Source organism: Chlorocebus sabaeus, chromosome 24 (assembly GCF_047675955.1).
Source record: "Chlorocebus sabaeus isolate Y175 chromosome 24, mChlSab1.0.hap1, whole genome shotgun sequence".
In the NCBI taxonomy this organism is placed as follows: Eukaryota; Metazoa; Chordata; class Mammalia; order Primates; family Cercopithecidae; genus Chlorocebus; species Chlorocebus sabaeus.
Genome location: NC_132927.1, coordinates 42,435,837 through 42,507,925, shown reverse-complemented (window position 1 = coordinate 42,507,925; position 72,089 = coordinate 42,435,837).

Here is a 72,089-nt window from a genome sequence, read left to right as displayed (position 1 = left end):
TTGCTAAATATTTTCTTTAAAGGAGACAGGCTCTCTAGGGCACTGAGTTAATATTTTTAGTGCTTGAGGCCCAAGCAGAGTGAAGGGTGTGAATATTCCATGTTTCCAGCCACCCTAATTGTCTATGATAATGATAAAACTGCTGGAGAAATGTCCCGTTAAAAACCAAAGGGGGCCAATTTCCAGATGCACCACTGAACACAAATGCACTTATTCTGCTGGTCCATTTGACAGCAGCCTCCTCAAGCCCAACTCAAGTGGCACTTGCCAGAGAGATGAGGCTGAAGCCAGTGGTCCCATCCACAGGACCAGCAAGGCTGCAGCAGCACTGTCTGGGCCTCTGTGGCCAAGGCAACTCTCTCTGCCAAGCTATCACCTGAGATTCAGATGCAAGAGGATATTTGCTTCAGGGAACATGTCTTGTACAAGGCAGGTAACAGCTTCAGACTCATGTCAGTGCTCTGTTTGCTGCCCTACGAGACAGTGGAACTAAATGAGTGGCAAAGGCAGTCCTTCTCTGGCAGGCTTTCTTCTGAACTGATCTAGAGACAGGAACCTCTTGTTATGAAGAAAGATAGTTTCCCTATTCAGGGAGAATTACTGCCCTCTCCTGCTGACGTTGAGAAACCTGCTAAGTCTGATACCTTAAGTAGGATGCCCTTTAAAAGAGAATTCTTGTCAGGCATCTAAGTTCACTTTTCACTTTATAGTAGAAATTGGGCCCAGCTTGGTAGTTCCTGCCTGTAATCCCAGCACTTTGGGAGGCTAAGGCAAGAGGATCACCTGAGCTCAGTTCAAGCCTGCAGTGTTCTATAATTGCTCCACTGCACTCCAGGATGGGTGACAAAGTGAGACCCTATCTCTCTCTCTCTGTATAACTATCTATGCCTTTATCTATATCTATCTGTATATAGATATAGATACAGAGACAGAGTGGAAATTGGGTCAAATGCCTGTAGTTATATTCTTTCTTAACACGGTGAGAATGAGATTCTGTAAAATAGGATTTTAAAACAAATTATTTACTATGACCCACGAAATATACAGAAGTATGCTCAGGTAACTGACAGCTGAGTTCTTACCTCTTAATTGTTCAGGATAGATAGGCTAAGCTTTGAAAAGTCTGCCTTGACCACAACCTCATGCTAAGGGATTGCTGTGCACTGGCTTCTCATGATGGAAGTAACGGTCAAGTTACACAATAGAGCCTCACTTCTGTAGCTTAAACCAATCAGACCTGTAGAAGGTGTCTGATGTATAGATTAGCAAATCCATAGGCTGATGAATGGCAGCCTGTGATAGCACACAGCATGGGAACTCTGCCAAATAGGAACATCATGATATTTCCTCAGAAATCTGAATTGGAATTAGAGGAAGACAGTTGATGAGTTTGTAGGAGTAACAGAAGTGGGACAGCACAGTCTGAGAAGGTAATACACAGATAAAATATGGAAGTGTCCAGGAGACATCATTACCATGAACATATACATTTCAAGGTAGAGCAAAGTCACTAGAGTAGAGGCGGGCGTGGATTGTGGAGATGGGGTGGCAGAAGCAAAGACAGAGACGAACTGAGTCAATGTTAATGGTGGAGTTCAGAGAGCAGATTAGTAACATTCTGCAACTGAGAGAATGTCTGAGGTGCTCTGGTACTTCCCTTGAGGCCTGGTATGCAACTGTTTCTCGGCTTCATGGCATCCCCTTGCTTCCATGCATAACTTTATGAGAGACTCCCACAGTGTGAACGAACCAGCAAGGGTCTCTGTTCTTTGCAGCCCAAAGAACCCAGCTAAACACAACAACCCATCTGTGCTGCCTTTCTAGTTGGACATGTTCTTTTGAGACTGCTTTCCTGGGGAAGTGATAAAGTAACTGAGGCATTGAAAAAACTAGTCTGAAGCAAAGAAAATCAGCATTGCCCACTAAAGCCTAAGAGTAGCACACCAAGGCAAGGTATTTTCTGGTATCCAGGAAAAGACAACTGAGGAGCAAGTGCTGAGTGCTTGGGGATTGGGATTATGTCAGAAACTCCATTTCCAATGTCTTCACTGCCAAGGAATCCCCATTACCCCCACCCCACCCCACCCTCAACCAACCACTTTGGTTTTTCTCCAAGGACACTAAGTTTTGAAAAGATTTAATCTAGCAAACCGGCTATGTTTATTTAGGTAATGCATCATTTTCTCATTGGAATAGATATGAATCTTACCCATAAGCTCAGGACAAATAGATAATACTTTTTTTACTCTCTAATGCTACCCAATTTTATTCTGAGTCCCCATTTCACTGAAGCAGGAGGAAATTTAACTCAGTCAATCTCGAGGCACTATGTCCCAAGTGAGGTAGGGTGCAGGGGATGGTACTGGTCACTGGCCATCTCTGTCCCCATGAGCGGTTAATTCTGAGATCTCCATGGTTCCTACAGGCTCATTCTCCACGCCTCCCACACCACAGCTGGGCATTGAAAGCTTCACTGTGACCGGAAACTCAGTGCTAGGGTCCCTTTCCCTGAGTGTGGCTTGCAGCCATCCCCTGGAAGGTATGGCCCTTGCCTAGGGGCACTGTCTTGGAAAAGGGCAGTGGTCCAGGATTTTTCTCTTCCTCTTTTGGGCCAGTTGGGAAATCTTTGCTTTTTAGTTACAGAGAGCCCTCCCCTATAAAATTAATCTGGATGATAGGAAGTTGAACAGGAAGCCCAGTGCCTGTGGAAAATTTATTATATAACTGTAACTTGAGCGCTTAGCCATACACACACAAATATGCATGCATGTGTGTGCTCAAGTGAATTAAATTAGTCACTAAAATCATGTTTTCTCTCTCCGCATTAAATAATAATTACGTTGATTGAATGCACACGGCGTAGGAAGCGACATGGTAAGTATCAATAAGCTAGTGGGATTTCTGGAGTTTCTTTTGGTTGAGTCCCAAAGCAAAGAGGAGCCATGTGGATTAGAGACTCTCATAAAATAAATTCCGTGAAGCAAGTCAATGAACTGTTAGCTCAGTCTCATTAACTTTAGGGAGACCCCAGATGAGGCCTTATTTCTGAAATATCTGGTTGCAGGAAAAGTAAAAACCTGCAAATGTCTCCTTAATGTCTCTTGTTGCCACTAAATTGCTGCCCACTTAATTCTAACCCTGAGCCTCTGCAGAAGGAACTGAATGACACTGGGCGTGGAGATACAGTTTATTTCTGGGCTCCGGAGTTTCTCTTGTAAGTGCCCTCCTGCTTGTCTTCCAGAGTGAAAGAGTCCTCTCTGTTTCTCTTGGTTGTCTGTACTAACAGCCTTGAAATTATAGACCTGTCCCCAGTGATTGGAAAGTGCTGACTCATCAGTTCCAGGGTTTTCTAAAATGTGTTCAGTGGCCTGTGCGGGGAGAGAGGGAAAGACAGAGCAGAAACATCTTTCCTGTGACCAGGGCTTTAAGTTTAGTGTATTCAGGACTTCAGTGCACATTATTTATCTGACCTCACACAGCACTGTGCAGAGTGGTGATGGTTTCCTTTCACATATGTGAAAAATGGGGCTCAGAGAGGCAGAGGGGCTTGCTCGGGGTCATACAGCAGAGCCAGAACTGGACCAGCTCTTCTGTTTCCCACCTCCATGCTCTTTGCCTGATACCCAGTCCTTCTCAGTGGAACTAGGTAGTGGCCATACAAGGAGCTCTTAATATGAGCACGCTTCTGGCCCAGTAGAAATAGCAATAAAATATTAGATACATTTCTTGCCCTTGAGTCACATAGAGCTTAGTTGTTTTTTGTTTTTGTTTTTTCAACTTTTATTTTAGGTTCAGTATGTGTGCTGGTTTGTTTTACAGGTAAGTTGCATGTCACAGAGGTTTGGTGTAAAGATTATTTCATCACTCAAATAATAAGCATAGTACCCGATAAGCAGTTTTCAATCTTCTCACTTCTTATACCCTCCACCCTCAAGTAGGCCCCAGTATCTGTTGTTCCCTTCTTTGTATCAATGTATACTCAGTGTAGCTCCCACTTATAAGTGAGAAAATGTGGTACTTGGTTTTCTGTTCCTGCATTAATTCACTTAGGATAATGGCCTCTGGCTCCATCCATGTCCTTGCTGCAAAGGACATGATCTAATTTTTTAAGGCTACATAGTATTCCATGGTATTTATGAACCACATTTTCTTCATCCAGTCTACCACTGATGGACATTTAGGTTGATTCGATATCTTTGCTGTTGTGAATAGTACTGTGATGAACACATGCATACGTGTGTCTTTATGGTAGAACAATTTATATTCCTTTGGGTATATACCCAGTAATAGAACTGCTGGGTCAAATGGTAATTCTGTTTTAAGTTCTTTCAGAAATCACCACACTGCTTTCCACAATGGCTGAACTAATTTACATTTCTACCAGCAGTGTATAAGTGTTCCTTTTCTCCACAACCACACCAGCATCTGTTGTTGTTTGACTTTTTAATAACAGTCATTGTGACTGGTGTGAGATGGCATCTCATTGTGGTTTTGATTTGCATTTTTCTGATGATTAGTGATGTTGAGCATTTTTTCATATGCCTGTTGGTCATGTATATGTCTTCTTTTCAAAAGTGTCTGTTCATGTCCTTTGCCCACTTTTTCATGGGGTTGTTTTTTCATATAAATTTGTTTAAGTTCTTTATACATTCTGAATATTAGACCTTTGTTGGATATATGGTTTGAAAATATTTTCTCCCATTCTGTAGGTTGTCTGTTTACTCTATTGATAGTTTATTTTGCTGTGCAGAAACTCTCTAGTTTAATTAGGTCCCATTTGTTGATTTTTATTTTTGTTGCAATTGTTTTAGGTATCATTGTTATGAAATCTTTGTCAGGACCTATGTCCAGAATGATATTTCCTAGGTTATCTTGCAGGGTTCTTATTGTTTTATATTTTACATTTAAGTCTTTAAACCACCTTGAGTTTTTTTGTGTATGGTATAAGGAAGGGGTCCAGTTTCAGTCTTCTGCATATGGCTAGCTGGTTATCCCAGCACCATTTATTGAAAAGGGAGTCCTTTCCCCATTTCTTGTTTGTGTCCAGTTTGTTGAAGATCTAATAATTACAGGTGTGCAACTTTATATCTGGGCTTTCTATTCTGTTTCATTTGTCTATGTGTTTGTTTTCATACCAGTACCATGTTGTTTTGGTTTCTGTAGGCCTGTAGTATAATTTGAAGTAGGGTGGCATGAAGCCTCCAGCTTTGTTATAGCCTTGGCTATTTGGGATTTTCTTTTGGGTTCCATGTGATTTTTAAAATAGTTTTTTTCTAATTATGTGAGGAATGTCATTGGTAGTTTGATAGGGATAGCGCCGAGTCTATAAATTGCTTTGAGTAGTATGGCCGTTTCAATGATATTGATTCTTCTTATCCATGAGCATGGAATGTTTTTCTATTTGTTTGTATCATTTCTGTTTATTTTTTCTCAATGAACGAATTTTTTTTATTCCTTCTCATTTGCAGATATACATATATATGCAAACACAAACATATAAACAAATGTGTTACTTTTTTTAGGATGTTTCTTTTTTTAATTTTACTTTATGTTTCGGGATACATGTGCAGAATGTGCAGGTTTGTTACATAGGTATATGTGTGCCATGGTGGTTTACTGCACCTATTGACCCATCCTCTAAGTTCCCTCCCCTTGCACCCTACCCCCAACAGGCCCTGGTATGTGTTGTTCCCCTACCTGTGTCTGATTGTTCAACTCCCACTTATGAGTTAGAACATGTGGTGTTTGGTTTTCTATTCCTGTGTTAGTTTGATAATGGCTTCCAGCTTTATCCATGTCCCTGCAGAGGACATGATCTCATTCTTTTTTATGGCTATGTAGTATTCCATGGTATATATGTACCACATTTTCTTTGTCCAGTCTATCATTTATGAGCATTTGGGTTGGTTCCACATCTTTGCTATTATAAATAGTGCTGCAATAAACATATGTGTGCATATGTCTTTATAGTAGAATGATTTATATTCCTTTGGGTATATAACCAGTAATGGGATTGCTGGGTTAAGTGGCATTTCTGGTTCCAGATCCTTGAGGAATTGTCATACTGTCTTCCACAATGTTTGAACTATTTACATTCCCAACAACAGTGTAAAAGCTTTCCCATTTCTCCACAGCCTCACCAGCATCTATTGTTTCTTGACATTTTAATAATTGCCATTCTGACTGACATAAGATGATATTTCATTGTGGTTTTGATTTGCATTTCTCTAATGATCAGTGATGCTGAGGGATTTTTTTTGTATGTTTTTTGGCCACATAAATGTCTTCTTTTTAGAAGTGTCTGTTCATATCCTTTGCTCACTTTTTGATGGGGTGGTTTTTTCTTGTACATTTAAGTTCCTTTTAAATTCTGTATATTAGACCTTTGTCAGATGGGTAGATTGCAAAAATTTTCTCCCATTCTGTAGGTTGACTGTTCACTCTGATGACAGTTTCTTTTGCTGTGCAGAAGCACTTTAGTTTAATTAGATTCGATTTGTCAATTTTGGCTTCTATTGCAATTGCTTTTGGCATTTTCATCATGAAGTCTTTGCCCATGCCTATGTCCTGAATGGTATTGTCTAGGTTTTTTTCTAGGGTTTTTATGGTTTTAGGTTTTACGTTTAAGTCTTTAACGTATCTTGAGTTAATTTTTGTATAAGGTATAAGGAAGGGGTCCAGTTTCAGCTTTCTGCATATAGCTAACTAGTTTTCCCAGCACCATTTATTGAATAGGAGATCCTTTCCCCATTGCTTGTTTTTGTCAGGTTTGTCAAAGATCAGATGGTTGTAGATGTGTGGTGTTATTTCTGAGGTCTCTGATCTATTCTACTGGTCTGTATGTCTATTTTGGAACCAGTACCATGCTGTTTTGGTTACTGTAGCCTTGTAGTATAGTTTGAAGTCAGGCAGTGTGATGCCTCCAACTTTGTTCTTTTTGCTTAGGATTGTCTTGGCTATATGGGGTCTTCTTTGATTCCATATGAAATTTAAAATAGTTTTTTTCTAATTCTGTGAAGAATGTCAGTGGTAGTTTGATGGGAATAGCATTGAATCTATATATTACTTTGGGCAGTATGGCCATTTTCACGATATTGATTTTTCTTATCCATGAGGATAAGATATTTTTCCATTTGTTTGTATCTTCTCTTATTTCCTTGAGCAGTGGCTTTTATTTCTCCTTGAAAAGGTCCTTCATGTCCCTTATTAGCTGTATTTCTATGTATATAATTTGCTTTGTAGCAATTGTGAATGGGAGTTCATTCATGATTTGGCTCTCTGCTTGTCTTTGTTGGTGTATAAAAATGCTTGAGATTTTTGCACATTGATTTTGTATCCTGAGACTTCACTGAAGTTGCTTATCAGTTTAAGGAGTTGGACTGAGATGATGGAATTTTCTAAATATAAAATCATGTTATCTGCAAACAGAGAAAATTTGACTTCCTCTCTTCCTAATTGAATATGCTTTGTTTCTTTCTCTTGCCTGGTTGCCCTGGCCAGAACTTCCAATACTATGTGGAATAGGAGTGGTGAGAGAGAGCATCCTCATCTTGTACTGGTTTTCAAAGGGAATGCTTCCAGCTTTTGCTCATTCAATATTATATTGGCTGTGGGTTTGTCATAAATAGCTCTTATTATTTTGAGACATGTTTCATCAATCCCTAGTTTATTGAGAGTTTTTAACATGAAGGGGTGTTGAATTTTATCAAAGGCCTTTTCTACATCTATTGAGATAATCATGTGGTTTTTGCCTCTGGTTCTGTTTATGTGATGGATTATGTTTATTGATTTTCATATGTTGAACCCGCCTTGCATTCCAGGGATGAAGCCGATGTGATTGTGGTGGGTAAGTGTTTTGATGTACTCCTGGATTCAGTTTGCCAGTATTTTATTGAGGATTTTTGCATTGATGTTCATTAGGAATATTGGCCTGAAGTTTTCTTTTTTGTGTGTATATTTCTTCACAGTTTTGGTATCAGGATGATGCTAGTTTCATAAAATGAGTTAGGGAGGAGTTCCTCCTTTTCAATTGTTTGAAATACTTTTGGAAGGAATGGTACCAGCTCCTCTTTGTACCTCTGGTAGAATTTGGCTGTGAATCTTTCTGTCCAGGGCTATATTTTGTTGGTAGGCTATTACTGCCTCAATTTGAGAACTTGTTATTGGTCTATTCAGGGATTCGACTTCTTCCAGGTTTAGTCTTGGGAGGGTGTATGTGTCCAGGAATTTATCCATTTCTTCTAGATTTTCTGGTTTATTTGCATAGAGGTGTTTTTATAGCATTCTCTGAAGGTAGTTTGTATTTCTGTGGGGTCAGTGGTGATACCCCCTTTATCATTTTGTATTGTGTCTAATTGATTCTTCTCAATTTTCTTCTTTATTAGTTTAGCTAGAGGTCTATGTATTTTGTTAATTTTTTTTCAAAAAACCCCAAGCTCCTGGATTCATTGATTTTTTTGAAGTGTTTTTCATGTCTTTATCTCCTTCAATTCTGCTCTGATTTTAGTTATTTCTTGCCTTCTGCTAGCTTTTGGATCTGTTCGCTCTTACCTCTTTGGCTCTTTTAATTGTTATGTTAGGGTGTCAATTTGAGATCATTTTAGCTTTCTGATGTGGGCATTTAGTGCTACAAATTTCCCTCTTAACACTGCTCTAGTTGTGTCCCAGATATTCTGGTACATTGTCTCTTTGTTCTCATTGGTTTCAAATAACTTCTAGATTTCTGCTTTAATTTCATTATTTACACAAGAGTCATTCAGGAGCAGGTTGTTGAATTTCCATGTAATTATGTAGTTTTGAGTGAATTTCTTAATCGTGAGTTCTAATGTGATTGCACTGTGGTCTGAGAGACTGTTATGATTTCGGTTATTTTGCATTTGCTGAGAAGTGTTTTACTTCCAATTATGTGGTTGATTTTAGAATAAGTGCCATGTGGCACTGAGAAGAATATATATTCTGTTGATTTGGGGTGGAGAGTTCTGTAGATGTCTATTAGGTCCACTTGATCCTGAGCTGAATTCAAGTCCTGAATATCCTTGTTAATCTTCTGTCTTGTTGATCTGTCCAATATTGACAATGGGGTGTTAAGTCTCCCACTATTTTTTGTGGGAGTCTAAGTCTCTTTGTGGGTCTCTAAGGACTTGTTTTATGAATCTGGATGCTCCTTTATTAGGTGCATATACATTTAGAATAGTTAGCTCTTCTTGTTGAATTGTTCTGTTTACCATTATGTAATGCCCTTCTTTGTCTGTTTTTGATCTTTGTTGGTTTAAAGTCTGTTTTGTCAGAGACTGGGATTGCAACTCCTGCTTTTTTTGTTTTCTATTTGCTTGGAAAATTTTTGTCCATCCCTTTATTTTGAGCCTATGTGTGTCTTTGCATGTGAGATGAGTCTCCTCAATGTAGCACACCAATGGGTCTTGACTCTTTATCCAATTTGCCATTCTGTGTCTTTTAATTGGGGCATTTAGCCCATTTACATGTAATGTTAGTATTGTTATGTGTGAATTTGATCCTGTCATCATGATGCTATCTGGTTATTTTGCACACTAGTTGATGCAGTTGCTTCATAGTGTCATTGGTGTTTATATTTTGGTGTGTTTTTGCAGTGGCTGGTACCAGTTTTTCATTTCCATATTTAGTGCTTCTTTCAGGAATTCTTGCAAGGCAGGCCTGGTGGTAGCAAAATCCCTCAGCATTTGTTTGTCTGGAAAGGATTTTATTTCTCCTTCGCTTATGAAGCTTAGTTTGGCTGGATATGAAATTCTGGTTGAAAATTCTTTTCTTTAGAACATTGAATACTGGCCCCCAATCTCTTCTGGCTTGTAGAGTTTCTGCTGAGAGGTCTGTTAGTTTGATGGGCTTCCCTTTGTAGGTGACCCGTGCCAAGACCAGCTTGGTCTGGGAGACCCTAACTCAACGGCACTAGTGGAATTAAAGACACAAACACAGAAATATAGCGTGTGGAGTGGGAAATCAGGGAGACTCATAGCCTTCAGAGCTGAGAGCCTCGAACAAAGATTTACCCACATATTTACTGACAGCAAGCCAGTGATAAGCATTATTTCTATAGATTATAGATTAACTAAAAGTATTCCTTATGGGAAACAAAGGGATGGGCCAAAACAAAGGGATGGGCTCTGGCTAGTTATCTGCAGCAGGAGCATGTCCTTAAGGCACAGATCGCTCATGCTATTGTTTGTGGTTCAGGACTGCCTTTAAGCAGTTTTCCACCCTGGATGGGCCAGGGGTTCCTTGCCTTCATTCCGGTAAACCAACAACCTTCAGTGTGGGCATCATGGCCATCACGAACATGTCACAGTGCTGCAGAGATTTTGTTTATGGTCAGTTTTGGGGACAGGTTATGGCCAGATTTGGGGGCCTATCCCCAGAAGACCTGGCCTTTCTCTCTGGCTGCTTTTAATATTTTTTTCCTTCATTTTAACCTTGGAGAATCTGACAATTATGTGTCTTGGGGTTGATCTTCTCGTGGAGTATCTTAAAGGTGTTCTCTGTATTTCCTGAATTTGCATATTGGCCTGTCTTGCTAGGTTGGGGAAGTTCTCCTGGATAATATCCTGAAGTGTGTTTTCCAGCTTGTTTCCATTCTCCCCGTCTCCTTCAGGTACTCCAATTGTATATTTGAACTTTGTACAAAGTACCATATTTCTTGGAGGGTTTGTTCATTCCTTTTTATTTTTTCCTCTAGTCTTGTCTGCATGCCTTATTTCAGCAAGGTGGTCTTCAAACTCTGATATTCTTTCTTCCACTTGGTCAATTTGGCCACTGATGCTTGTGTATGCTTCACAAAGCTCTTGTGCTGTGTTTTTCAGCTCCATCAGGTCATTTATGTTCCTCTCTAAGCTAGTTATTCTAGTTAGAAGCTCCTCTAACCTTTTATCAAGGTTCTTAGCTTTGTTGCATTGGGTTAGAACATGCTCCTTTAGCTCAGTGTAGTTTTTTATTACTCATCTTCTGAAGCCTACTTCTGTCAATTTGTCCATCTCATCCTCTGTCTAGTTCTGCACTCTTGCTGGAGAGACATTGCTATCATTTGGAGGAAAGAAGCACTCTGGTTTTTTGGGCTTTCAGAATTTTTTCATTGATTCTTTTTCATCTTCATGAGTTTGTCAAGTTTTGATCTTTGAGGCTGTTGACCCTTGGATGGAGTTTTTATGGGGGCTTTTGGTTGTTTTCGATGCTCTTTTTGTTGCTTTCTATTTGTTTGTTTTTCAGTGGTCAGGTCCCTCTTTTGTAGAGCTGCTGTGGTTTTCTAGGGGTTTTCTTCAGTCCTGATTCATCTGGTTTGCTCCCATGCCTGGAGATGTCACTCAAGGAGGCTGGAGAACAGCAAATATGGGTGCCTGCTCCTTCTTCTAGGATCTCTGACCTTAAGGGGAACCAACCTGATGCCAGTAGGATCACTCCTGTATGGGGTGTCTGACAACCCCTGTTGGAGGGTCTCATCTAGTTGGGTGGCATGGGGAACGGGGCCCATTTAATGAAGCACTTTGTCCCTTGGTGGGGTGTGCTTTGCTGGAGGGAAACCCATTCATCTGGGCTGCCCAGATTCCTCAGAACTACCCAGAGGAAAGACTTAAGTCTGCTGGTCCACAGAGACTGCAGCCACCCCTCCTGCTAGGGGCTCAGGCCCAGGGAGTTCTGGGTTCTGTCCCTGAGCCTCTGGCTGGAGTTATTGAAGTTCCTGCAAGTGAAGAAGGAACAGTCAGGATCAGGTCTGAAGAGGCACTCTGGCCGCAGTCTGCCACAGCCAGTATGTTGGGCTGTGGGGGACACATCTTGGGACAAAGCCATCCAGCCTCCCTGGCTCCAGCAGGGAAAAAGTGTGGCCTGGAGCAATAGAGAGGGATGCTGCCCTTCCCCAACCCATGGAGCTTAATGTGTTCGGCAGTTGTGAGTCCCAGTGTTGGCTGCTGCCCCTCCCACAAGGAGCTCATCTGGCTTAGACAGCAGGCAACTGCAGCTGTGGTACTGGTCTCCCCTTACCCCAGGAGCTCAGTAGGCTTAAGCAGATTCCAGCTGAGAGACTGTTGAAAATCTGTGTGGCTCCAGAGTTGCTATGCTAGGGCCCGGTGGTGTGGGTTTGTGAGTGGGATCTTCCAATCTATGGGTTGTAGTTCTGTGGAAAAAGCATGGTTTTCCCGGCTGGTTAGCAGGCTCACTCACCACCTCCCTTAGCTGGGTGGGGGACCTCCCCTGCCCTGTGTGGCTCTCAGGTGGCCTGCTGAACCACACTGCTCTTCCTTCCTCTCCATGGATCATGCCAGCCACCTAGTCCGTTCTGATGAGAGAACCTGGATACCTTGGTTGACAGTGAAGGATTCACAGTCTTATTATGGTTTTTGTCAATGGGAGCCTCCAATCGCTACTCTTTCTAGTCTGCCATCTTGGCCCCACCCCTTCTCTGTTTTCTTTGAGCAGTGTTTTATTGTTCTCATTGTAGAGATCTTTGACTTCCCTGGTTAGCCATATTCATAAGTACTTTATTCTTTTTGAGACTATTGTGAATGTTATTGCATTCTTGATTTGTCTCTCAACTTGGATGCTGTTAATGTATAGAAATGCTACTGATTCGTGTACATTGATTTTGTATACTGGAACTTTGCTGAAGCTGTTTTTCAGATCTAGGAGCTTTCAGGCAGAGCCTATGGGGTTGTCTGGATATAGAATCATATAATCTGCAAACAGAGATAGTTTGAGTTCCTCTCTTCCAGTTTGGATGCCTTTTATTTCTTTCTCTTTCCTAATTGCTCTGGCAAAGACTTCCAGTGTTATGTTGAATATGAGTGGTGAGATTGAACATCCTTATCTTATTCTAGTTCTCAAGGTACATGCTTACAGCTTTTGTCTATTTAGTATGATGTTGGCTGTGGGTTTGTTATAGATGGCTCTTGCTATTTTGAAGTATGTTACCTCAATGGCATTTGTTGAGGGTTTTTAACATGAAGGGATGTTGAACTTTATTGAAAGCCTTTTTTTTTTTTTTTTTTTTTGCATCTATTGCAATGATCATGTGGTTTTTGTCTTTAGGTCTGTTTGTGTGATGAATTACATTTATTGATTTGTGTATGTTGAACCAACCTTGCATCCCAGGGTTAAAGCCTACTTGACTGTGGTAAATAAGCTTTCTGATGTGCTGCTGGATTTGGTTTGCTAATATTTTGTTGGGGATTTTTACATTGATGTTCATCAAGTAAATTGGCCCGAACTTTCTGTTTTTGTTGTGTCTTTGCTAGGTTTGGTACCAGGATGGTGCTGGTCTCATAAAATGAGTTAGGGAGGAGTTTTTCCTCCTCAATTTTTTGGAATAGTTTCAGTAGGAGTAGTACGAGAATACACCAGGTAGAATTTGGCTGTGAATCTCTCTGGTCTTGGGCTTTTTCTGGTTGGTAGACTTTGTACTACTGATTTAATTTTGGACCTTGTTATAGGTCTGTTCAGGCATTCAATTTCTTCCTGGTTCAATCTTGGGAAGTTTTATGTTTCCAGGAATTTATCCGGTGCTCAGCTCCCAACTTCTGCACTGTGTGTTCTAACTGTGGGGGACTTGTATCGGGCACTGACTTTGTTCTCTGGCTCCTCAAGATTAGGAGTCCACTGCATTGGGAAGGCTTAAGTGCTCCCAGACTTCTGGCCACTACACTCTGATGGGTGGTGTCAGCCAAAGCATTTCATAGTATGGTGGTAGTGGGATCCATCCTTGTTTGCCTGTGCCAGTAGTGGCAGCAGTGGCAGCGCAGCAGAGTGCATGCTTTTTGGCTGTGGCCGGGTGCAAGAGAGTGCTGGGGTGCCTGCCTCCATGCAGCCATTTACCACAGTGGTGGAGGTAGCATGGCTTGGGGGGTGTGGGGCCCCTGCTGGTGACTATATACATGATTGTGCTGCTGTTGGTGTCAGCATGGGGGCATGGCACTGGCAGGCACAGGTCTGTGTGAGCATTCTTGCACCACAGGCAGGAGTGGTCACTCAGGGTGGAGGAGGGTTCACTGTTCTTTGTACTTAGTTTCACTCCCATGGCAGTGTGGGCACAAGGGCAGGGTTGGCTGACTCTGTGCCCACCAAGGTGCCATCTGCTATGGCAGTTCAGTGGAGGCAGGAGTGGGCAGTGTGCACTCCTGCTGTAGCAGTGGTAAGGAAGGTTGCATGCACACATGTGTGCTGGTGGGGCAAGGAAGGCAAAACCTGTCCACACACACATCCACCAGCAAAGTAACATCGGGGATTGCTGTGGGCCTGGGGGAAGTTGCATTGTGGGAAGGGAGCAGGTGGGCTGGTGTGTGGTTATGGAGTCCGCTCCACTGGAGCTCTCTGCTGGTCAAGCACTGTCTGCCAGCACAGGAGCTATGATGTAGACCCCCAGGGCACCCAAGGTTGCCCTGCAAGCAGGCATGGCCAGGCTGGGGCCCCAGGAGAGGCCAGCCAACCAAGCGTGCTCAGGTTGGCCCAGTCTGATGGGCAAGACTGCCCTGCAGAGTTCAGGTGAACAGTTCCCCTAGGGCTAAAGTCTCCTATGGGACCATGTCGAGCCTTGGGAGATGGGCATCCCTGGTTGTGCTCCACTAGAGATGCTCCTGCACAAAACCCTCTGGGCTTCACATCAGCTGGCTTGCTGTCACCACCACTTCTCTAAACAGCTCTCCCTGCCAATTCAAGTGTCTGTGGTGGTTGAAGTGTCTCTCCTGCCAGAATTCCAGAGGCCCATGGTGAGAGCATATTGCTCCTTGGCAGTTCAAATCATCCATTCCCCCATAGTTGTTGGGGACCAGGAACAAATCCCATTGTGCAGCAGCCCCATGCAGGGATCCCAGCTTCCTCCCTCTTCAGCCCACCTTCTGTGTCTTCCCTCTGTCCACTCTCGGTGCCTTCCCTCTGAGCTCTAAGGAGTGCTCCAGTTATCTTGGTCCCTCAGTGGCAGCTGTTCCACCTGGCTGCTGCTGTTCGGCCATTTTACCCAGTATTAAGGTGCAATTTTCTTTGCATGTGAAATGAGACTCATCTCACTAAGACTCCTAGTGCTGTGTGTGTGTTACTGGTGGTTACTATTATTTCCACAGGACACATCCTTCAACCTGCTGACCTCCATCCTCATTCATTCTGCCTCCTCTCCAGTGACCTGAATCCCATGCCCCTGAACCCATTCTGGCATTTTCTTCCAGCAGGAATTGCCACTGTCTGCTAGGTCATTCCCATCCATGTCAAGCAAGTACTATAATACCTCCCAGCTTTAAGAAAAATTACCTGTCCTTGACCCTGCTTTTTTCTCCTTCTACAGCATCGTTTATCTGCTTCTTGTTGCAGTAAAACTAGTACTAAAAAAAAAAGTCTGTATTCACTGTCTTCACTTCCTCTTTTTTCATTTCCTCTTGAGATCACCCAAACAAGCTTTGATCCTCACCGCTTCACAAAACTAGTCTTGTTAAGGTCACCAGGGGCATCCCTGCTGCAAATCCAATGGTTCAGTCTTTGTCCTCTTCTGATCGGCCTCCTGCAGTATTTGGCACCATTCACTCCCTGCTCCTTGCAACCAGTTCTTCGTTTGGCTACTGGGACACCACTTTTCTGGTTTTCTGCATACCTCATTTCCTAGCTTTGCCTTTTCCAGGTCTCTAAATTACCACCTTCCTCAGAGCACAGAGCACAGTCTTCTTTTCTAATTACATTCACCTCCCAAGAAATCTCCTCCACTTTTATGCTTTAAGTGGCATCTCTCTGCTGTCAGTTCCTGTGAACTCCAGGATGGTACATCCAACTACCCACTCAACATCTCTACATCTCGCTTTCTCTTACACCCCATATCCAATCCATCAGCAAATCCTGTTGGCTATATCTTCAGATTTATTCAACTTCTCACTTCCCTTCACAAACTAGCCCCAGCCATAATGATCTCTCTCCTTGAATACCACACTAGATTTCTTAACTGTTCCCATATCTGTACTTGTCTCTCCATAGTAAATTGCTACATGTCAACAAGAGTTGTCTTTAAAATGTAAATCATATTATATCATTCTCCTGCTCAAAACTCTCCAATAACTTCTCATAAAATTCTAAAGGTCTACAAGGACCCCCGTGATCTGACCCCTAATTCTATCTTTAACCTCATGTCCTCACACTCCCTCTCTATCACTGCTCCAACCCCACTGGTCAACTTACTATTCTTGGAGCATGCTGAGAGTGTTCCCAGCAGGGCCTCTACCCTTGCTATTCCCTGTGCTGGACTCCTTCTCCCAGAGAGTAGAGAGCCAGTTGCAATAGTTTTCTATTGCTGCAGTCATTTTAGAAATTACCACATATTTAGGAGCTTAAAACAGCACCCATTCATTGTCTCACATTTCCACAGGTCAGAAGCCCACCACTGTGGCTGGAGCATTCCACTCCTAGGTATATTTCCAATAGAACACATACATGAGAGTACCAAGAATGTGTACAAGGATGTTCAGAGAGCCTGCTTCATGATACCCTCATATGAGAAAGAGCCCTAACTGATAATAATCAACAGTAGAATGAATAAATAAATGCTGTATATTTTTGAGATGGGATGCTAGGCAATAAAAAGAGTGAACAAATTATAGTCACAGACAATGATGTGGATAAATCTAAATAACATAATTTTTGAGTGAAAGAAGTAAAAAATCTAAAATGTGTGATTCCATTTAGTTAAGTGAGTTCAAAACACATTGAAACTATAATATTTAGGGATAAGGAATATGTGACAAACTATAAAGGAACAAAAGGAGTAGTCACAGTCCAAGTCAAGATGGTTTCCTTTGTGGAGAAGGATGAGATAGGGATGGGAGAGGATTCTGCACATTTCCTTCTTGATCTGGGTGGTGGTCACACAGAGCTCCACTTTATGGGAAATTATTTAGCTATATAATTTTGATTTATGTGGGGTGTTTTGGTGTATATTATAACACAAAGAGAAAAATATATATGTACCTGGAAATATAGGTTTAGAGGAAACTGTTCTGCGTCTAGAATTGAAGGCGGGTTGTGGGTTTTATTCAGTGGGATAGGAAACTGTTGAAGTGCTTGTTTGCTAGGCAGGCAGGGGATCTTTTTACCAAAACATGAACATAAATCCAAGTAAATGAGAAGATTTCCTGTAATTCTACCATTTTCACTTTTGAGTACTTCTTAAAAAATTTTTACCATCCTTACTAGATAAGTGGATAAAACAGGATATGGCTTTAATTTTCAATACTTTTAAAAAAAGATATAGGTCAATGTTTCATGTCACTAACCAGTCTTCATAATAATTTTTATTGACTTTATGATGTTCATTTGAGTGGATTTACCTTAATTTACTTAACCATTCTCTTATTATTGCTTTAAATCCATTCTGACATTTCATTATTATAGGCAATACCTCATAAGCATCATATCCCCATTGAATGATTGCCTCAAAACACATTCTCAGGATATTATTTTAAGGTCAAAGATTATGAATATTTTAATGAATATTGATACTTGCAAATTACTTTCCAAAAGAATTTTTACTGGTTCATATTGCCAGCCAGTATGCATGAGCAGATTCATTCATTTAGTCATTCAACAAATATTCAATGAGCACCTATTGTATTCCAGGACTACCTCTGCTGTCAGAGAGTTCAATGTCAAGTAAGGAAGACACACAAGCAAAAATAAACTATGATTGGGGGCCAAGGAAGATCCCCCAGAAGATCAGGCCCACATAGCAGATTAACTGTGAAATGTATGTGGCTGTGTTTTAATAGATGTGAAAGTTTGTTGACAGTTTTTGAGCAGTGTTGATATGAAAAGAACAACGCTTCAGAAAACTTAATTTGGCCACCAGTTGCAGGAGAGATTGGTTGTGAGTGGCTGGTGCCAGGGAGAAGGGTATGAAACTTTAGGGAAAGAGGGAATGAGGGTTCCTGAACCAGAGAAGAACTAGGAAAAGAAGAGCAGCAGAGAGGTGAAAGTGACTGTAACACTGTTTAACAAGCTAGGAGATCATGTATTAGCCCTATAAAATGTTATAGTACAAACACAAAGCATGACTACATCATTAGGGTTGACAATTCCACACTGCAGATGGCTGATTGACTTTGGGGTCTCATTGTGACATTCGTCAGCTCTACTCAGTGCCATGCACAACCTGATGGTTAGAAAATCACGTGGCCCGATTACTGTGACTGTGGGAATCTTAACGTCTATATGCCTAATATCCTGTGTGTTTAAAACTATGCTCTAAATGATACTTGAAGGTAGTTTTTGCATCCTGTATATGCTGTGATTTTCCCAGGACGTCACTGGCCTTATACGATAATAGACTCTGACTGTCTGATACATTTGCTCTTGCAACACTGTTGCAATTTATTGCTGAAAATGAATACAAGTGGCATCAAAATGCTCCCCAACAGCTTTTACCAGCTCTCTTCACAAAGCGAGGAGGCCATAAATCAGGCAGATGTTAAACATCCGAGTTGAAGCTGTATCTCTCAGCCTGAGCCCAAAGCCTCTGGGTTGGCATTGATGTGTGGCTGGGAATGGTTTATGCTTGTCTTTCCCTCCAGAGCATATGGGACAGCACTAACCGAGAATTACAGACTGGGGATCCTGAAATCTCACAAAATTAATCAACTGTAATGTTTTTACAGAGATGGGGGAAATAGAAGAAGTATAACTTAGGAAAATGGCTTGGTTTAGCAACCCATAAGCTGCTGTCTGTTCTGCTGCTTCTTATGCGCAGTGGATGTTGAGGTCAGTATTTAGACAAACGCTGCCCCAGCGCTGTGGCGGCCACGCATCATTGCTAAAAGCATTCAAACCAACAAAATGAGATTTTGAATGTTCAGGAGATGTTGACTTGACTTAAATAATTTAAGATCTTGTAAAACCAGGAACAAGCCCTGAAAAACTAAAATCTACATAAAAGAAACTTAGATGTTCATATTTTCTTCTGTTCCCCTTGGCTGCCCATTAAATGTTCTGATCCTTCTCCACCTATCTTCATGGAATGTTTTATTTCCCTGCTCTTTTTAGTGATTTTCTTTCTAATCTAAAAGTCAACACTTATTTTCTCTGTACGTACCTCCTGGAACATTGTGAACTCCGTCAAAATCTTTCAGAATAATACATTTATCATTTCTTAAGAACTTACTATGTCCCAGGCACTGTGTTGATTCCTTACATGTATTATTTCTATAAGGTTATTACCATCTTTCACTGGAGACAGTGGAAACTCAGGCAGGTTAAATATTGTCCCAAGTCACAAGATGACAGTGGCTTAGTTGACATCAGAATCTGTATCTGACTAGCTCGAAAACTTATTTTTCTTTCCATTCCGGCTTCTACCTCCCAGATCTAAAACTTAGCAAAATAATCCAAACCCAGTTTTTCCCCTCAAGAATTTTATAACATTTGATATTTTATCAAATTTAACTGCAGATTGCACATTGTCACGGGCTCCTGCACCCAGGAGGAGTTAATGCCTTGCTGGGCTTCCAGCAGCAGCACTCCTATTCTTGGAGGTCTGGCTGAAGTTTTGCAGAGAGCAAGGAAAATCCCATTTGCTCCAGGCTGCAGACTCTGAGCAGCTTGGCTGCTGAGTCTGGGTCCTGTCCTGGAGCTGAAAAATATCACTAACCATGTCCTGTTTGGCAGATAAGTCTTGCCACCATCATATCTGTCACTGGTCGCATCTCACATGCCCCAGGCTATCTCCTGAAGAAGAATTGCCTTGCCAGGTGGCTATTTAGGCCCGAACCACTGCTGCATATATCACCCAGGGAAATCAGATCAAGCCAAGAGTGAATTCATTGCATGTATTGAGGAGTGATTTCACCAGATAAAATACATAATGTGTCTTTGTTGATGTAGCAGTCACCAAGGCAACCTTGCTGAGAATGGTCTGGTCTGGTGAGGAAAAGGAAGGGCTTCAGAGAGAGGAGTTAGGGAACCACCACATAGTCACTGGCAAGTTCACAGCAGGAAAAACCCTAAAACAATGCTGCATAAACAAGTTTTCATCTTTTTATTATAACTTTCAAACACTCGAAGTTAGAGAAAGTAGTAAAATGAAGTCAGATCAGACTCAACAGTTGTTAAGATTTTGTTACATTTGCCTCATTTATCCCTGAAAACCCACTTTTGGGGGGTCAGAAGTAGGATTTCCACTTCAGGTCTTGGGTCTGCCACAGAAAAGGAATAGCAAGAGTTGAATTCTAGCTCCCTATTGTTTTTATGAGTAAACTGATGCCCGTTTATTTGTTTTAAAACATTTACTGAGTGCCTGAGCACTACAAATGACAGAAAAAGAAAAGGGCAGCATGCTTTATTGGAAAGAGCTTTGGCTCTGCCGTCTACTACGTGCTCAGCAAATGGCCATGAACAGTCTTCATGGTCATGGAACTATAATTACTACAATACTATCAGGATAAGATCCTGCCAGTCAGGGGCTTTCAACCTCACTGGGGGAGACAGACCTTCAAAACAATAGGTGCAACAAGGTCATTATGGGGATAAAATTTTCTATGGGGGCACAGTGGGGAAAGTAACAAGAGGATGAGTTGTAACTGAGTGGTAATTGAACCGAGCCTGGACAAACACAGTAGGTGCCTCCAGGTGGAGGCTTGAGTATAGGTGGCATGGCAATCCAGGCAGACGGAAGATCCCCAGCAAAGGCACAGAGGTGTAACCCTTATGGGGAGCTCATCACACTTCAAAGAGGTACATGACTGATCTAGTGGGTAGCAGGGGCCACATCAGAAAGAACCATTTATGCTTCAAAATTTATCCTGTAAACAGTGGGGACTAATGATGACAGGAGTCACAGGATTCAGCCTGGAAGCTGTACGTGATGGTGGGCTTAAAAGACTGGAGGTGGGGAAGCTAGGTAGTAGGTGTTAGTTTAGATGAGAGATGATAAAGGCCTCTGCTAAGATAGTAGCTTTTGAGGGCAAAGAAAGAGTCTAGATAGGAGAAATGTTGGTGCCAACATCAATAGAACTTAGTGATTCACTAGATCTTTGAAGGGGCAGGGGCCAGAGGTACCTTGAGGAAGAAGAAGGAGTCAAGGCTGGTTTGAGGGTCCAGCTTTGATGTAATTCACAAGGGGAGCAAGTCTCAGACTCTGGTTACAGGCAGGATTGATCAGAAGGCACTTGATCACACACAATGTTGTATTGTCCTTATGGTTTTCATTATATTTCATTTATATTTACCATTATATTTCAGCTTTTATAATAGGCCTCTCTGGAACTTTATGAGCATATAATATTTATTTAACAGTTTTTTCAATAATTACTAGGTTCTGCTAGTCTAGGCACTGTGAATACTAATGAACCTCATTAAAGCAGGAACCCCCATGATCTAATTTCAAAACAGGATTATGATTAAGGAAAAACATAGTCCATCAACTGAAAAGAAATTTCCAAGTTTTTTAATAATTGCTATTTTTGGATATGTTGAAAGGACTCACAGTCCCGAGAAACAGTTCTCTTTTTAATCTTTTTCTCTTCCATCAATTTTTCTCATACACTGCAAATACTCCCCCACATTTCTTCAGAACCACTCCTGTTAAGCCTTCTCCCTGCACTGGCTCTGATCACTCTTATTCTATTCTTTCTCCTTCTCTAGATTCTGTGCTATGAAAGGCCAAAGGACCAGAGGGCAAGAGCAGGCAGTAATTGATCAGACAGGCAAAGCCAGATCCCCCTTTAATGAGCAGTGAGAGAGAACAGTCTGGAAATATATACAATTATAATTTGGGTTTCATCACACAAAGATGAATAAGCCATCTGCGATGATGGACACCTCGCTCCCCAGTGATGTGTATATTATAATTATTTTATGTTTATTTTTGTTGTAGGCAACTTTGTTGGATGGCAATGCCAACATTATAATGAGCCAGGAAAGCTTGCTTACTGGAAGAGGGGTTGAGGGCAGCTGGTGTTAGAGGAACTGCCTCTGCCAGGAAGCTGGGACTGTCTGTTCTCCTTCTCCGAATTCACACTTCAGGCTGCTTTTGGTTGACGTTTTAGGGAGATGTTTTGGGATTGGCTCTCACAAGGGTAAGAGAATAATAGTAAGGCAGCCAGGGCTGAGCCAGAAGTTTGCTGTGGCTTTGGGGGGTCTACTTGTTGTTGGTGACCTATGACTGTTCTCTTGCCTGCTGGCTGCTCCTGCCTGGCCCCTTTAGCATTTCCAATCTCTGATTTTGCCTGGCCCCTGACTGCCTAGTCACTTGCCTAGTCATTGGCTCCAGTATCTCCAGGGCCTGCCAATAGGTCTTAATTTTGGATGCTGTTTGCTATCTGGCCTTCAACCCCACTGCTGCTGTGATCCTGCCTTTTGAAGGGCCCCACTAAGCAGTCCTTAGGGTCCTAAGCACTCAGGCAGGTGCACCCTTGGTACCTACTGCCAGAGACCTACTGCCAGGGGTGCGCCTTCCTGACTGCTTAGGACCAGAGAGAATTTAGCAGCAGGATATGATGAGCCAATTAAGGACATGCAAAAGAAAGGGATTAAATTGACCAAGTTGGGCCAAAAGAGAAGGTAACTTAGGAGAAACTGTATAGAGTATAGTTTTTAATCTTGGTGGCAAATCGGAGTTACTAGGGAGTTTAACAAAAGAAAAAGATGATTGGGCCCCAAACCAGTTAAATTAAAATCTTTGGGAATGGGGTCTGTAGAGGCAGGTCTTCAAGGCCCCCAATGTTTCTTCCCCCTGATATTCTCATCCTTTTAGGATTTTATCCCATTGAGTGTGGGTAGAACTTAGTGATTTGTTTCTAGTAGAATAAGGTGGAAGTGAAGATATGTGACTTGGAAACTATGTCATAACAGGCAGAGTGGCATTGCTTTGGAGAAAGCAGAATGCCATGCCGTGAGCAGCCTGGTAGAGAGGACCAGGCTGAGAAACTTTGGCCAAGACCCAATAAATGAATGAGATAAAGGTAAAGTATAGCCTCCCACCCAGTCAAGTCTCAGGCGACATCTTGATTACAAACATCATGAGAAACTCTTAGAACTACTTGGCTAAACTGCTATGATATTTCTGATCCACAGAAACTGTGACATAATAAATGTATGTTTCTTAAGCCACTAAGCTTTGGAGTGATTGTTATACAGCAATAGCTAACTGATACAGGGCTCAAGCATCTGTATTTTTTACAGGTTTCCCAGGTGATTCTAAAGTATAGCCAGAGTTGAGAACCTTCTGGAATCAAGGACTGAATGAGAGCAGGAACCTAGGAGCTCACTGGGAGCTGTGGAATGAAACAAATGTCTTGTGTCAGTAACCGTGCTAGATATTTATATATGGTATCACTTGCTGAAGTCAGAGCACCTTCCATAGGTTATGTGGTATCCTCCCTATTTTTCAGATGAAGAAACTGAAACTTGGCAAAGTTACCCATTAGGAAGACTTGAAACCCAGGTCTAACCTTATTCAGAAGCCTGAGTTTCCTCTGCTATTTCTGATGCAGCATACCCAATCCCCTGTGAGATAGCTTGGACCAAAAACAGAGGTCTGGCTCCTGCTAAGCCAGGAGCAGTAATTTGCCTGCATGTCACTTTACCTGGATTTACCTTCTGCTCCAGTGGCTGCTGAGAGCTTGCTGGAAGGAGTGCTGATTACATGCTCACCAGGGATGTAATGTGCATCACCATCTACCACTCAATATACATTGCAGGGGAAGCCTGAGGCAAGAGCATTTTTGGAGAGAAGAGACCAGGCCAGACTGTGCAGTCCTGACTGCATGATCCTAGTGAGGCCTCTCTCTTCACCCCTTGGAGAAGATTTGTGGGCCTGGAGTCCTAAGCTCTTCTCTCAGACCATTTTACGCCACCATTTAACTATGATTTTTAAATTTGAAGCCCTTTATGACTTCACGCAATGTACTAAAATGGTCTATGTGCTAGGGATACCTGTGCTTCCAACATACACTGCCTAAATCTATGTCCGTCTCCAACCCTAGGGAGAAAATCTGCCTTTAATTAAAGACGGTTCTGGAATGAAGTTTAGAGAACAACTAGCCATAGAAAAAGTGAGAAAGCAGGTGTCCTTCAGTTGGAACTTTATAGGAGACTTTTAACAAAATCATTATCATCCAAGCCACATAGTGTTGTTCATCAGGCTTCAGCTGCAAAAACCAGTCCTAAAAGAAATACATTATCATAATTGAATAATCTTTAATTACTGATACCAAAGTGAAAAACAACAAAACCAAACCCAAACCTAGCTCTCAATTTATGTTTAGTGTGGATTACTTAAAGTTAATATCTTGTGGAAATAGCTCAGTAAATTTAATTACTCAGCAGTGGTGTCCCATAAATCTGAAAGTCAATAGCTAAGTCAATTAGCTGCTCTAGTCTAACTCACATTATCTTCACCTTCTATGGTGGCTTCTGGGTAAGTGCCTTTAGTGACCCAAAGCTGTTTTGTCATAGTGCTCAAGTACATGGAGATACTCCTGGGGCTTTGAAAAGTAGGGACAGTCACAGGGAGACATCACATTCCTTCAATGACCATTCATCACTATAGGACAGAGGGTAATGAAGCAAGGCACACCTGAGCCACCAGCGGCATGGGACTTGATGCAAAGTGGAAATCAATGAGGTGCAAACACTACGCCCATGAGGTCGAGGCAACATTCACTCACTTCTCCAGTTTTGTCTCTGCCCTTCAAGTCTGGATACGATTTTAAAATATGTTTGCAATAAAGGTAAGAGTATGGCATTTATAAGGTAAAAACATTAATATGGAAAAATACGAAGAAGAAAATAAAATTGCCTGTAATCCACAGATAATGCTTCATAGATAACCACTTTTAATATTAATAGTTTGGTGTTTTCTTTTCTGGTCTTTTTTAACAAACACACATATTTTTAGAGTCTGCATAGTTTCCTTTCTTGCTTTTTAATTTATAATTATGTCATGAACATTTCCTCTTTCCATTTAAAATTCATTTAATGGATGATCAGTATTCTGTTGTTAGGCTGAGTCACAAGTTAATTTATCCATGTTGTATTATTGGACATACAGGTTGTTTTCAATTTTTCTTTATAGAAACACTATTTCTAGAAGTGTTCTATGTAAATATTTGTACTTTTCCCTGATAATTTTCTTAGAATAAATTCCAAGAAGTGGACTTTCTGGGCCAGAGGATTGCACATGTTTAGGTCCCTTTAGTCATGCTGTTAAAGTCACTGCACCTGTAGATACAGGACTGCCTTGTTTGGTTGCACAGTTTGGACACTGTGCAAAGGTACCTAGCTGAGAGGATGAATTAGGGCTGAAATCCACTCAGCAGTTCCCTTGCCCAGCCTTGCTTCCTGCAAGTGCGACACCACAGAGAAAGAAAGAAATGCTTTCTACTTTGCCCAAAAGCTCCACCAGGTTGTCATACCATACCACCCCACCTGCCCAGAAGAGGTTTGTCTTTCCACCTTGTCAGCCTAAATAGACATATTTTTGTAAATTCTACATAGATACTGTGTAAGTTAGCTGGAGGCTGGCTCCACAGTATGATTTTTTTTTAATTGAGAAATTTAATGGCAAAAATTGATATCTCATTAAAATTTACCCGGGATGTCTCTTTCAGTTGTGTGGATTGCCAAAGCCTTCCTTCAAACCACATCCACTGTTGTGTTGCATCTTCATATCAAAGTGCTTTCAAATCACCATCCTCTGGATCACAAAGATCTCCAAATTGGGCATTCTGCCTTATCAGAATCACTGCCGTCCTGATCTAGCAATATATGTGTTTCTTAGCAACCTCCTTCATGCGTCCAAGCTGGGTTTGCTGTAAAGGTAATGTAGCTTATGCTTCCAGGCCCTTCCCAAGGCCCTAGATCTAATTTGGTATTAGTAATTTTTTAAAGAAGAGTCATCCAAATTGTATAATCTTCAAATCCTGCAAAACACAATTCACTCCTGCCTGGGAGCTACACTTCTCAATTATTCCTGGTTCTAAATTTCATTTGAGTTACTATTCACACTAACTGAGGTCTTTAGAAGCCATGGATACAGGAAACTGCTATCTTAAAACATTTTTTTCAGCCTAGTCAGGCCTTTTATTACCTACTCAATACTTTCTCAGTTATTGCCTTTTACAGAAGGATTACAATCTCTTCTGTCCATCACGATTGTTTAAAAATATATAATTTTAAAATATGTTTTTTATAACTTTTGGCTTGCTTGTCCCTTGACTGCCAGCTCAACTCCAGTAATCCTCTGCCTCACATTCCTGTCCATGTGCATGATACTCCTGAAGGATCCCCAAACCGTCTCTGGGTAACAAAGTCATCAGTGCCTCCTGATTATATTCATGCTGACTTTGAGCCTCTTGGCAACCACAGATAACCCTCGGGGCTACTTAAATATATGCACATTGCTAGACGATTTTTTTTTGTAATACATCTGTTCACATTTCAACAGTGCTAAAGAATCTAATCTTGCTTTGTAACCATAATCAGGGATGCTGAATTTAGCAGTAAGTAATTTAGTCAAACTGCCTGGTGTTACATCTTGTCTTTGTCCTTCTCTAGCTGGGGCAAATTACTTAACCTTTATGATTTTTCACTTCTGTAAAATAAGAATGATAATAATACCTACCTCATGGAGTTTTCTGAAAAATAATAATACATATTAACTATTTAGAATAGAGCTTATAACTTAGGTAGTTATTATAATAATTGTAATGGTTTTTAAAGCAGCACTGGTTAGACTTAGAATTTTGGAAAAGAATAAGTAAATTAAGATGAGGTCTGTTTTGTACATTACTATGTCCCTGATGCCTAGAACACTGCCTGGCATTTAATAGTTATGCAATAGATGTTAGTGCTCAAATGAGTGAAAGAATGAAGCCTAGAATCAGAATTTGAATTGAAGGGCTACAAAGAAACTGACGTTTGGTTTGAGAGACTGAAGCAGCAGATGGCGGATGCAGTGGTTTCTGATTTAATCAGAGATTGTCAAAAACTTCAAGTGAAAATAATCAATAACTAAGACATGATTTACTTAAAGGAATCTGGCTGTTTCCTCTAGACCCAAAACACAACTACTGAGTGGTCCATGGTGCCAGTTTAACTGGCAAGCAATCTTTGTGCTGAAACCCAGCAGTTGGAGAAGGTGGGAAGGAGTGGAGGAAGAAGGGATAATCATCTAGGGTGATGTTCTCGAGGGGTGTTAGCAACAGAGGGCCTGCCTAGAAACAGGGCTTCTGAATCTCGAACCCACAGAATCTGGGTCCACAGATGGGTGGGGGAGTGTGGTCTGTGAACTCCCTTAAAATTATATCCAGGGTATGGGAAAATCTGAGTATGTACATATGTGCATTATTCTGGGAATCCCAGTACTGTTAACAATTCTCAAATAGTTGCAAGACCCAGAAAGGATTAAGAATCATTTGAGTATCTGCTTAAAATCAGGAAGCTACAGGGAGGTTGTGGAAGGTTCAGGGTGGAAGATGACCAGCAACATTCTGTGTGATATCTTCTATCACTCTGCCTCTCAGGCAGGAAGGAACAACTGTTTCTCAGATGGAGCTGTGCTGTTCTCTGCAGTGTGGCCCCTTTGGGTGCTCACTAAACATTAGCTGGTCTTGGTCTCCTTGTTGAGCCATCTATTTGATGCTTGAGCTTCCATCTGATGCTTGGCTTGTGTGGGACCAGGCAATGTCCATACCCTAAAGACACTGAGTCAAAAGACAAAGAATGTACAATGTAAGCATCTAGGACTGGAGGAAAGAATGAGTCAATGTCCATGCTCATCTCCTGTCTTACTGAGGGCTGCCCACATTCTTCTTCCCTTTAGTTGTTTCACCATAGGGGATCTGGGAAGAAAAGCTTCAGGCAAAGACGTTGACTTTTAGGAAGTGGTTTTCTAGATGAACAGCTGCTGACTTTGATGCTAGAGTTATAAACTCTCCCCTGGTCTTCAGGAAACACTGGAGTCTTCCTGACTTTGCCAGCCAAGGGCTGGGTGGAGATGAAGTAGTCACTTCAGGGCAGACAAATGGCATTTGGTTTTCAAAAGCTATAAATAGAAAATGTATTTTTACAGAATAAGCCTCTGTAGGTCTAGCCCAACTTTAGGGTCCTTTACATTCAACAGACTCATCCGTTGGGTGTTGTCTTAGAGTCTCTCTGAGGTTTGTTAACACAGCAGGCAGACTAGATGCCAGCAGCTGTCCAGGGCGTTCAGCCTCTGCTACGTGCTGCCTTCTAACATGGCCTATTTGAGGTCACTGCCTCACCTCGCCCTCGAAATGTAGGGAGGTGGGGCTTACTTTGAAACTGAAGATGAACACACTACTCACTTGAGTTTGAGAGCTTTGGAATACTTGAAATAACTGTTTTCTTTTCCACTATTACTTTTTTAAAGTTTTTTTTTTTTTTTTAATGGAAATACCTGAGAGGTTTAATAACACGGAAGAAAGTCTGATAAGCTTGGTCTGGGAACATCAGAAGGTTTCAATTTTTTTCCTCTAATGAACACTGCATTGATTGACACATTTAAAAAATAGCTATCAGACATGAGTGACTAAAGATCTCATAGGGCTGATTGTCCTACACAAGAGGTCATGCTGATTTCCATCTTATTGGTTTTACTTAAATACCACCCCCAGCCTCCAAGTGAGCACATTGTTCATGTCAGGGACTTTAGGTTACATGACCTTTTTGCTGCCATCCTGCCCCAGGCATCATACCTTGTCTCTCAATAAAGAACATGAGTCTGATGATGATCCCTGGGATTTTGATTTCCAATATTAACAATAATGACGTATGCTGTGAAGATGAAGATAGAGGAAGAAGGGACACTCACTCATGGCTCTGGGCCTGGTGGTTCATGCCTGTAGACTCAGCTACTCAGGATGCTGAGGCAGGAGGATCCCTTGAACCCAGGAGTTCAAAGCCAACCTGGACATCATAGCGAGACCCTGTCTCTTAAAAAAAAAAAAAAAAAATATATATATATATATATATATATTTTTTCACCCCAGAATTCATACAGGATAAAAGAGAATTTTTTAAAAAGTAAAACAAAAAACACAATGAAACAAAACAAAACAAGGTGCTATTTTTTAATGTGTCTTCAGCCAGGAGAAAATTTTTGTCTAAATTGTGTTGAGCATCCACAACTCATGATGTAGTAAAAACTCAACCCTATCATTATCAGTTTTTGGGTAATTTAAATTTATCCCCTGCCCCTAGAAAATGTTTGGTAAATAATAGATGGTCCTATGGTCATTCTGAGTCTCAACACACAATCTCAATTCAGTAATAGAATCAATCCAGGCCATGACATTAATCAATGTCTCAGTCTTCATTCAGAGGAGAGATATCGCCTTCTTTTTAGTGGGCTGAGGCCAATAATTGGCAGCTACCTGCCTTTAAGGTTCTACTCTTTCTCTTACTTACCTTCTTGCAGACTCCCAAACTCCTGTGTTCTATCCTGCAAGGGCTGAAGAGGGGCAGAGAAAGAGGAGAGGTAAGGGGAAAGGAAATCTCTGACTTGGCTGAGCAGCTTTTGCTCTCGGTGGAGAGTGGTTAAAATTCATTCTTTCTCTCCTGGGATATGCAAATACACCTGTCACTAGGGACCTCTCACATGCAAGTCTTGGACTATAAGGGATGCTGTCTATTCCCTAGACAAGCTGCTTCCCTTGTACCCTGGCTCCCTAGTGGCCCACTAGCCAAATGCTGGAGCTGACTTACAATACAAGCAGCTCACCAAAGCCGACTGTGCATGTCCATTCCCAACTCCACAGAGACTTCAGACAGGTGGCTGGAAATTGGCCATGAGGGAGTATTTACACCCAAGAAATTGGCAAATGCAAAAAATCAGAGCCTTTTTTTTTTTTTTTTTTTTTTTTTTGTGGAGAACTGGTTCTTAAACATTTACCAGCACATCGCTGAGTCCACCCCATCCTGGCTCGTGCTTTTGGAGTCCCACTGCTCTCCAAGGCAGTGTTCATGGGCAGAATTTAACCAGCTCTGGCCCAGCTTTCTCTCCCTCCTGTGTCTACAGGAAAGCCATCTTTTGTCTTACCAAGCTCTGTGAGGACTATAGGCAGATCCCAAGGTAACAGTGGCAGCTACTTTCTCCAAAGAATCTCTTTATCACATTTTCTGTCCTCTTCACACTTTGATTGTTTTTTAATAGCCTTTATCTGGCAGGGAAGAAGGGGCAAGTATCATGGAACCAGTTAAACTGGTCATTTCCTTTGGAAACTGCATCTGGGGAGGCTGTCTCACACTCATTTTGATATTTGATGAATATGGACCTTGTTTTAATTCCTCTTATTCATCCATGTGTCATTCTGGGCCAGGTTATTATTCTGCGGCTTTCAAAATGCTGGGGAAGCAAGCACTGTTCCACATCATAACAATTAGAAGTCGTGCTGTCTAGTATGGTAATCACTGCACTCTTGTAGTTAAATGTAAGTTTAAATTAAATAAAAGTAAATAAAATTTAGTTCCTCAGTTGTACTAGCCACATTTCAAGTGCTTAGTAGCCATATGTGGCTACTGGCTTTTTATTGGACAAAAGATTTCTGACACTGCAAAAAGTTGTATTGGACAGTGCTGATTTAGATGGACTTCGCCATGAGAAGTTCAAAATGGCAGGGAAATGATACGATAATGAAGGAGAGTCCTAATTCAAAATAAGTGCCAGTGCCTATTATATTAAGATCCTTAAAGTCTAGTTTGTACAGGCTACACAGCGTTTCACAACTAAGATTCCACTGTCAAGCACCAGAGAGGGACAAGAGACTGACATTGCACCATCTTGTAGCCTTTGGCTGCAGCACCACAGGAAATGAACAGATTCCTTGGCAGAAGTCATGAACATTTGCAAATTTTGATATGTATACTCTGGACTTTTACACTTGCTTTTAAAATATGGCTGTCTGTTTGACAATGTCATCCTTCCACTGTTGTTAGTCTGCCTGGAGGTGAAAGTTGGGATGTGAGGCTGAGAAGAGGAAGCCGGGGAATGTCAGCCAAGGGGCATTCAAAATTAGTAGGGCTGGGTGCGGTGGCTCATGCCTGTAATCCCAGCACTTTGGGAGGCGGAGGTGGGTGGATCACCTGAGGTCAGGAGTTCAAGACCACCTGGCCAACATGGAGAAACCCTGTCTCTACTAAAAATACAAAAATTAGCTGGGCCTGGTGGCACGTGCCTGTACTCCCAGCTACTCAGGAGGCTGAGGCAGGAGAATTGCTTGAACCCAGGAGGTGGAGGTTGCAGTGAGCTGAGATCGTGCCATTTGCACTGCAGCATGGGCAACAAAAGCAAAACTCTGTCTCCCCCCCCAAAAAAAAGAAAAGAAAATTAGTAGTTTCAGTAAAGCCCAAACTTCATGGGCTCCAGGAAAAATTTCCTTCTTACCAAGCACCAGAAATGTTTCAAGTTATATGGGAATTTTGAAGATTATTAGACTTAATATAGGGATTTTGACTTTATACCATCTTGACCAGATTATTCGTAATCCTAGTGAGTGGATTCTTGTACTCACTGTAGGCTGTGGATTTTCTGCAATCATGAGTAAGGGGAATTGATGCTTATGTTTCAGCATTCATGTATGAATGTCTATATGTTTTGAGGTGGTCAAGCTAGCTCTGATCACCATTTCTGAGGTCTGAGCAATGGGCCATGCCTGGGTAATACCTCAAAGCTATCACCATGAGCATTACTGTGCAGTAGTTTGAGGCCCCCATAGACAGAGTGTTTGAGTGAAAAATGGCTTTGGTCTTGGAAGCGGCTTTCTGAGGGCAACCCCTCAAGTCCAGTGCTTGAGGGACTTGTGTAAGCTGTGAGAAATCTTTATAACCTGGAGCAGAGACAGCAGTGAGGCAGTTTTGCTGAAGTATGTAGGCTTAATGGTCTAGATATTTTCATCCAGAGTTATGAGGCTTTTCCAAGGCTGACAGCGGTGCAAGGCCTGATGGTGGAAGAGGAAGTTAAGGTAAGGAAATGTGAGGAGCTCCAGTGGTAAATGAGGGAGCTCACCCCAAATACAGAAGAGCTGGGCTTGGCCTGGGGAGGCACTTTTCCCCTAGGACACAGGAAAGTATTTCAAGAAAGATCACTAAACTTTTGTGAGCAAGAAGCAAATGACCTAAAGATCACTTACTTGGAGGTTGATGGGTTGATGGGTAAATGGAAAATGATTGCAGTTTTTCTTTCTCTCTCTTGGATGCAAATATAGAATGATGAAGTTGTCTAAGTTTCTAGACACCATGCAACAGCAGCAGCTCTGTCCCTCTATTTGTTTTGGAAGACCAATACTTTTCTTTGCCTTTTTGGGGAATATAGAAAGAGAACATAGTTGCTCTTAGAGAAGTTCAAACATAAATCAGGTTGTATACCTTGAAGTTTTGGGGTTTTTTTCTTGTTCAGTTTTATAGAGAGAATATTCATAAGTGTCTGCCTAGAGGAAGCTTTGGAAACACATCTTAGCCAACTGCCCCCAGGCTCCTGCTTAACCTGGGGTGGATACCCGTATGGATGCCCGACTCTGCAGATACCATATACAAACTTGGATCCTAAGTCAGGAGACCCTATTTTGTTTTAAAGTCCCTTTTACCACTGGTGTCTAGTACCTGAATCTATTGCCCTGGTTCTTTTTGGGGGTCTTTTACTTATTCTTTTCTCACTTCCATTGGGAAATTGAAAGATTTCTATTCCGTATTTCAAGTTTTGCTATATTTTAAGTTTTTCTGTACAGACTCCATCCCTGTGTTTTCAATATCTGGATGTCTGGGTCCCAGATCCTCACCTGGAATCCATGGGCCACTGATCATCTGCTTCTATAACTGTTAGAAAAAAGACACTACATTTGCTATGAACCCAGACTTAGGTTTGCTCTCTTTAGGATAGTATTTTGGAAACACCAAAAGGAAGAAAGTAGATTTACGCCAAATGTTACTTTGATCTCTAGTCACAAATACAGCCATGCATCTCATAATGACAGTTCAGTCAGCAGTGGACTACATGTGCAACACCGGTCCCATAGTGTTAGAACATCATATTTTTACTGTACTTCTATGGTTAGATATGTTTAGCTACACAAATACTTACCATTGTGTTCCGCTGCCTAAGTATTCAAGACAGTAATATGCTGTACAGGTTTGTTGCTAGCAATAGGCTATATCATATGGCCTAGGTGTGTAGTAGGCTATGACATCTAGGTTTGTGTGAGTACAAGCTGTGATGTTTGCCCAGTGATGAAATCACCTAATGATGCATTTGTCAGAATATATCGCCATGGTTAAGCAATGCATGACTGTATTTCAAGAACACTTATTGTGGGCATTAATCTATGAGAATGTAGAAATGTATAAGACTCAACTCCATCCTTAAACAACTTAAACTTTAGTTAGATACGTAAAACAGAAGCATATGAAAAATTAAATGAGACCAGTATTAATAGCCAGTGTATTAAATGCCTACTGTGTGCTAGGTGATTTACATGCATTATTTTAATTGTCACAATTACTCCACAAGGTATGATTATCTGCATTTAACAGATGGTGACCCCCATGTCATAGAGAGGGTAAAAATTTTCCAAAGTTTACTTGGCTAGCAAGGAGAGGCACCAGGGCCTGTCTTCAAAGTCAGAACTCTTTCTGCTGAAATATATTGACTTTATATTTGCTCATTTTAACAAAAATAGAGATTATTGCTGTGTACAACATCAATGCTTAGTAAAAAGTTATAAGGAATTCTGAGGAGGGAAAGTGTTCTGTGGCCTGGGGTGGTTAGGGAAGACCTTGAGTAGAGATGGAGTGATTTGATCTAAGATCCAAAAAATCAGGAGGATTTGCCTAGGGAAGAGGAATGAGAGACCAGCCTATCTACAGGGGGGATGGTTTGAGCCACAGCCTTCTGGAGCCATCTTGAGGGATGCACTGGGAGGGGCAGCTTAGTCTCATTTCAGTTCCAACTGAGAGGCTCTACAGGGCTGGAGAAGTTTTGGGTATAGGATGGAGTTATGACTGTTATCCCCATGGTTGGGTTACCTTTCAATGCCCAGGTTTGCTTCTGGAAGGATTTTCTTAGTTTGTGTCTCCCATGGCAATATTCTATACGGGTACTTGGAAAACACATTTTGGGAATGTAAAACAGTGTTGGCATCCCACTTCTTAATGGTGCAAGTTATGGGACCCAAGAATTGCCTTAGAGGTTGAATAATTACTGGGTTTTGGGTTTTTTAGTTCTCTTAAAAACTCTTCAGGCTTTGGGTCTATGTGTATGCTTCTGATCCAGAGCCAAAGTTCTTAACTACACGAAGTTATTGAGCCCAAGAAATGCTGCCTTTCTTTTTTAATTGAGACAGAGTCTTGCTCTGTCACCCAGGCTGGAGTGCTGTGGCATAAGGTTGGCTCACTGCAACCTCAGCCTCCCGGGTTCATGCAATTCTCCTGCCTCAGCCTCTCCAGTAGCTGGGATTAAAGGTGTCCATCACCATGCCCAGCTAATTTTTGTATTTTTAGTAGGGACAGGGTTTTGTCATGTTGGCCAGGCTGGTCTTGAACTCCAGACTTCAAGTGATCCACCTACCTCGGCCTCCCAAAGAGCTGGGATTACAGGTGTGAGCCACCTGGCCCGGCCCAAGAATTGCTGTCTTTCAACCAAGGGCCGGTGCTCTGATGTCTCCCAGATTGTCAGAATAATAGTTTTGGGGCACCATCTGCAATCCTACCCCATATTCCAATCTTGCCCACCTTCATCTTTGTAACCACCTCAAAAAGTTATCGTCATTATCCTAATTTCACAGACAGAATAAGACACCAATGGAAAGGAGCAGAGGTCTTCAGGGTTCTCTCTTCTCTAGGTTGGATGAGGCCCTGGCACACAAGTTCTCTAGGGAGTCCCCAGGTACATTCCACAAAGTTCTGGTCCATCTTTCTTAACAAATCTTTTGCCTTTGAGGTTTCTCTTCATGCCATCCTTCTGCCTTTGATCTGAGAAAACACAGGCCCAGTAGGTGTCAGGACTCTGGACTCATGGATCCTCCTTTATAGAAGTGGGCAGTAGGGTGTGAAGCTTCAGAGAGTGCTCCTGGCCCCCTTTGCCTGTCAGAACCACAGGGAATAAATCCCCTCTTGGCCCAGCAGTAATCAGCTCATGCCTTGGAGCATGAAATTTGATTAGCCCTTTATCTCAGCTGCATTACTTGGTCTGTTATTATGAGTCATAAAATTTACAAACCCCCATCCCACCCACCCCTCTGTCAGTGTGACACTGGTGTAGGACTTGGTGACCTTTAGGGAACAGGAGCAGGCCTTTGCTCTTTTTCATGTCTGTGAATTTGCATATACGGACCAAGGTCATACTGCCACAAAAGGAGACTCACTTATTAGGGAAATCCTAAGAGTTACTGAGGTTACTTTTTGCCCCTTTGGTATACCACTCACACAGGGGAGGGAAACGGTGTAGGTATGCATAATAAGACATGCCTATCGTATTTGCAATGCAAATTCTGTCCTAAATTAGAAAAAGAGCTATATTTACTCCGTAGAAATGAGTTGAAGGTCTGTATCTGGAAATAGTAGCCTATATTGATTTCCCAAACTGATTTGCAAATTAGAATATTCTAGAGCACTGTTAAAAAAAAAAAACACACACATGTATTTCTAGCCCCTACTTCATACCTTTTGCACTGGAATCCATATTTCTAAGAATTCAGCCAAGGAGTCTGTATTGATCATTTTTGACCAGTGTTTTGGGATGCACTCATTAGCCTCCATTTGGATGCCTAAGGATCATGCATATCACGGCTTGGGTGCCCTAGAGATACCTTGTTAACAGACAGAGAGTCACTCAAGCTTGAGTAAAGAGGGTTTACTTTAAGGATTCAACAGGCATGAAGGGCCAGAGAGAGAGTCCTCCTGAGTCATGTGAGAACAGACACTGTAAGTGGGAGTAGGGAGTCAGGACGGAGCCTGCCCTCTTGTTCCTGAAAGGCCACAGGCCCCTGCCTGACAGCTTCATGCCTCATTCTCTGCCTGTACACAACCCAGCCTACTCAGGTCAGGCATCCGCCATGCTGACTGGTTTCTGTATTTTGCGATCCAAATTATTTGGCTTTTCTGTGTCGTAGGTTCAATCACAGCCAAACTGACTGAAACTGAGAAAACCAGGTCAGTGAGAGTCCTAGATCTCCCTTTTCCAGTCCTCTGAAGATCTTTCTCATTAAGATATAAGGAACAGGCTGGGCACAGTGGCTCATCCCTATAATCCCAGCACTTTGGGATGCTGAGGCGGGTGGATCATTTGAGGTCAGGAGTTTGAAACCATCCTGGCCAACATGGTGAAATCTTGTTTCTGCTAAAAATATAAAAATTAGTGGGACATGGTGGTGGATGCCTGTGATCCCAGTTACTGGACAGGCTGAGGCAGAAGAATCACTTGAGCTTGGGAAGTGGAGGTTGCAATGAGCAGAGGTTGCACCACTCACTCCAGCCTGGGTGGCAGAGCAAGACTCCACTTCAAAAAAAAAAAAAAAAAGACATAAGGAACAATGAGAATGATAGGCCCATTGCCCAACATGTTCAATACACCATCAAAGAATAACATGCCATTTTAACAAGAAACTTTTATATGGACCAGAAGGAATCATGGTGGCAAGACCAGACATTCTCTTCTTGTAGTCAAGATGCATGGGAGGTCAAGTCAGAATCAGTAATTTTTATGGCATTTACTGTTCATCTCTTGATTCATTAAAAAAAATATTCAGCACATATTTTGTGCCAGGTGTTTGGGACCTTGGTACTGTTTAGGTGCTTAGAATACTTTAATGAAAAAAATAAAGAAACTTGATTTTAAGGAGCTTGCATTTTAGAGGAGAGATGGGGGAAGATAGACAATAAACAATAAATAAGTTATGCAGTATGTTAGAAAGTGATTATTTCTATGGAGGGAAATATGTTAGGGTAAAAGGGATCAAGAATTCCAGGGAGGTAGATTGCAATTTTGAATAGGGTGATCAGTATGGTCTCATTGAGAGAGAACATGTGAGGAAAGATTGAAGGAGGGTAGATATGTGTTGGGAGAGCATTCTGGACAGAGACAACAGGCTAAGAAAAGGCCCTAAGGAGAGAAAACGCCATTGTCACTGGAATGGGTGAGTGAGGACTGATAATGGTGGCAGAGGCCATAAGGACACAGCACATGGGAACTCGTAGTCGTTTAGACTTTGGTTTTTTACTTTAAATGAGATGGAAGTCAAGGCAAGGTTGTAAGCAGAGGGATGACACAATTTGACTTGCTTTTTCATTAATTTTGTGTTTAATTTTCATTATGTAGACAAATATTATCACATTATTATATTATTAATTATATATTGTTATAATATATTATTACATAGTAATTATAATATTGTATAATAATAGGGTCAATTATTACACAATATTTTATTATGTAGACAAATTTATATTTAAATTTTTTATTTATTTTTTAAGCTAAAAAAGCAGAAAAAATAGTATAATAACCCTTCATGTGCCCATTACCCAATTTTACAATTATCAACTCATCGATATTTTATAAATATACTCCCCATTCACTTCCCCTCCTCTCTGAATTCCAGATATAATATTTACTCAGTAAGCACTTCCGTTACATAATATCTTTTTGATTGAGGTACAATTTACAATAAACTACAGCTTCAGGAATATTTTCATACCCTTGTAACCATTATTCAGATCGGGATATAAAACAGAGTCTTTCCAGCACTCAAGATTCCCTTGTTTCTCAATTCATAACCCTACCACCACTATCCAAGGTAGTCACTATTTTAACTCCTATCATCAAAGATTAATTTTGCCTGTTCTTGAATTTTTTTGTAGAAAGAATCATACAGTATGTAGCCTTTTGTGTCTGACTACTTTAGCTCACCATTTTGTCTGCAAGACTCATTGATGTGATTGTATGTAGCAGAAGTTTGTTGTTTTTTACTGATGTATAGTATTTTATGATATGACTATTCCACAATTTATCCATTCTGTTGACAGCTGGATTATTTCCAATTTGGGGCTACTGTGAACATTCTTGTGCATGCCTTCTGTCAGACATATGAACTCATTTCTCATGGATATATACGTAAAAGTATTGCATCTAGGAATGCAATTGCTGTGTCATAGGGCAGACAAATGTTTAGTTTTAATGGGTATTTCCAAAGTGGTTGAACTGATTTCACTCCCTTCTGTGATATAGCAAAGTTCTAATTGTTCCACATCCTCACCAACACTTAGTATTATCAGGTTTTTAAAAAATTTTAGTCATTCTGGTGGGTATTACTTTCCTAATTGAGTAATGTTATTGAACACCTTTCCATATGCTTAATAGACATTTGAATTAATATTTTATAAAATATCTGTTTAAGCATTTTGCACATTAAAAATGATTTATTTTGTTTTGTAGGTGTTCTTTATATATTTTGGATACAAGATCTTTGTCAGACATTTGTATCATGAATATCTTCTTCTGGTCTATTGGTTGTCTAATGGCTTTCTTGATGATTTGATCAACAGACATTGTTAATTTAATAAAATGTAATTTATCATTTTTTCCTTTTGTGATACAGTCTGGCTTCTACATTTAGATATATGATCTACCTAGAATTAGTCTATGTTTATGGTAGGAGGTAGAAGTCAGAGTTAATTTTGTTTCACAGAATATCTGATTACTTCAGCATCATTTTTTGGAAAGACTATTCTTTCTCCACTGAATTGCAGTGGCTGGCTTTCTTTCTCTTCCTTTCTTTTGTTCTCTCTGTCGCTCTCTCTTTCTTTGCAAATCAAGTGATTATATAGGAGAGGGCCTATTCTGGCCTCTCTGTTGTGTTTCATTGATCTATTTGTTTACATTTGTACCCGTACCAAGCTGCCCTAATTTCTATAGTTTTATGGTAGGCCTTGAAATCTGGTAGTGTGAAGTCCTCTAACTTGGTTATTCTTTTTCAACATTGTCTCAATTATTTTAGACAATGTGTTTTTGCATTTTCTTAAGTTTTAGAATCACTTTGTCAATTTCCAGAAAATCTCTTTTGATTTTGATTGAGAAGAATTGAATCTATAAATCAATTTGGCAAAAATTGGCATCTTAACAATATTGAATCTTCCTTTCAATGTACATGTAATGTTTCTTCACTTATTTAGGTCTTCTTTGATTTTTCTTAGCAATGTTTTGTAGATTATAGTGTAGAGGTCTTGTACATTTTTGTTAGATTTTGTATTAGATATTTTATCATTTTTTGCTATTGTAAGTGGTAATTTTTTCATTTAATTTCCTAATTGTTTTTGCAAATATATGCTAATGTAATAATTTGTTTTGTATGTTCACTTGGTATCCAGCAATCTTGATCAATTAACTTATTAATTCTAATAGTTTTTAGATTCTTTGGGGGAATTTCAACATATACTATTATATCATCTGTGAATAAAAGACTTACTGATTCCTTTCTAATCTTTATACTTTGTATTATATTTCTTATTATTTCCTCATCACATTGCTAGGAGCTCTAGTACAATGTTGGAAAGAATGGTGACAGTACATATCCTTATCTTGTTCCTGACTTTAGAGGAGAAAGATCTCAAAATTCACCACTGAAAATCATGTTGGGTCCACTTTTTTGTTGTTGCTGTTGTTGTTTCTTTGTTTTGTAGATACTTTTTTTTCGTAAATTTTTTAAGGAAGTTCCTTTCTATTCCTAGTTCACTGAGAGTTTTTTAAAAACTAAGAATTAGTTTTAGCTTGGGTTCAGGGGCTCATGCCTATAATCCCAGCACTTTGGGAGGCTGAGGCAAGAGGATTGCTTGAAGCCAGGTGTTCAAGACTAGCCTGGGCAACAAAGTGATGGAAACCCCATTTCTACAAAAATAAAAAACATAATAATAAATTAGTTTTTTATTTTTTTTAAATTGAGACTATCTCACCCTGTTGTCCAGGCTGGAGTGCAGTGGCTCAATCACAGCTCATTGTAGTCTTGACCTCCTGAACTCAGAAGATCCTCCCACCTTAACCTCCCAAGTAGCTGGGACCACAGGTGCACACCAGCACACCCAGCTAATTTTTTAAATTAGTTGTAGAGATGGAGTCTCCCTATGTTGCCCAGACTGGTCTCAGACTCCTGGAACTCAAGTGATCCTCCCACCTCAGCCTCCCAAAGTGCTGGGATTGCAGGTGTGAGTCACAGTGCCTTGCTAGTTTTGAATTTTATCAAATAATTTTTCAGCATCTATTGAGATAATTATGTATGTAGTTTTTCTCATTATTCCATTAATGTGATTAATTACATTGATGGATTTTCAAATATTAAACCATTTTTTCACATTTACAAAAGGACTACTCTTACTGTTGTGTTGAAGATAGATTAGAAGGGTCCCAGATAGAGGCAGGGAGAGTTATTAGGAGGTTATTGTAGTCATCCAGGAGAGAGATGTTGGTGGTTCAGACCAATGTAGTTGCAATGGAAGTAGTGACGAGTAGTCAAATTACAGTTATATTTTGAAATACAGGGATTTCCAGATATAGTTTATGTGGGAACTGTAAGGAAAACACTGGAGTCAATAATGAAGTCAAAGTTTTTTACTTGAGCAACTAGAAAGAGTTGCCATCAACTAGGATAGGAAATGATGCACTTGAAACAGGTTTAGGAATTAAGAGTTACGTTTTTGACATGTTAAGGGAAACTGTGGAGATGTCCAGTAGGAAGTTGGACATATGGATCCAGAATTAAGGAGAAAGTTCTGGGCTGAAGATGTAAATTTGGGAGTCACTGAGGACTAGATGGGATTTAAAACAATGAGACTGAATCATATCATCAAGGGAGTTGAGTAGATAGAGGAAAGGTCCACTCCAAGAAGACAATGGGAGGAAAGAAAGAATAGTAAAGGAAACTAAAAGTGGAATCACTGGGATAGGAGGAGAAACAAAGAAAGTCCATCCAGGGACCCAGTGAATAACACTGAATCGGGAACAGAGGCATGATGAGTCGTGCCAAAGGCTGCTGGTGGAACAAGTTAGATAAAAACAAAAATTAAGTATTAGACTTAGGAGTGTGTAGGTAGCTGGTAACCTTTATAAGAACAATTCTAAAGACAAGAAACTGATTGAAGGGTTTAAGAGAGAATGAGAGGAAAGTGCTTGATTAGAATACATAGCACTTTTGAAGAGTTTGGTAGCAGAGAGAGCAAAGAAATGGGGCCAGAGCTAGGGGAAAAGTAGGATTAGGAGAATGTTTATTTGCTTTAAAGATGGAAGAATTAATAGTAAGCCTGCATGCTCATGGTAATGATCCAGTAGGAAAAGAAAAACTGAAGATATAAGAGAAGGAAGTGAATTGCTGGAGCAAAATCCTCAGGTAAATGAGAGTTGAGATCTACCGCACAAGTGGAAGATTGGCTTTAAACAGGGAAAGGAAATCACCCATGCCTTAGAGACTGAACATAGTTCTGGGGGCAGGATTGGTAAGCACTGAAATCCAGGTATCTCTGACTTTGTCAGATTGGGAATAAAGATGTAGTCTCCATGAGAGCCAAATCTTAATGTCTGTGAGCCCTCTGCTTGCCGCTGGAATCTCAGCCTTTTCTCCCAGTAGATTTAGAGACCCAGGGATGCTGCTTATACTTGTACCCACATGAACCCTGTTTATTAATAGCTATCACAGGTGGATAAACTTAAACTTCACACATTCAAACCCTGACAGTTCTACAAGGCTCAAGGCCAGAGCTCCTTTATCCCTGCTGTAAATAAATACTTCTTCTTAGTTATGCAAAGGCCCCAGAGCGGAGTTATTTATGCAAACTATGTCTCGAAAGGCACACATGTGACACCGGCAGAGCTGGATCAGGGTAGATTCTGGTGTCAGTTGCTGCACAAAGCCAAGAGCCACTATTTCCTCCCAACATCTGGTCTTAGCATTAGCTTGGGCTCATGATAGCTCAAGTCTTCTTCCCTGTGGTGAGTAAAGTCTCAACACCTCCACTATCGCTTCATTTAAGCTGGCTTTCACTAGTCTCCCTGCTCCCCACCAAACTGGAGCATGATAAAGACAGACAAAGGACAAAGAAAGACATTTGTCTCCAGGCACCAGTCTGTGTGGGTACTAGAAACACTAGGTGCAAATTTCAGTGCTGTGGCAGCAGAGTGGAGGGAGGGAAGGAAAGCACAAGCACATTTCACTGTCCCTGGGCATCCTACACCCTCTTCTTGCCACTGCACCAAGTCCCACCATATGCTAAGTCCACCAGCTGTGTTGTTTCTCACTGAAACCCATAATTTGAGTCTTTGCCCCAGTGGTTTCTCAGCTTTTATGTAAATCAAGGGTCTGAAATGTATATACTGGAGGGAATGGCGTGACCTAATTCCTCCAGCTTCTATTCAGTCAATACATATGGAATCAGAACAAGGAATGCTTAAGTCTGTAGCAGTGTGAGGCTAAGATGTTTGAAAGGATTTTTCTACAAAGGAATCCAGACTACTTAAGTGTCTCTCTTTCCAGGACACTGCTGTCGTGGGCACTGCCAGTGGCTGTCCTTATGGCTTTTTTTCTGAGTGTCACGGCTGACCAGCTGACATTTGCCTAGGCTCACTTTTCCTTTATTCATGTTAATTAAATCAAAGGTGTCATGGCAAAGTTTTGCTGGCCAAGATGCCAGAATTTTAGAAAGGATTTAACTCCAAGAATTGTAGAACTTTAATGTTAATAACTCAAATTAAAGTATTTTGTGGGATGAAAATTGATGAGGCTTGTAAAAATCACTAGGGGAGGAGACTTAGTGCTCTCTGACAGCCTTTGCACATTTCTTGGATGAGTCATGAATCTCTCAGTGGAATTCAACTGGTTTGCTCTAAATGAAGTTATCAATCTGCCTTTCTCTGACCCCCAATATATACATTGATCACAATGGAAATTACAGGGTTGCAGCATCATAACACTGCTGTTACTTGTTAAGGATGACTGTGAGTGAAAGTCCTGTGGATCTGGCCTTGTGGGAGACACGTCTTCTGCTTCATGGTCTCTGTGTTGGGTCTGCTCATCTGTTAGGTGTTTCTCTCCAGGGCTGACTCCTGGGAGACTGACTTGCGAGAGATTCTCTATTCTCTGTGCCCTGTAGAGCGATGGGGAAAGCTAGGCTTCAAGTAGCCACAGACTGGAACATCTATTTCTGCTGCTTCTTTTGGTCAGGAATCCTCCTTCTTTATACCCTGTGTCCAGATCCTACTGACTCAGCCTAGATCTCTGTACAACAGAGGGACTATGGGTCACTGTAATAGCCATTTACCTGGTATTCCCTCAAATGATAGATTCAGACAAGAGAGCAGAGTTTCTTCCTCTGACATACACATCCCTGGGATAGATAGTCTGGGTAGTGCATATGACTTTCCACTATCCTAGTGTCATTCCCAAATATACATCCATTTGCAAGGTGTGGTAGCAAAAGTCTTTTGAGTAAAACTAACGCATATCCAAATTCTAGTTTTGCCACTTATCCTGTGACGTTAGGAAAATTAATTTATTCTTTATATGGGAATAGTGGTTTACAGTTAAAGCAGTAGCCATTTGTGGGTTCACAAAACCAGCTTGGTCAATCCCCTCCACAATCCTTTGAGGCTGCTATAGTACCCCAATTCTACCAACAAGGAAAGGCAGCCTGGGCAAGGAGAAGAGGGAGGACCAGGTTTGCCTGTCCAGAGCAGTGAAACTGGGTCTTGCCCCAGGCTTTATGGAGAGAATCCCAGTGTTCTTTAGTTTTTTGGTTGTCACAACTGCAGGGTGAAATGTTCCTGGCATCTAGTGGGTAGAGGTCAGGAATGCTTCTAAACATACTGCAAGGGTGCATGGGACAGCTGCCCACAATAAGGAATTATCCAGCCAAAATGTAAATAGTGCCAAGGCTGAGAAACATGGCAATAGACCCAAATATGACTTCATCAAAGATGGGTAAAAAATGTCCCCCAATTTGCTGAGTTCCCTTGAAAAGAATTGTATTTTAAACATATGTCAAGCTGCAGAGAATACTAGAATGTTCCTCTTGGCATTTCACCTTGGCATTGGCTCACTTTGCATATGTTCCTCTTTGCATAGGCTCACTTTTCTTTTACTCACATTAATTAAATCAAAAGTGTGATTGCAAAGTTTTGCTGGCCGAGGTGCCAGAATTTTAGAAGGGATTTAACTTCCTGAATTCTAGCACTCCGTACCATCCATACACATAAAATAATTCCAGGTAGATCATATATCTAAATGTAAAAGCCAGACTATCATTTCAAAAAAAGATAAATTAGATTTTATTAAATTAAGAATATCTGCTGATCAAATCACATCAAGAAAGTTATTAAACAACTGTGATGGTTACTATTGAGTGTCAATTTGATTGGGTTGAAGGATGCAAAGTATTGTTCCTGGGTGTGTGTGTGAGGCATTGCCAAAGGAGATTAATATTTGATTCAGTGGGCTGGGAAAGGCAGACCCACTCTTAATCAAGGCTGCCTGTGAGGCCAGTATAAAAGCAGTCAGAGGAATGTAGAAAGGCTAGACTGGCTGAGTCTTTGGGCTTTCATCTTTCTCCCGTGCTGGATGCTTCCTGCCCTTGAGCATTGGATTCCAAGTTCTTCAGCTTTTGGATTCTTAAAGGACTTACACCAGTGATTTGCCAGAGAATCTTGGGCCTTCAGCCCAGACTGAAGGCTACACTGTCAGCTTTCCTACTTTTAAGGTTTTGGGACTCAGACTGGCTTCCTTGCTCCTTAGCTTGCGGACAACCTATTGTGGGACATCGCCTTGTGATTGTATGAGTCAGTGCTCCTTAATAAACTCCCTGTCATATATACATCTATCCTGTTAGTCCTGTCCCTCTAAAGAACACTGACTAATAGAGCAACCAATAGACTGTAAGAAGATGTTCATGATATAAATGTCTGACAAAGATCTTGTGTCCAAACTATATAAAGAACTACAAAGAAAAATAAAATAAACCATTTTTTAAATTGAATTCATCTTTTATAACAAACATTTTATAAAAGATTAATTCAGATGTCTAGTAAGCATATGAGAAGGTATTCAATAACATTCATTAGGAAAGTACAAATTCCCATACATACCAGAATAGCTAAAGTTATTTTCAAAACTAATAATACTAAGTATTGCTGAGGATGTGGAACAATTAGAACTCATACATTATAGGAGGGAGTGAAATCAGTTCAACCGCTTTGGAAATACCTATTAAAACTAAATACTTGTCTATCCTATGACACAGCAATTGCACTCCTAGATGCAATGCTCCTAGGTATATATCCATGAGAAATGAGTTCGCATATCCAACAGAAGATGTGCACAAGAATGTTCACAGTAACCCCAAAATGGAAACAGGCACTGTCAACAGAATAGATAAACGTGGTATAGTCATGTCGTAAAATATGACATACATCAATAAAAATAACAAACTTCTACATACAATCACATCAATGTGAAACAGCTTGCTGTGACAAAGAACAGAATTCTAACAAGTAGGAAACTCTTGGGTAGACAATTTAAAATATAGACCTGTATTAAATTCATAGAATAAACTAAACAATTTTATAAGGGAAAAGAATATATTAGAAGTTGTTTACATATTTCATAAGCTCTAACCACTGGTGTGCTGTATGACAAGACTTACAATTTCTAGAAACTATTTGTATACTAGATTCCCTGATAAAATAGTTCATGTCTTTTTGTAAGCAAAATTTCTAATAAATGTATTTGTCAGTGGGTAGTGTAGTTTATGGACATCTGGCAGCAAAATCACCAAATTTCAAACTAATAACCCTTGTAACATCAGATCTTTACACATTTTACGTGTTGTTTTGAGATTCATAGATTCACATACATTTACTTCCCTCAGCTCATGAGAGTAAGGCTCATATTTTTCACGGCATATTCAGAGGTCTCAATCGTAAATTCTTACACAAATTCCAAAGGCAATATTTTCTTTAGACCCAGGGCACGTATTAGTATTTTTGGCTGGAGTTAGGTGAGATAACTCTCTAAAAGCGATGGCGATGGCAGAATATTAAACAGGCAAGTAGAGAAATCTCATACTTGGAAGCTACTTAAATGAGCTTGTTCCCAATATCGGTGATTCTAATACCAATGATGTCGACTGTTTCCCACTGAGGTGGCCACAGGAGTCTCCATGAGGAGGACTGTTTTTGAGTTGACATTTGAAGAAAGACTGGAATTCTGATGGAGAAAAAACCACCTAAGTGAGAGAAATGACATAAGCAAAAGCCAGGGTCTGGGAAGTAAAAACATAATTGAAGGAGAGTAATTTAAAGTACAGTGTTTATGAGGGAAGTATTCATGAAGAAAGTAGTTGGAGATAAGACTGGAAAAAGCGATTAAGATCAGAGTTTTGAGAACACGGATTAGGGCTTTGGGTGTTTAAGGGGGCAGAACCATGTAATTACTTTAGCAGGATGGGAATAACTTTCTTTAAAACTATTTTTGAAATCTCAGCCAAATTATGAAGTCTAAGCTTCCATAGTCTAATGAAGAAGAAGTGAAATGCAGAATCCAGAAGGAGCACTTAAGTTATGGTTGGCAGGGGTTGGGAAGACGGTGGAGGAAAGGAGCTCCAGCCTGTGATGGGCACGGTGTGCCAATGCCGGGAGCCACTCTGGGCTGCATGAGGCAGGTGTGCACCTTGGATTGGCTGGGGTGGACGTGTCAGCAGCTCTGCCCCAAGCCCTGCCTGACTTGGCTGTGCTTTCCTAGTGTTGGCCTGAATAACCCCAGAGAAAGTGAGCTTTCCTGTTAGCATTCCTCACCTCTGACTTGAACTTGGCTCCTCCTCTGGAAGCAAAGATTTCTCTGTGTGGTTATGCTAACTGGCAGATTTTAGAACATTCTCTGGGTCTCTCTTCATTCTTCAGTCTTGTATATGTGAATCTAGATAAACTCTCTTTTCCATTATGGGACCAGGAGAAATTGTTGCTTGGTTAAGTGTAAGAGGAAAAATACCAGTAAATTGGATTTGAGGTAGGTAATTTACTGTTTTGTCTTCCTGGTTTCCCTTCTGCCCTTGTCTGGCATTCCCTTTCCTTAGGGAAATGCACAGTTTTCTATTCCATGTGGTTCTGGGGGTACTGTCACTGCTGGTGCTCTGCTTCACTAAGCCACAGGTGTGGGCATGTGACCAGAGTCTGGCCAATCATAGTGTCCCATTCTCCAGGCCACAGTGATTGGACTAAGATGCAGGCATGTGACTGAAGCAGGACCAATCAGAATCCTTCTCTGGGACTTACAGGCTCTGCCACAATGATGCTTAGAATTTTCTGTAATAAAGATCGTTTTTCAGTTAAAAAGAATGAGGCCACCACACTGAAAGAAGCAGAGCTGAGAGAGAGAGAGACCTGATAACTGTCCTTTGTGTTCCTAGATCTCAGTATGTAGGAGCCTGTTCCCCTACTGTCCCCTCTCCCCAGTACCTATTTCTTTTTTGCTTGAGTTAGTTTGAGTTGTATTTTGTTCACTTCAACTTAAAAACAAACCCTGATTAATATAAAAGTTGTTTCTTGTCATTTGCTTTATTATTAGCTTCAGCTGTATAACTTTTTTGGTCCTACATAACCAGCAAAGCCTTTTGAGGATGCGACCCTCTGTAGTGTTCATTTAAGCTTAGTCCAGGAGGTATCCTTACAGATGTGACATCTTTTCAATGTCTCCTGGCTTTCTATTCTCAATTCTGTGGAGTTATGCATCCCTAAAGACATCTCAAAATACTTGCTAACAACATAGACAGGGATACCTGCTCTTTGGGTCTAGTTTCCCAGCAAGGAAAATAGATTTTGTAGAGTATTTCTGAAAAACAGATGAAAATTGTGGTGATAACATACATCAAATACTAAAAAGAAAAGTGGTTCAGAGAAAAGGCATTATATCTATGAGTATCATTAAGGTGTTTCATTATGTAGTAAACGAAATGCAGTTTCACACTCCATCAACTTAAGTTTAAGACACTGCGTGCGTGTGTTTGTATGTATGTATGTGTATAAGACTTTGCTACAGAAAATGGGACAACCTAAAGTCACTACAAAAGCCTTGAATCTTTATATTAGGAAAACGTTTCACTCGTGTGTGTGTGTATGTGTGTGTGTACACAAGAGTTCTTAAAGTGTTCTAGTAATACACTTCCTGTCAGAAACATTGTTGTTATCCTAATCCATGCATGCTCAGCTGTGAGTGAGTTGGGACAAATGAAAGGGGGAGCCAGGAAAATGTCCCTGAAATGAGATCATCTGAACCAGCCTCGCCAGTTAAGATGAGTGACTTTGTGGGGCAAGGCATGGCATTAGGAGTGGCCAGGCCCCTGGGATGATGCCTGAGTGTGCAGTGGCAGCACTGTGGTTCTGAGTGGTTCTTCTCTTTGGAGCAGGACTTCAGGTGGCAGCTTGCAACTGAGGCAGAAAAGCTGTGCAAAGCTGCTTAGCCCAGCAATAGCAGGAAAGAAAAGCAGTCCAGGAAGAAATGAGACAGGACACCATGATGTCTTCCCCTTGCAATGCTTAGATCTAGTAATGCCTCCTATGAAGTCAAGTTTGCCACAGTGACTTCAAAGTGTAGCCATCTGTCATCTCTACAAAAAGCCTGAGGACATGAGAGTTAGTGCAACGTGCCGTGATCTGTGACCTTACGACTGATCCCAAGGTCTCAATCAAGATTCATCATCCTCCACCTTGGTTTCTACATTCCCTCACCACAGTGAGCATTTCAGTGGGTGAAGGCTGCTACCCTGTGGGGTGGCTTGAACTTTCATCTCCGAAGGGTCTGGGCCTTTCCAGGTCACAGTTGTATACAAATGTCCCATTTATGGTTATCATGGGCACAGAAATCCCTGAGAGACACCCCAGGGGATCTCTGGGTTCCAGAGGCACTCCTTCCTGCCCCATGTTTAGAGCGGCAACCTGGCTCCTCGTGGTCATCGGGGCTGATTGCCCCTGCCAACAATGTAACTCCTTGCCATGCCTACTTCTTCACTGGCAGGAGAAGCCTAAAACGAATAGATAGCAGGCATGTCTTCTAGCAGAATTCCAACCATGTTCCCCCTTGGGACCTGGAACCTTTAACCAGCAGAGCATAAGGTCATGGGGCTAGGACTGCAAATTCCACAGGGGGCCACTGGGAGTGATGGTGAGGGAGGAACCACTCCTACTTCCACCAGGTCACACCTTTGCAAACTGGTTGCCATGGCAGTGTAAGATGGAGCACAGAAGATGGCCAACACACTCAGACTCTCCCTCCATCTGTGTTTCTGTCTCTGTCTGCCTCTTTCTCTCTGCTCTCTGTCTCCTCCACCTGCTGAGAGCCTGGCTCCCTACGAGAGGGCAGAGACAATGGCTACTGAGGTTACCTCTGCACCTCATGGCCTTCCCAGCTCTGCCTCACCTGGGCTGCTCCTTCCTCAGAGTTCTGGGAACTCTGGAAAGCGAGAGCAGAGGAAAGCCTGTCGGTAGTTTGTGCTTGTGAAGGCGGTGCCCAAAAGGAGGGAAGATTCTAGAGCAGAAGGCTTCACTGACAGAAATTTGGTCAAGGATTAGAATTATTGGAAACTTGAATTTAACTGAACCCATCTCAGGGCAAACATCCCTTCTGTCCTTCCTGCCCCCTCAGTGGGTAAGTCACAGGAACAGACAGGAAATGCTCCATCTCTTTGTCCAGAACCACTCTTCCTTGAACGCAGTTAAGGACTGCTTCCTCTTTGCAGCAGGAGCTCTGTAGATCATCCGGACAGGCTCCTCCCTCGGGTACACAGGCCCTGCAGAGCCTGGGAGAGGAGGCCTGAGGTTCCAGCAGCTTCCCCTTCATAGCTCCCTCCGCACTCCAGCCTCTCACCATCCAAGAAATGTGTGTATTTTCACCTCTGAGCCGTCGTTCATTCTGGCCTATCCTCCAGCATGACCTTCCCATCTCTTTTACACTTTTCTTAAAACCTTAAACAATTTTTTATAAAGCCCAGCCCAAGGATCATTGTCTGTGTGAAGGTCCAGGTGGAATTCTCAAGTATCCTATCTTCCTGTGATGATATCTCTACCCTAGCACTAAGTGATTTATATGTAATAATACATTTAATTCTTATCACAATCTTTGAGATAGAGCTTATTATTATCCCCATTTACAGATGAGAAAACGGAGTCACAGGGAGATTAAATAACTTGCCCAAGGTGACACCATGAGTAATGTTACATTCCAGGACCATGTCTTGTCTTCATACTGGCATCCCCCAGTGTGTGGCATTGTGTCTGTCACATAACAGGCCATAGATAATGCTGCCAAGTGAATGATGTGGATGCTGGTGCTTGTTCAGAAGAGCCATATCAAGTCTGATTTAAGCATAAAGCAAGTGTGGTTGGTGCTTCGTAATACTAAGGCATGTTCTTTTGTTTGTGAACTCTCTGGGCCTTGCAGTGCCCTCTCTACCTCTTTTCTTTCTGCTTTCCCTGTTTATTTCTTTCTCTGTTACATGAAGAACATAAAGGTGAATTACAAAGAGGAAGAGGTTTGCTTGGAGAAGAAGATTGGGGCCCTTGCTAAGTTAGGTGTCTGGTGACTCCATTGGCTTCATAGTCTTTTTCAGGGTTGGATAAATGAGAATTGACTTCTGGAAGGGGTGGAAGAAGGAAGCTATCAGAGTACCTGGTGAGAAATTGAATTCAGAGAAGGGGAATGAAGTGGAATATGTTCTTTTCAGTCCCATTGATCTTCCTTTCCATCAAGGCATTTCCTGCAGGCTTCATTTAAAGGTACAGAATTATAGGAATTAGATATGTTACCCTATCTACAATGATGGCAGGATCATTTGTCAATGAAAAAAAATTCAATTGTAGAATTTCTAGAACACTCTTCTTGCCTGACTTGTTTCTGAGATCCTTTTAATTGCATATGAGCCTTTCGTTTCTTAGGACAAAGTCATTAACCCCTACTGCACTGGGCTGAAAGAAGAAATGAAATGCAGTTTGATTGTCAGGGAACCCTGAGTAAAATGTTTCAGAGCTAGAATCCGTGCTTGCTCTTTGTAGTGAGGATCTACACCTGCTCCCTCCTCATTTGCCTCAGTACTGCTGGGAGAAAGAAGTGATGTGGTCCACTATGACCCCCGTTTTTATTAGAAGTTTTCTAGGAAAGTAGCATCACAATCAAGGCTAAGCCATGGGAGTTAAGAATATGCTTATCTGGTGACAGAGGTGTGGGGTGGAGAAAGTAAGTCTTCTCTATACTTCTGATTGTGTTGTTGAACTATAGATTGGGAGAAATAAATGTATTCGTGTTGAAAATGTTTCCTTGCTTGTAAAAGGAGAGAGAATGAATTAAAAGTGTTCTAGACTCAGAACTGGGTTTCAGTGTGAAATGCTAGGTCTGCTATGAAATACAGGCACACATTTGTCCTTATTCCTCATTCCCTTCTTAAGTCCTCCTTTAATCTTTAATCCATTCCCTCTTTAATCCTTCTACTCTAAATCGTGTCCTCTGAATACGGAACAGATGAAGATGATAATGATCAAGATAATAATAATATGAATGTTAGTGATGATAATATTAATATGAACTATATCAGTTAGCATGTAGTAGATACACCAAAATATTTAATTCTCAAAAAATTCTTCATAGATACAGTTATTTCTATTTTAGAGATGGGAAAACTGAGGTCCAGAGAGTGAAAGTAATTTGTGTATGATTTGTGTAGGTTCACAGTAAGTAATGGCTGAGTCAGGATGGGCTTCACAATATTTTTTGCCCCAAAGCTCATGCATGCTCTTAACCAGTATTTGACCTTTTGTAGGAAGAGAAATGTGATCCAACGAATCTCGGACACAGAATCCAGTGGACTTTTCCTTCATAGCTCTTGGCCTCTGAGACAGTGTTCATGTTCCGTTGCCATTAAACCCCACCCTTGGCCTCCCTGAGGACAAGTCCTCATCTTTTGTGATAGTTAATTTTATGTAGCAACGTGCCTGGGCCACAGTGCTCAGGCATTTGGTCAAACATTATTCTGGATGTTTCTGTTGAGAGTATTTTTTTGGATGAGATTAACATTGAAATGTGTAGGCCCTGAATAAAGCAGATTGCCCTCCATAATGTAGGTAGGCCTCATCTAATCAGGTGAATAGAACTGACCTCCGCTGGACGTGGTGGCTCACAACTGTAATCCCAACACTTTGGGAGACTGAGGCAGGAGGATCACCTGAGGTCAGGGGTTTGAGACCAGCCTAGCCAACATGGTGAAACCCTGTCTCTACTAAAAATACAAAAATTAGCAGGGTATGGTGGCGCACCCTTATAATCCCAGCTACTTGGGAGACTGAGGCATGAGAATCGCTTGAACCCGGGAGGCGGAGGTTGCAGTGAGCTGAGATCATGCCACTGCACTCCAGCCTGGGTGACAGAATGAGACTCTGTTTCAAAAAATAAAAAACCAAAAAGCTGACCTCCTCTGAGCAAGGGGGAGCTCTGCCAGCAGGAAGGCTTCAGACTTGAACTGTAGCACTGGCTCTTCCCTGATCTCCAGGTTTTGAACTTGCCAGCCTCCATAATTGTATAAGCCAGTTCCTTAAAATAAATCACTCTCTCCCCCACCCTTCTATACAAACACATCTTATTGATTCTGTCTCTCTGCAGAACCCTGACTCATACATCTTCCTTCCTAGACTTCTTCTCCTTCCCTTCCTCACTCATCCTTCTGCCCTGACAAGATAGCTCCTCAGTTTTTAGATGGCAACTCTGTGCTTTTTTTCTCTCTGTGTCATTTCCCTCAGAGAACACGCCCATTCTCACAACTTCACAATAGATGTGAGTCACTGCAGGACCTGAGTTTTCAGCCCTGACTGCTTTCTGTACCTCCAGATCCTCCATGCTTGCTACTGACTGCATCTTTGCAGGCAGATGTCATCAAACCCAGCAGCTGATCATTCAGCTCCAACATCATTGTGCCCTCTTCCTAGTCATGGGATTCCTTTAATCTCCCAGGCTTGAAACCTTGGAGTTTCTGACCTCTCTTTTCTCCCTGCTCCATATCCAGCTGGCCAGCCAATGTTTCACATTGCATTTCCTTGGCACCATCTTTCTAGCTGTTCCTTCTCTTTCAGTGTTGGCACCACCTGCTGCAGGCCCACTTATCTCCTTTCTGAACAGGAATCCTTGTCTTCAGGTCCACTCTCTTTTCCAGTCCATCTTGCGCAGAAATGGCAGATTAGCTTCCCAAAAGCACATTTTCTTCATCTCTCATTTCCTAATTTGGCAGGACTGGAAGGCCCAAACTTGTCTTGAGCCAGTCCTGAAGTTGATCCTTTATTTGAGAATAAGACCCAACTCAGCATCTCACCGCATGCTTCCCAGTCCTGGGAACAAATGCCACAAAGAATCTTACCCTCGCCCAGAAACTCCTCTGCAGCCAACAGTCTCTTATCAGGAGCTTCAAACATCCAGGAGCACTGAGTGAAGTTTAGATTGGATTGGACTTGGAATCTTAGGGAGGGCTATACCAGAATCCAGGACTAACACCCTGCATCATTCTTCCAGCCCTCAAGGGCTCTTCCCTGCCACCAGCCCTTGGCCTGGCAGGGAAGTCTCCCTCTTTCTCTGTGGTGTCTCCCTGGAGTCTGAACTCACATGTGGATATCAGGGAGGGGACAGATTTGGAGAAGCAGCTCCAAAGAAAGTAAAGAATTTTTGTATTTCAAAATGTTACTGCAACCTCAGGAAGCTTCAGTGAGCTCATAAAGGCCAACAGCTGCTGGGGCAGTGACTGATGGAAATAACTTACCTGTAGGTATCTATACTGGAAGGAAAACTATTTTGGAGGGTGGGGATAATGTTGCAGAATTTTGCTCTAGTTCCCCTAAAACCAGGTTCTTGTAACATGACCAGGAAAATTTAGGGTTTTATTGGGCGAAAGGGGAAAAAAAGGAAAAAAAAAACCCAAACAACTCAGCAAAGCAAGATGGAGTCCTGCTGACAGGCCCCCCACCTCTCAGATTGAATCCCAGGCCACCACACAGGAAGAAGCCAGGCTCTTCCCGCTTGCCCGTGGCTCCACCCTGTTCCCCCAGTACGCATGTGGGCATGTTCAGACAAGGCCCTGGGCAGGTTCCCTCATCTGCACAAAAGCATCTGACGTAAACACTTGTGGGGCGGGTTGGAGATTCTCTGGGGACCCCTTTTTATTTGCCTAGGCATTTGGCTGTCTCATTGTGATTTTTAAAAGTTGCCTTTCAAGGATGATACAAGTATTTTTGGGTACTTCAAGCTAAAGACTTTTTACAGAATTGGGCCAAAGTTGTATAATAATAATTGCTATTATTTGTTGAGTACTTAATGGTACCACACACAGTGTTAAGTACCTTGTATATGTTAACTCATTTACTCCTCACAATAACCTTATGAACTATAAACAAATATCATTTTAATGTTACAGATTGGAAACTAAGGCATAGAGAGGGTTGCCCAGGGGACAGCTAAATAAGTAGCAGAGTGAAGATCCGGACAGGCAGTCTGGCACCAAAGCTCATGTTTGTAGCTACTTAAAATTTGAAGACGTAGAGAAGGAAGGATATCTAATTGATTCCTCTGTTTGGTAGGTGAGAATTAACTCTAAACAGTGATATTCATGTCTTGTCTTTAGGCCATAGAGAAACAATGATCACTAAACAGGGTCGGATTAACAGCTTTAGAAAAAGCTTTGGGGAAGACAGTTGTTTTTATGGAAGCCTGAACCATGCTGAATGGGCTAAAACTTGCTGTTGTAATATAATTCTATGTTGACTGGCTGGTCAGATTTGGTTCATTGCTGCAATCCACAATTACTTATCAAGCACTTACTACCTATTGGGAGCTATGCAGAGGAGTGAGGATAAAAGAGTGAATCAGGCAGACCTGGCCCCTGTCCTAAGGGAAGGGTTGTTCTTCGTTGGAAACAAAGCTTTAACCCATAGTTTGATAAAAGATGGACCCAAAGGTAATATTCTATATGGGCAAACAAGTCATTTGAAAAATTAGGGCAAGGATCCTTTAGCTTATAGAGTAAAAGAGTGAAGAGAGGCCACATCAACTATCAGAGTAAAAAGTCTGATAGTGCACGGGTCGGGATTGGTCTTGTGCTGCTCACTGCTCTGTTGAGTACAAGAGGGTGAGATTTCTGTGCAGATTATTCTCCAAAAAGCGTCAAGTACCTGTAGGCACTTTCAAAACCCATCTTTTGATGTTGATACTGTTGGTCACCAAGTCAGTGCAAGTTTTCAGTTGAGGGGAACAACTTGGGGGAAATCTCGGAGGAAGACTTGGAGCACAAGGAAAAGAAAAACAGAAAACATCCCTGGACTAGTATTAAAGTTCAGGGGACCTGCCAACAATCAGGCATTTTGCTTAAGCAGGTGAAAACATTGACTTGGGCTAAAATTAGTGTCTGTTTTGGGGCAATCAGCATAGCTTTAATTAGACATTGGCCCAATTGGAAGAGTTTTATCTTGACTGAAGAAAGAGTAATTTCTCTATGATGAAAATCTAACTTTGAAACTCCTGATAGGTGACTTAGAACTTGCTATGGTACCAAAGGGCTCTCAAATTTGGAGTGGAGTTAAGGTCAAGGCAAAATTTAATATATCCCTAATTGCTGGTGGGTTGTGTGCAGGTAAGGACCTAGAGGCTGCTTTCTATTGGGTCACAGGGTGACAAGGGAAGAGATAAGAGTAATTGAGGATAGATGGAAAATGTTAAATCCACTTGCTGTAACTGAGGAGAATTTTTCTTCCTTTCAGTGATACTGATTGCTCAGGGGCAGATAGAAGGAGCAAAGGTATCACAAAGGCTGAGTCTAAATTCTTTTGGTGTGTAGATAAACTTTAGTGGTTGTCCTTCTGCCTCACATTGATGAGGCAAAGCTGTTACATGAGAGTGACACGTTGTTCACAAACCTCAGGTACTTCTCTAAGCACTGGGGAGCTGCTGGGGCTGTCTTTCTAAGGATTTCCATCTGAAATGGGAAAGTTCCCTGGCCCTCCCTCACAGGACATGTGACAGGGTATGGCTCATCTGTTTAGCCGCCGTGTGTGCTCAAATCCCTTACCGAATGGGGAGCACATAGATGGGCAGATGCAGGAGCCGGGGCAAGTTCCCCTGGACTCTGGCCCCTCGGTAGCATCCAAGGGCAAGTGTCTGCAACTCTCGAAACCCAAGTGGGCATGTGTTACAGTGCACTCTTTTAGCCTTGCCAACCATGGACAGCTTAAGTGTTAACCAGCTCAATGCCCTCTTAGTATCCAGGTCTTTGTCCAGTGTCCAGGAAGAATCAGGTCACACATGGACTTGAAGGATGGTGAATGCAGAGGTTTGAGTGGTGGAGGTGGCTCTCAGTGGGATGGATGGGGAGCTGGAAAGGTGACAGAGTGGGAAGATAATCTTCCCCTGGAGTTCAACTGTCCAGTGGCTGATCTCTCTGACTGTCCCCAGCCAAACTCCTCTTGACATTCAGATGCTCCTCTTCTTTCTACCATGCCACTCTGCCATTCTGTTGCTCTTCTGTTCATCTCCTCATCTGCTTCTGGGGCTTGGGGTCTGGGGTTTACCTGGGTACAGGATAGGGGAGCGAGGTAGGCATGAAAACAGGAATGGCTTTTTCCATATAGGTCCTCAGATTTCCAGGCTTGAGGGTGGGGCCTTTGCTGTGAACCACCTTCTTTTAACCAGTATTTCCCTGTCTCCTGTCCCTATCACATCCAGTTGGAGCCTTTTAAATTGTAACCTCCACTTCCCCAGATCATCCTAGCCTTCAGTAGGGTGTTCAGAGAATGTGAGTGATTATGACAGTGATAACAGAAACCACTTTTGGCAATGAGTTCCCAGTGGACCTGCTGGGGCTTCAAGTTTCCCTCTTCCTTGGCCCAGTCCCTGGTAGCTTCTGTGTTCTACTGTAACTCTCCAGTGGATTCTTCTTGCCTGCTGACCAGATAGAGTCTATTTCTCAAGGCAGGAGAATTGCAATAGAGAAAGAGTTTAATTCACACAGAGCCAGCTGAATGATAGTTTTATTATTACTCAAATCGGTCTCCTTGAGAATTGGAGGGCTAGGGTTTTTCAAAGGAAGTTTGGGGACGGGGTGGGGTTGGTTAGGCAATGAAGGCTCACTGCTGATTGGTTAGGGGGTGCAAGCATAGGGGTATGGGAAATGATCCTCCTGGACACTGAATAGCTTCTGGGTGGGGCCACAGGAACAGTTGGCAGGTCCAGGTGGAGTCATCATCAGTAGATGGGTCCTCGGAGCCATAGATTTCAGATGTGCAAAAAATCTGAGAAGATACCTCAAAAGGCCAATCTTCCAATTCTACAATAGTGATTTTATCTGCAGGAGTAATTGGGGAAGTTGCATGTCTTATGACCTCTGGAATAAAGGCTGTCAATCATTTTTGTCTACACCTTAACAGAATTCAGGCCCCCCTCCTTCCTATGAACCCAAAATATCTGAGACAGGTTTCATTAATTTAGAAATCTTATTTTGCAAAGATTAGGGACGCACCCATGACACACCCTCAGGAGGTCCTGAGGACCTGTGCCTAAGATGGGAGCGAGGGGACTTCCAGATCAGGTAGATTTAAACATACTCTGATTGTCAATTCATTGAAAGAGTTATTATCAGTAGAAAGGAATATCTGGGTTAAGATTAAGGGTTGTGGAAACCAAGGTTTTATCATGCAGATAAAGCCTCCAGGTAAATGACAAATATAATAGATTTGATAATGACAGATAATGATGATAATGACAAATAGATAATAGATAATACATATAATAGATGATGACAAAGACAACGGACTGTAAATGCTTTGTAGCCGACTTAAGGTCTGTGTTGATTCCAGAGGCATATAATCAGGCACGTCTGACCCCCACTCCTCATCATGGCCTGAGCAGTCTTTCAGGTTAAATTTTAGAGTGCCCTGGCCAAGGAGGGAGTCCATTCAGATGGCGGCAGGGTTCAGGGGACTTCGAATTTCAGTTTTGGTTTACATTCTCCTAGGCTGGTGTTCTCTCAATAGCTTTACAAAGGCAGTTGAGTTTTGGGGAAGGGCTATTATCATTTAAAATATAAACTAAAAGTCTCCCAAAGATAGCCCAGGAATAGTTAAAGGTAGCTTAAAGGCTAAAGGCACAAGAGGGATTGGTTAGATCAGATCTCCTCCACTGCCATAATTTTCTGACTGATACAAGTTTTGCAAAGGTGATTTCACTATGTGGCGGGCTTCAAGTTCTCCTGCAGCCACCAGTGCATAACCTGGCTCTTGTGACTGTGAAGTCACATTCCAACCTCTAGGAAAGTAACGTTTCCTCTGCCATTCCCAAACCCTGGGTTTGACTCATTTGACTTCAAAAGATAGTGGGATTTGGGGAGAAGGGAGAAGAAGTTAAAAATTCTTATTTCTGAGGAGAATATCCTTTTGCAATCCTTCTCTCTGTCAAACCTGTGGGTTCCCTTCTTCCTACTGTCATCTTCCTCTTCCTCATTAGATTACTTTGGGAGAAAGTCCATTTGGCTTTCTTTGATAAATTGTGATGAGATGGGATAGTCCCCTTCACCCCCTTCGTGTGCCATGTGCGGGAACTGACTTGTTTCACTCAGCCCACTGCTGGCCACTCCTCATAGGAGGAAGCGTGAGAGCAAGTGAGTGCAGAAACCAGGGTGAATGAATGCTGAAACCAGCCAGTCGCTCCTCTCTGGCAGGAGCAGGCTCTGTGCGGGCCCTGCAGCAGCGTCCAAGCATGTTACGACCAATGATATTTCAGTTCTGCCCTCTGGGGATGGCCAAGTACCAACCAGCTCAGTGAAGGGTGGGGGTGGGCAGACCCTGCCCTCTTGGCACCTGGGTTCTTTTCCAGCATCCAAGAAGAATCAGGTCACACAAACTGTTTGAAAGGTAGTGAATGTGGAAGACTTTGTTGAGTGGTGGGTGATTCTCAGTGGAAAGGGAGGCTGAAAAGGGGATGAGAGGTGATCTTTTCCTGAAATCCACTGGTCTCTGGCTGGGCACCTCTCTGAAGCTGCACCATCTGAAGTTAGCTGTGTCTATCTGTAGTCTCCAGCGCTAATTGCTTCTCTGTGTGACACTCAGCCGCTTGTGTTGCTCTGCTAGCTGAAGTCTTTTATGGGCACAGGATAGAGGCGAGGCAGGCCAAAAAGGCAACATTTGGGTAGAAGAACCGGGTCAGCTCTTTTCACTTAGGGCCACAGTTCCAGGCTTAGGAGTGGGGTTTAGCTGGCAGCCCAGCCCTTTTGTATCAGTAGTAAGATGGGCCTGAGACAACCTCTTACTGGACAGGAGTCCCCGCTCCGCATGTACTGCAAGCAGGGCCTAAAAGGGAGCAGAAGGAAGGCATAGAGGGACTGGAATGGACTAGGTGTTCAGAGCCTGAGAGATATAACAGGTGTGACTGGCTGGGGCCGGCATCACAGGCAGTAGAGAATTTACCAAGACAATTATAGATAAAGGAAGGCAGATTTATTAGAGAAAGTATGAAGATATGTTGCAGGAGTGCAACAGGCAGCACAGCAGAGAAATGGCTGTCTGCAAAGAGGTAGGGGCTGGGGGAAGTTTTATAGGGTCACGCTGGAGGGGCTACATGCAGACAAGGTTCGCATATAAGGTCATGCTGCTGGGACTCCATGAAAGGAGCAGCGAGGTATTTGGGAACAGGATGTCGTACCAGTGGGACCTGGTGCCCTTTCCTCATTTTTACTTACTTATTTTATTAGGACTCCACAAGACAGAAATCCCCTTTCTTCCTGTGTATGTTCCTCTGTGCTTCTCACCAACAGAGCAGTTAGAATGGGTGCCTAAAGCATCCATTTTTGTCTTGGGGACAAAGACAGAGGGCCACTTGACCTGCTTCCAGCCCAGTTTACGAGCTGAGGACGAGGTTAGGCCGAATGTTCAGGGCCACCACGTATGATGGGTGTTTTGTGCATTTAAGACACATAGGTCTTGACTGAGGGAGCAAAAAGCGGGGACTGGGTCCAGTTTATGTTCCTTTAATTAGGATGACTCTGTCCGGAGGAAGGGGCACAACACTGTGAGCCTAGGGATATTTGCCCAGAGAGGCCTCTTTTTCCTAATTTTCACTAAGGTGCTACATCAGCTGCCCTGCCTTTCAGAGGTGTTCATTGTGCCACTGATAGCCCTTAGTATCCTGCAGCAGCTGTTGTTGGAGGAGTTCAGGGTTTGGAACCGTAGCTTTCTCTCTTTCCTTCAAATGCTAGTCATAATATACAGCTGCTGCTTTTGCCATGAGGATCTGTCTTGGCCTTTCTGTAGGGAACTGACTGACTTTGTAGGGAACTGACTGACTTTGTTGGGAAGTTTGACACTTTCTGATTCTCTTCCTTTATGTGTGCAACAGGGATTCTCAGGAACATTTTTCATCTGGAAACGTAAGGATTTGGAGAGCTGATTCTCGGAGACTATGGGTTAGCAAGGCTTACATTGTTCCACTCCCAAGAGAAAATTTTAGGGAATCAAAGGAATAGAACAAAACCAGGATGAGGTGAGGGTTTTATTCTTCATGCCTTACACAATGTCATTGAACTTTTTGCATGATCAATACCTGTAGAATATCTGTCAGAAAATAGAGGCCACCCACTTCTTGGAGCACCACATGACAAAGAAAAAGCTTTAATGTATGGCACCTGTTAAACATCTTTTGGTGTAAATGAAAGAGACTGGTCACTTCCAGGGGGACGCGGGGAGCAGCTGGTGTCTGCAGATCTTTTCCTTCCACAAACCTCTTTCATTCAGCTTTCCCAAGACAAGTGGCAGGCAGGTCTCAAATCTCTATTCTGATGTTTGATGCCATTCAAGGAGCAATCTCATTAAAGAAAAAGGCTGAGAAACTAGTTTGAGTATTATCTGACTGTAATTTGACATTATCATGAGTTGAAAATGACAGAATTTTGTTGAACAAAGACCCTTTTGACTGATGTTTGTCTCTTCTAGTTCTGAGCATTTCAGTCATTGTTTTATAAAAATAATTTTATTTACTTGAGGTTTGGCAAAGAGAAAGAGAAACTATTTACTCTTTAAGGCAAGAATTGCCTTATAAAGAGTATATGACCTGTTTTATTTTTTGCACAAATTTATGCAGTACATGTGCAACTTTGTTATGTGCATAGGTTGGGTTGTTGTCAAGTCATAACTTTTAGTGTATATTCCTCACCCAAATAACATACATTGAACCCATTAACTAATTTGTCATCATTCATTCTCCTCCCAACACCCTCCCACCCTGCCACTCTTCTGAGTCTTCATTGTCCAACATCCCACTCCCTACATCTATGTGTACATATGTTTCAGCACCCACTTATGAGTGAGAACACGTAATGTTTGACTTTCTGTGCCTGGATTGTTTCACTTAAGATAATGTGACCTGTTTTGTTTTGTTTCCTTTCCAGAAACTCTTTATATCTTTCCCTATCTCCAGTGCTCTAAACTGTCATGATTATATGCCTTGGTCTTTTCCATGTATTGTGTTGAGAGCTTGGTAAGCCTTTTAATCTGAAAGTTTATGTCCTATGGTCTGCGACATTTATCTCTTTTACATTTCTTTGAAGATCTTGTCCCCCTCTGTTTACTCTGTTTTATCCTTCTGGAGCTCAGAGGATTCAGATGTTGGATTTCCTGAATTAAACCCCTAATTCATTCAAAAATTTTTTTTTCATGATTTTACTTAGTTAACTATCTTTAACATTTTTTAATCTTTTATTTATATTTTATTCACGAACTATTTTTAAATATTTTAAGACAAACCCAAACTTACAGGAAAGTTACAGATACAACAGAAATAACTTTTTTCCTAGTCCATTTGAAAGCAAATTGTGAACATGATACATCATGACACCTCACTGCTTTAGTCTGTATTTCCTGCAAACAAGGACGTTCCCCCACAAAAACACAAGATAAGCATAACAATTAGAAAATTAACATTTATACATGACTACCATCTAATTCTGAGACCCCAGTTAAGTTTTTCTGTTTTTCTCAATCATGTCCTGGACAGCAAAAAGATCCAGTTCAGAATCACATGTTGCAGTTAGTCATTTCTCTTTCGTCTTCTTAATCTAATTTTTCCTTCATGACTTTGACACTTTGGAAAAGCACAGGCCAATTGTTTTGTAGACTTTCCCTCAAATTGGGTTTGCCTGATGCTTTCTCTTGATTCGATTCAGGTCATGCATCTTAGGTAGTAGATTTCACAGATGGGCTGCAGAGCAGTCTCACTGCATCCGCTCAGGTGGTGCATGACTTTGATTTGTCCTATCCCTGATGATGTTCTCCTTGATCGTTTGATTAAGGAGGTATCTGCCACATTTCTCTGTAAAGTTTCCCTTTTTCCCTTTGTAATTAACAAATGCTTTACGGAAAGGAATTTTGAAACTCTGTAAATATCCTTTTCTTCATCAAACTTCCCATATAGTCAGTATTTATGTGGGTATGACTCATGGTTTCCTATTATGTTCAGTGGATTATAATCCCTTACCATCATTACTGATTTTGATGTTCAGAATGTCCCCAATTTGAGCCGGTTTCTGGATCTTTTGATGTGTCGCATCATTCTTTGAGAGCTTTCTTACTTTTAGGCATACAAAATATTCCAGACTCCCCTTAGTGTTGGAATTAGCCATCTTTCTAGTGGTCAATGGTATTTAGAAGTTGAGATTTGAGTGCTGTGTTTCTTGCTATTGGGGCACTGCCAGGCCCTCTCAGAGGGTAATACACACAATACACACACAAATGCACAAATAGTATATACATAACTATATATACATTTTTATTCCTATATCTATCTATAGTGAAACAATATATAGGTTCATTCCAATACCTCTAATACCATAAGGTTTATTCTAGTTTTCTCTTTTTCCATATTTTAACTTCCTTCTCTGAGAGTGATATCTTTAACATCTTTACTTATCTGGTCAATGGCTTTATGTAACCAATTCCCAATCAAAGCCATCTTCCCCTCCCCCATGAGGATATCTGCCTCATCTTGGTCAGGATCTGACTCCCTGTGCCAGGCTGCCGCTGACCCCCCAACTATGTGGATCTCTTCCTCACCCCTCTCGTGCTCAGACACCCCAAGCAGGGCTTCTGAGTCTGCACAGATACTATTTCAGGGTCACCCTGCACCAGGCCACCACACCCCCATACCCCCAGGTAAAGCTCCAATTCCTGCACTGAGCCACCACATCCCCTCCCCCCCCTTAGCCACCGCACACGTAGCCTCCATACTTTTCTCAGCCTCATCTCATGGTTTTGAGACAGAATTGTTCATAAAGGGAAAAAGAAGAAAATCTCTTGATCTTTTTATTTTGCCTTCTAGAGTCTCTCTTTTCCTTTACCTTCCAATCTTTCTATTAAACTTTTAAAAATCTATGAACTTTTTTTTAAAGACAGGGTCTTGCTTTGTCACCCAGGCTGGAGTGCAGTGGCACAGTCGTAGCTCACTACAGCCTTGAACTCGGGGGCTTAAGTGATTCGCCTGCCTTAGTCTCTCAAGTAGCCCAAGTGTGTGCCACCACGCCCAGCTAATTTTTAAAATTATTTGTAGAGATGGAATCTCACTATGTTGCCCAGGCTAGTCTCAGACTTCTGGCCTCAAGCGATCCTCCCTCCTTGGCCTCCCAAAAAGCTAGGATTACAGTCATGAGGCGACATTGATAGCAGTGGCAGACCCTCCAGAGCAGCTGCTGCCATCTGCCAGCTGCAGCTGGAGGCATGGGTGGTGGTGGCAGGAGTGACTGCAGGAGCAGTAGTGGCCACGGTGGGCCCCTGTGTCTCGCGTCCCTGAGGCAGCTGACTATGCCACCCCCATCGTCTCACAGCCCGGCAGGACCCGCTCCCAGACCCAGAGCCTCCGCTGCAGCCTCAACCTTGCTGCCTGCTTCATCTTGGGAGCCTGTGAGCACCCGGCGGAAGGCACAGCCAGGACTTATTGGGACAACCCTGAGAGCATCAGGTTCATTTGTATGGGGCTGGCCAGGGCCGCCATGCCACCTGCATCTTGTCCACCAATGCTGCAGGGAAAATGTGGACAGGAGGTGGGCAGTCCCTAGAGCCCGCCCCTGGGAGCCCCTCAGAACCCACTGCCCTGGGAGCCGCAGTGATGGGGTTGGACTGAGTTGTCCGCTGGTTGGGGGAGCAGCACAGTCAGGCATGGAGGGGCGGGCAGAGAGGGGCCTCGAGGCGGAGGTGTGTCCAGGGTGGTGGTGCGCTCCACTCTCCACGGAACCAGCAGGGGCTGGGAGCAGGCAGGAGCTCCACCCTCCCAAGTGCAGCTGCAGCCACCCAAGTCATGGCTGCAGACCCAGGCATCTCTGCACTCTCAGGGTCGGGAAGGCCCCCCCGCCCTGCCCCCGCAGGCTCAGAGGTGTCTGCTCCTGCTCCCTGGCCCCTCCCCACTCCCTGCACCTGCTCTGATCTTGGAGCAAGGTTGTAGCCTAGCCTGCACGCTGCCGCAGCCCGGGCAGGTGTGTGCACGCTCGAGGCAACGTGGACATGCCAGCCCCCTGCCTCCTCACCCCGCTGGACTTTGGGCGCCAAAGAACACAAGAGGGAGTCCAGGTGGGCCTGAGGGCAGCTCAGTGCTGGCCTACAGGTGCCTATTGGCCCAAACAGCCTGAACGCCATGAATGGCAGTAGAAGGCAAACAGGCAGAAGGGGACGGTTCCTTGTGAATCCCCACCTTCAAGCTGGGGAGCGCTTGAAACCTGAGGGCGGGGCTGCAGTTCCCATAAACCATAGTGGGAACTTGTGGTGATTTTTCCAGGCCCGCCCATCGACCAATCAGCATGCACTTCCTCCACTCTAAGACCCATAAAAAGCCTGGGACTCAGCCAGACCCAAAGAGATGACTGGAGACCAGCTGCAGAGAGGTGCTGTCTACCCTAGGGTCTCCTCTCTGCTGGGAGTTGAACACTCCTGAGGATGACCTGCCCAGCAGAGAGGAGCTACCCTCTCTGCTAAGAGCTGAACACTCGTTGGGACACCGTTGGAACACCGAGAGGGGTTGCCCACTGCGGGTCTCCTGTGAGCTGTTTGTTACTCAGTAAACCTCCTCTTTGTCTTGCTCACCCTCCACTTGTCTGTGTACCTCATTCTTCTTGGACTCAGGACAAGAACTTGGGACCTGACAGATGGTAGAGCTAAAAGAGCTGTAATACAAACAGGACTGAAACATGCCCTTTGCTCACCATGCTGTGGGCAACAAGGAGCAAAGAGAGGAGAAAAGATCTGCAGCCCTCAGGTAGCCCAGACCTAAGAGCTTGCCAAGCTGGGGCTGTGACACCCTCTTTAGGGCTCTGTGATTCCTGGTGTCTCCAAGCTTCTGGGTGACAACACGTTCCCTGGTGTCAGCCGTAGAAGCTGCCTATGGTATGCCTGTTCCAGCTGCCGCCTCACAGGGAACCAGCCCCTTTGCCGGTGCCTGGGGCTGCCCACCCCACTGGAGCCAGCATGCCTGGTTGTGCAGAGTGGCCGGACCCCATGCTCACTTGCTTACACACCCCTCGCCGCCCTACTCACCCTTGGCAGGTGTGGATCAGGCCAGAAGCGTGAGCTCAGCACAGCCTGCAGGGGCCGAGCCAAACTTGGGCTTAATCCTCAAGAGCTCTTTCTTGTTCTCTGAGATGGAGTCTCGCTCTGTCACCCAGGCTGGAGTGCAGTGGCGCGATCTTGGCTCACTACAAGCTCCGCCTCGCGGGTTCACGTCATTCTCCCGCCTCAGCCTCCCGAGTAGCTGGGACTACAGGCGCCCGCCACCACGCCTGGCTGATTTTTTGTATTTTTAGTAGAGACGGCGTTTTACCGTGTTAGCCAGGATGATCTCGATCTCCTGACCTCGTGATCCGCCCACCTTGGCCTCCCAAAGTGCTGGGATTACAGGCGTGAGCCACCGCGCCCAGCCGAATGTTCTTTTTAAATAGCACTCTGATCTTGTTTAACAATTATATTTCTTCTCTGACTTTTTATCTGTTGCTTTTCTTTTCTCCTATTCTCTGCATTGTTTCTGAGAGTTCTAAATTTCTTTTTTTATTGTTTGTTATAATTTCTGTCTTTCATGTGGGAGACTTCCTCAAATACCTGTTGATGACCTGTCCATTTGTATTTAAGAGCCAATAAAAAGCCAAATGCAGGTCCTATGTATGGATGAGACCTGCCAGCCAATTGACCTCACCATGATAAAGACCTTCCTTATGACTCCTTGGTTCCCTTGTATCACAAGACACCCCTACACTTAAGCTTCCCTATGTCACAAGTTACATCTAACCATAAAAAAGAAATAGGTATTAGGAAGAAATCCTTGACAGCTTTCTCAAGTTACTAATCCATTTCTGCATAAATGTTCCATGCAAAGACATAGAAGAGAACATCTAAAGCTTCTTAGACTTGAGAAGGCTGAAGAGTTGAATCTCTGAGATACTGAACTTCTGCATTTCTTCCTCTTCTAAGCAGATTTTAGTAAATGTCAATTATAATCCAAAATTTGAGTCTTTATTTACAAACTAACTATAGGATATAGATGTGCGTGTGTGTGTGTGTACACAGATTTATCTTCTAGTTCTGTCTGCTGAGAAGACCTCGAATTAATGATACCCTTGTAACTAAAGGCACATTTAGAATCAACACTAGTTTTTAAATTTCATTCTCCAGTAAAAGCAATGAGAGCTCCTTGGCAAAATGGCTCATTTTAGGCTAGGTTAGAAAAAGTACAAGGTAAACCTGGAACGTCTTTGTTTCCAGAAAGTAAGAAAGTACTCAAAAATTGTTGGGGATATGTCAAAAGGACAGAAAAGCCTATTTTAAAAAGTTTTCACTGGTCAAATTTGGGACAATTTGAACAACAAAATAAATAATGAGAATAATGGAAAATAGCCCATAGAATAAGAGAAATGTCACTGAGTCCATCCTGATATAGATACTTTAATAAATAAATAACAGAGGAAAGACAAGAAAGCTCTCACTGTAGAATTTCAAATAAAAATGTAGAAGGAGTTATGCAGAAAAAGAAAATCATCATTTGGCACTCACCAGAGTAATAGTTGTTGCACGCAAGAAGCATCAATGCATGCTAAAACTAGTGGGTCAAAATTTGTTGAGAAACAGAATATGTTGCTCCCTATAATATGCTTAACTAATTTAAAAAGCAATCTTAGGGTGGAGAGGCCTGGCAGACACCACATTAACCAAGTGATCAAAGTTAACCTCACTAGTAATGAGATACGTGGACATTATGTCCTTCCTGATATGGTGCACTGAGAAGGAACATTCTCCAAGGCAACTGACTAGTACTTTTTTAAATTATTAAAGTCATTCAAGACAAAGAAATAATGAAGATCTGTCTTAAATTGGGAAAAACTAAGGAGACACAAAAACTAAGTGCAGTGTCCTGTATTAAGTCCTGGACCAGAAAACCAGAAAAGTAAAATTGGTAAGATTTCACTAATGGCTTAAATTAATTAATAGTATAGTATCAACATTAATTTCTTGATTCTGATAATTATACTATAGCTATGTAAAACATTAACATTTGGAGAAGCTGGGTGAAGGGTGTATGTACTATACTTGCAACTTTTTTGGTAAGTCAGATTGTTTCCAAATGAAAAGTGTTTAAAATTTTTAAATAAAATAATTAAATCAGGGCCCTACCTTGCTTTTACACAGCCCTGAAACATCATCATAGATAAGTCTTTCACTGGTGTTGTTCATTTTCTCCAAAGAACCTCTCTGCCAGCCTTCTGGGAGGGGATGAAGAAGGCACTTAGAGTTTCATTATTTATTCAATGTGTAGATGTTCATGCAATTCTCTCCTTTTCATTTAGTGCTTTACCCTTTATTGAGCCTTGTGTTTCTAGGTCTGAGAACTTTATGGCTCAGTTTCTCCAAGGAGTATGCTTCTTGTTTCCTGTAATAGGTAGAGCAGGGCTGGCCATGTGGCTTCCTGGGGTAGGAGAAAGGATGGGACTTGGCTCTAAATGCTTCTCATGAAGATTTTTACCAGTTAGGTTGTTTTCAATCCCACTCCTCGACTTCCCCTTCAGAGATACCCAGTGCCTCCAAACCTAAAACTTTTTGGGGGCTGCGTGGTACAAGTCAGCTTGCTTCTCACTGGCCATCCCTCTGAAGGCAGCTGGGCTTGGACTTTCTCCGTGAGTCATCACTCATCCATTCACCTTCCATTGTCCTGCTCTATATTGTCTCCCTGCCTATTCTCTTTGTCTATAGGGTTTCTTCCTTTAGGTGTCTGTATGGTCATTTTAGAGACATTGCAGTGGAAAACAAAGATAAATGCATGCTTCTAATTTCCAGGCCTTACTGAAAGTTCTCAAAGTATTTTGTATCTTTTCTGTGAGCAAGTCCATCTGCTCCTCGTGCAAAATGGATTTGGGCTAATGCTGTAACATTCAGAATTCTGAAGCGATATATGAAGACTAGGTTCCTCCTTTGGACCCTTGCAACCTTGAGGGTCATTTGACCTTGGCATTTAAAAAGGTCTCTAGTCATATGAAAGACCAATATAGGTTTTCATTTCAGACACTAGCGTCTCTCAAATATTCAGGCAATAGACCTCTAGGTGTATTGTAGAGGGGACTTTTTTCTGGGGGCTTGCAGATACAGGGTCATTTAACTAAGCCTTGAGATGCAGCCACTCTGGGAAGGGAGGGAGTAGAAAGTGAAGAGGAAACGTAACATGGCTAAGAGCATGAGCTTTGGAGCTAGACCTGAGTTCAAATCTCCCCTCAGCCACTTGCTTGCTGTATGTTCTTGAGCAAGTTATTTATCCCTTAATATATTCAAGTTATTTACCTATAAAATGGGTATAACAATACTCATCCCATTGGTTCATTGTGAGGATTAAATAATAGCATGTATATAAAACATAAATGTTACCTAATTTTATAACTACACCCTATTAAAATGGTTTACTTACTGGACCTTCCAAGGATGACAGAAGCAAATAGTAAGGAAAAAAATAGTGTGCTTGTTTAAGAGACAAACCACGATAATCTTGCTATTTGGAACCAAGGTGGAAAGCATGGACTGGGCGCACTGCTCCCCTGGATGCTCTGAGCTGGTTTTGGTGTCTGAGCCATTCGAGCTGCAGCGATCACCTTCCCACTCTGTGCTCTTCCCTGCCGGTGACACTGTTCTTTCCTTAGCAAACCAGAGACCTTTCAAGTGAGGCTTCTTGGCAAAAAGGACCATTTTTGTTCTCCTTTGGAGTCTGTTTGGCAAATAATCCCTGTCTCCTTTTTTTTTGGAGGTTTAAACCCATGTGTATCTTTGGTGTAAAGCACTGATAACTGACCCAAGGCCTTTACTCCCAATGAGAAGCCATGCCTGAAGGAAGCAGCAGGACTTCTGGCCTAGGCAGCTGCCTTTGAGTGGGGCCATTAGATACATAGGAATGTTGTCCAGGGTCTTAGAGAGCGATCTGTTTCTCTTTCTCTCTCTCAAGTTCTCCCTCTCTCTTGCTCTTTACTTTCCTTCTTGTGTAGTTCATAGAAGGAGGGGTTCATAAGCCCCATCCTGCATGGTTAGCTGGTGGTTGCCAGGAGGTCTTCTGGATCAAAGAGGTCGTGGATAGGTGGAGTCTGCTCTTGAATTTTAGTAGATTCCCTCCAGGAAAGTTATATGGCTGCCAAGAAAGATTCTGTTACAACAATAAGAAGACCAGCTGTTGTCTCCATGACTGTTGTTCCAGAAACTCATAACAGCATGAACCTTGGTTTTAACATTCTTCTAGAGGGGCTTGGAGAAGACATTTTACAGCTGGCAAATGTTTTTAATCATAACAGGGTGTGTGTTCACCAAGAAGCCTGCAGGAACCACGGGGGATACAGAGTATGACTAGAAGCCTTGCAATTTCTATAGAGAGCAAAGCGGGGGAAGAGAAGTGATGGTTGTTGTCTTAGAAAACAGGAGAAGTTAACTTCTCTTAACATATTTTGGGGAATAAGATTGTTTTCACTCACATACAGGCAAATATTTTTAAACACATGTTCTCCCTAATCTATGGGTAAAATGTCTTAAAGGAAACAGACCCACTTCATGCACATAGGTGACTAGCACAGATCACCTCTTGTAAGTGTTACTTTTTCTATTGCAGATGAAAATTTCTGAAATCCATTAAATGGTACTGTTTTCAGGCCACAGAAGATGATTTTGATACAAATGGATGTGAAAGTCTTTCTGTGCAGCATGAGCAAAGCATTTGAGCTCTAGTTTTAAGTACTGCGGTCCATAGAACACATCTCTAGTTCCTTCATTTAGACCCAGTCACTGGGTAGGGCCCATGAAGTAGCTGATTGCATGTAAGAAAGCACCCAACCCTTTTGTTCCTATGTGAAGTTGAAAAATCAAACACAATTAGAGAAATGATAATTCCAACTTCCCTGACTATGTAACATTAACCACTCCCAAAGAATGGTGAATCTAAGGAGCATCTTGAGCAAATAAATGGTCTTACAACATTTAACATGTAGGATATTCTATTTTAAAATGAAGATCCAAGGCTACTGTGAGGAAGCATTAAAGGGTTCAGCTGGCTGCCCACACAGGCTTCTTGGAGTATCCTTTAGCAGGGACATCTTTGTCCAGTATTTGAATCTTCAGCATCAGTACATATAGATGTGCCCTAGCTCTCAAGTATGGAGGAACATTTTCCAAATGCATAAGACACTGATTTTCAAACATATTAACATAGGACTTCTACAATGAGAGACCAGGCTTTTCAGTAATTGGATACTTAGTCCACCTATCTGTGTCATCTCCCTCTCAGTGTCTTCCCTGAAGACCACAAGGTTCCTTGGTGAACTTAGAGAGGAGAAAAGATTACCTAGTTTCATGGGACCAGCATGTCACAAGAACTGGAAGTCTTGTCCCAGTTCCACAGGAAAAGGCACTTTTCTAGTAACCAGAAACCATGAATTGGTCAGACTACTGGTTAGACGGATTTTTAAAACCCCGACCAGGACTTCTCTATTTATCTCCTGTCCCTAGGGTCTTTGGAGAGCTTTGCATTTGCATTTGTCATTAGCATGCCACAGTTTTCAAAACTGTAGCTTACTCAATAAGCTAAAGTTCATTTGAGATGAGAAGTTTCCTGTGGAGACACACAAGACACCCGGGGCCCTTGGCAACATTCGGGAGACACTCCAGTCTTATCGGCAATGTTTGCCAAACATCTCTGAGTGTGGACGACTCACAGGGGAGAAAGAGCTGTTGGGGGCTAATCCCATGCATTGCATATTGATTTGTCACTTTGTGTTTTCAAAGATGTCATTTTCTGACTTGTTTCTAAATCCTAGTGCTAATTTTAGGGACTTTTCTGACTATCCAGAATTATATTTTGTAGGATATTTATTGGATCACCAGGGAAACAACTTGTTATAATTCTACTTAGTCAAGCTGCATACATACAAAATCAAAAAGAAGAAATAAAACAAACCATGGCTTACCCCCATCAGCTTCATTCGTAGGCGTGCAGCCTCTTGAGATTCTTCGAACTTAAAGTGGGGACAGGAGGAATGTTTAGGATGCCTCGCATACCAGTCTGCCATCCAGATGCATTCATGGAAGTGTCTCACCGTCTTCAGCCAATCAGCAGCCTGAGGGTACTTGACCCTGGTATTTGACCATTGTCTGTTCATATCTGTCTGGAGACTTCATGGCCTCTCTGAGAAGCTCTGAGTCTGCTTCCTGGATACACAGTGGTAAACCACTGAGATGGACTGGGACCTGATGAAAACTGCAAATGCAGCTGGAAACAGTCAACTTTGCCATCTCTCAAAAGATAGGCTGAGATGCTCAAGTTTAATCTGTTGTGTATGTGTGATGAGGAAAACATCAAGAGCCTGGGAAAGGAACCTAAACCTTCTTCAGCCTTCCCCTTGATCGGGGTTGTGTCTGCCTCTGCTATATTTGGGAAACTCTTTCCATATCCTGGAGAAAACCCGAGAACTTTGACCTTAAGTTCTATGTAAGAATTTGATCCAGGATATTGGAAAACCTTTAAGGAAAAGTTTTA